The sequence below is a fragment of the Cryptotermes secundus genome, unplaced genomic scaffold (genome assembly GCF_002891405.2).
Source record: "Cryptotermes secundus unplaced genomic scaffold, Csec_1.0 scaffold2, whole genome shotgun sequence".
Classification (NCBI taxonomy): Eukaryota; Metazoa; Arthropoda; class Insecta; order Blattodea; family Kalotermitidae; genus Cryptotermes; species Cryptotermes secundus.
Genome location: NW_019728496.1, coordinates 360,245 through 425,936, shown reverse-complemented (window position 1 = coordinate 425,936; position 65,692 = coordinate 360,245). Strand labels below are relative to the sequence as shown.

The following is a 65,692-nucleotide window of genomic DNA, read 5'->3' as shown; positions in this document are numbered from 1 at the left end:
TGAACAGATTTGCATTAATTTTGGTATTGGTAAGTTTAACTAAAATTTGAAGAATGCTGTCTTCTGGGATGTGGCGCCGTTTTGATCTTGTGTGAACCGCACAATACCTACGCGGCGCCACATTCCAAAAGACGTCATTCTTCGTATTCACCGCCGTGAAAACCTCAAGTGTTACATAGCTAAAATTTGTTGACACGTACAAATTTTGATTTTAAATCGAGAAACAAACTCGGACACCTTACATGCAGACCCACGAGCGTTCTCTGCGTGTATCTCGATTGTAAATCACATAATTTATTCATTGATTCTTTTCTGTCCCACTTTTCTTTGTATTGTGAAACTTATGTTGCCTGATGTTGATTGCATTTGTTTCAAAACTAGTGAACTGCATCTCAGTTATGTAGCTAATAATTCTAGTCCCAAGTGCTATCGCATTAAGCTGCATTCCCTGCACGCCTTTCCTTGGCTGGAGAGGAAATGAACAGACCTTAAGAGCGTTGAATGTGGAATCTTGTATTCCTTCGAGGAGGTCTTGTACTCCGTCAGTCCGTCATCTGAAATTCTCCCAGCTGCAGCTTTCATGTCATTCTCAAAATACTTTTCTCTCTCCCTGGCATGCTAGGAACACACACAGCGACATCGGTCGTACGACGTCCGTACGGTTCATGTCGCATCAAGTAGTAGAATATAAAGTGTAGCCTTAGTTTTCATACGTGACAACATGCGACATCTACCGTACGACAGTCGGAGAGGAAAGAAATGTATTTGGTCGCTCTAGTGTGAAAAGGAGGTCGTACGACATTTTTCCGTACGACCGATGTCGCTGTGTGTGTTACACATAACGAATTATATGGTCAGGAGGCGTCGCTATCTGAAGTCAGTTCTTCGGATTACTTATTTGCTCTCGTCTAAAAGGAAGCACAGCGGAATTGTGTTTCCTCCTAGTCAGAGTTTTCTATGGGTGGGGGGCAAACTTCGACTCTGTAAAACCGAGCAAAACACTGTCTTTTGTTGGTGCTATCTTGTCCCATCGTAATTATCTGAGATTTGTTTGTCTTTGGTACACAGTTAACCGTTGAAGGGAACAAATGTAGCGATTTTACTGATATTTATCTTTTGTATGAATTTTTCATACGGCCGCCTCTGTGGTCAAGTGCTCAGAGTTCCTGGCTACAGATCCAGAGGTCCGGGTTCGATTCCCGGCGCTACCACATTTCTTCTGAGAAGTAGTGGATCTGGAACGGAGTCCATTTAGTCTCGTGATGATAATTGAGTAGCGGCTTCGGTCTAGAAAACCAAGATTAACGGCCGTGGGGATCCGTTACGCTGACCACGCAACTCCCTCTATCCGCAATATTTGGCACTAACCTCGCCGACAAGCGGCGGTCGCTCCGTCGGTATAGTTCGCTTGCGGTCTAAAATCACGTAGTTAGTTTTTTTTATTAATTTTTCATACAAATGTTGGTATAGAAACGTTCGGAATTCACTATTAACATTATCTCAATCAGTCTCTTTAAAAATTTTGCATACCCTCGAAGGGGACCGAGCTCTTAATATAGTGATAACGCTCTAGATTTGTACTTAATGTGTACCTGGAGGGTTATCGCGTATCCTACCTGAGATTTTCGTATTTCCGTGAAACTCCAGATGAGTACCTGGGTAGCTTCATAAAATAGCCCGCGACCATCTCTTCTTTTATCCAAATCCTTACCCATTTACTGTTAATATTCATCTTCACATCTTCTTAGACTGTATATAATCTCTGCAGTTGATACAGTTTTGTTAAGTTGCCTCAAATCACGCAAGAGTGGTGCAGACCCCATTTTGGCAACCTCTCTTCATATCCTTTGGCACTGCCCTTGAAGCACAGCAATGTGTTACAGCAACACAGATTAAATATTATCGTCGAACGAAATACGATGACGAAGTCTCGTTTTTATGTGAACTTGCAAAAAGCAAGGACATGTCACAGCTAAGGCGATTAGCTACTGGCCTCATTATTCTGAGGTCTGGGTTCAAGCCCAGATTATTGCACATGAGATTTGTTGTGGAGGAAGTGATAGTGAGCATGCCTTTCTGTAGGAACTTTGATTTTCTCTTGCCAGTTATCATCTTAGAGTGCTCCATACTCCTCTTGTCACCAGGGACTGGTACAGTGAGCCCATCTGAGGCCACACTCTCCAGGGACTCGTTCTTTCCCCACTCCTGCAACTTAATTACAAAAACGTGTACTCGCTGCACGTGTAATATACTGTAAGTACTTCTGATCACGATCAGTGCCACACTGTTGCGTAGTACCCAGTGCATTGAAGTAATAATTGGTGCGAAGCCCATTAGGGCTACAGGTTTATTTTGATTAGTCCTGCAGATACATAAATCAGAAACATACATAGTAATGAACATGGTTGCCACAAGTAACGGCGGTTTAACATCACTACACACCATTCTTTATAATAAGTGTCGTGACTGCTTTCAGAAACGGGAGGTTTAGTAATGCTGAAGTTCTTAACTGGATACGAACCTGATCCAGTTTCATACCCCCTTCTCATCCTCACAGCCTCTTCCTTTAATACTCGTCTTAATGTCTTTTTTCCTAGTCTCCTTGATCTTATAAAAACTGAAAATTTTAAGATATCTCCCCATAAAAATTCTGTATGCATTTCTCATCTCGTCTGTTATTTTTTCCTGTATTTCACTACTATAACACTATCATGTAATCTGCATAAATTCTAATTTATGTAAAATCGTAAACTACTCACTTTATCTCGAATCCAAATATTTTCCTGTATACTTTGTTTTCGAACACTTATAATTAGTGTCTCTCAGAGTAAGAAGCACGTTTCAGACTCATATGTTTATTGACCTTTTGGGGCCTGGTGTCTATCAAAGTAGTGTTTAAAAATCCAGTTTCCGTCTCACATACAACCTAATGCGACCTTGTTACAAAGTTCACTCGGTTAATGCTGTTTTAGGAAAACAATCGCTCTTTATTTTAGGAACTATATGAAACCCATGCCGGTCACGGTAGCCGAGCGGTCTAAGGCATGTACTGTTTTCGCTCGCTCGGAAACCGGGATCGTGGCTTCGAATCCCACTCAGGGCATGGATGTTAAGTTTGTGTGTGTGTGCGTTTTTCTGTGTTTGTGTACAGGTAGAGGCCTTGCGACGAGCTGATCACCCGCCCAAGGAGTCCTACCGAATGTGTAGGATCTAGAAAAACCTAAGTGAACGGAGAAGTTCATGGAGGTAGGCCTAGGCCCACTGGGGCTGTAGTGCCAAGGGGGGGGATATGAAACCCATAAATACAGTCTGAACAAATGCAGAGTTTTTTAACGTTCAAGCGAGTGAACGAATTTGTATTGGAACAAGAAAAGAGCTTAATTCATGAGGTCATGTTTAAGGTGATTATGATAATGGTGAATTCGTTAGGTAATTTTGAACACAAAATGGGCATAAAGTTAATTAAATCAATACAAATTTGTTAGATAGCTTTATGGTAGGTTGTATGCAGTTATGGTAACATAAGCGTTGCTTTGCATGTGGAGTGCGGAAGTAGGCAAAAAAAAAAATCATACTTCAATTTCGGTGGTCGAACCGTAGGCTGCCTACGAGCGAAGTGAAATGAAGACGTGAGATAATGGTAATTCGATTTCTTGTCAGTGTTTCGTACACGTGAACTGTATAATTTGCTTCGAGAAAGTTAACCTACGAGTATAATCGATATTAATGCAGTTATCGATTTTATCTTCTTCTGATCATTTATACTGTGTGGTCTTCCGGTTATCGCTGTAATAGATGAGTGCCAGTGTTTCGGAGGAATATCTTCAGTATTCTAAACGTTAAACGTTAAACGACTATTTACCAGGCAATACGGTGTCATAACCCAGAACATTACACTTAATATTCACCACCCCGAAGACTTCAAATCTTATTTTTGATCCTGACGAGTATTTACCGGACTGGTTGCTGTGACGATAATGTCCTAGACTTGCATTCGGAAGGTTCTTGGTTCGAATCTTGGCCGGGGCGCCGGATATCCTGAGTGAGTTTTTTTTTTAATTCCTATTCATTACAAATGCCGAGTTAGGACCTTGATTACTCCACGACCGTTTCCTACAAAATCATTTCAAATTAATCATTCATATACTATCCCAGCATTCGACAGTGTACTATAATCTAGATAGTGACAGCATTGTAACATGATGGAATAGAATCAGTCCAAATAACAGAGGCTGGTACGCCTTGCACATATGCATCACATCGTAATGTTCTGCAGGGTGGCTAGTGTATCCTTCCCGGCGTTGTGCTAATTTGGAATCTGCTACTGTTGAAAAAGTAATGCAATTTTTGTTAAAATGTGACAGTTTAAAAAAAGTATCCTATAAGTCTACTGGAAGTTGATGAAGAATATGTTTTAGCAGCAGTATTACAGTTTGTATTACAAGAAGGGACATGAATGGAATTGAGTAGCGGTTTTCGTATTTTTAAAGGCGTCCTCAGATTTGTTGGCCTGTTGGATATCCTGTGCTCCGTGGCCTATAGTCCGCAAGCAAACTATAACGACTGAGCGACCGCCGTTTGTCAGCGAAGTTAGTACAACTTTTGCGGATAGAGGGTGTCACGTGATCAGCGCAACGGATCCTCAAGGCCGTTAATCTCGGTTTTCTAGACTGGAGCCGATATTTCCTTGAATTAGCTCCTCAGTCATCCTCACTAGGATGAGTGGACCCCGTTTCAGACCCACTACTAATCAGAAAATCTGGTAGCGCCCGGAATCGAACCCGAGACCTCTCAATCTGTAGGCAGGAACTGACCACTAGACCACAGAGGCGGTCTATGTACGTAAAAGTGGGCCAAATCTAGAACATTAGATGTTAGATTAGATTAGATTAGATATTTGACAGTTACGGTCTTGTTTTTGTGGGGCGTCCTTTCTGACGAGAGAGGTCCTTGCCAGCGCAGTCTTTCTCGGGTCTGAGTCCCTTGGGACTCGCGACCGTATTTTACTGTCATCTGAGACATTCCTCTTTGTCGCCTCGTACGACTCGCAGGGCACGGTGGAGATATTCGACCCTGCCTCCACACCGGTATATCTAAAAGTCATTTCCCACTCCCGTATTCTCTTATATCCTCTCGGCACGGACCACGCCCAGAAAACACAGTCCCTCTATTGTTGCATGGCGCAGACCTCACACAAAACATGTGTCACGTGTCAGACTGCCAGTTCGTTGGTCCGTTACCAGCACTGGGTGAGGTGCGGACGACATAGAAAACGCAGTCTCATCTATTATTGCGTGTTGGAGCGTGTTTACAGAGCTGTTGCCTGGCAATGCGTTGATCAAATCCATTACAGTATAATGAGATGTACACTTCCCAGCTGATGCGATTCGGCCACAATTATCCTCTTTTAGTACAACATTCGGTTCATAGATGGCGTATGGATACATGAAATATATTCAGTATTCCGTTTAACAAGGAATATGATGTTTGTTATTTTGCCTGTAAAGCCTCTGTGTTGTGATATTAACAAGGAAAGCAGTCATATCCCTAGCAAAGAACGGTCATTTCTCCTGGCAGTGAATATGAATTACCACGTGCTGTACCATGACACGTAAGCAGATTTAGTATCAATGTCACGCCATATACTACGGATGAAAGGCCATTGGAGGATCGACCTATACTGTTCCCACTTTTTGAAGCTCGTTATTTATAACGTTTTACTTTTGCAAATGTAAACAAACTAAACAAATGGGTTAAGTATCGGTAACCACCTACGAGATTATAATGGTAACTAGCTGCTAGCCTACACGACGCTGTAATCCAAAGGACCACAACCTGAAGGTTTACTTGTGGCTATTGATATGTTTTTTAGCATACTTTTCCTTACTTTGAAGCAAAAGTGGGATTATGAGATCATTGTAGCAGTTCACCCATCCGAGCCAACTTTAGAATACCTTAGCGGTAATTAGGATTTACGAAACGTATAGTAAAGTCGGTATAGATAACCATTTGTCTGATAAATTTGCTATCCAGAATGGTCTAAAACAGGGAGATGCTTTATCGCCACTCCTTTTCAACGTTGCTTTAGAATATGCCATTAGGCAGGTCCAGGAAAACCAGGTGGGACTTAAATTAAACGGGACACATCAGCTGTTGGTCTACGCCGATGATGGGAATCTACTGGGTGATAATGTAGACAGCATAAAGAAAAACACACAGACTTTAATTGACGCAAGTAAAGAGGTTGGTCTAGAAGTAAACACAAAGAAAACTAAGTATATGTTGCTGTCTCATCACCAAAATGCAGGGCAAAATCATGACTTAAAGATAGGAAACAAATGTTTTTAAAATGTGGCAAAGTTCAGGTATTTGGAACAACGATAACAAATCAAAACCTGATTCAGGAGGAAATTGAACTCGGGTAATGCTTGCTACCATTCAGTCCAGAACCTTTTGTCTTCTCATCTGCTGTCCAAAAACATAAAAATTAGAATATACAGAAGTATAATTTTGCCTGTGGTTCTGTATGTTTGTGAAACTTGGTCTCTGACATTAAGGGAGGAACATAGACCGAGGGTGTTTGAGAATAGGGTGTTGAGAATATTTGGACCGAAGAGGGATGAAGTGACAGGAGGTAAGAGAAAACTACATAATGAGGAGCTTCATAACTTATACTATTCTCCAAGTATAATTAGAATGATCAAGTCAAGGAGGATGAGGTGGGCAGGTCATGTAGCACGAATGGGGGAGAAGAGGAATGCATATAGAATATTGGTGGGAAAGCTAGAAGGAAAGAGACCACTGGGAAGACCAAGGCGTAGGTGGGTGGACAATATTAAAATGGATCTTAGAGAGATATGATGGAATGGTATGGATTTGATTGGTCTGGCTCAGGATGGGGATCAGTGGAGGGCTCTTGTGAACACGGTGATGAACCTTCGGGTTCCACAAAATGCCGAGAAATTCTTGAGTAGCTGCAGAATTGACCGCTCCTCAAGAAGGGCTCAGCTCCATGAGTATGTAAGTAGATAAGGTATTTCGGATTTATTCATGAAAGTTATGTTCTGCGTTGTAACGCCGTTTGGTCCGGTAGAAGCCTGCCGACGTTTCGGAGGAACGTGTTACCTTCGTCTTCGAGGTGTCGAAGAGTAAACTAAACAAAGCCACTTCCTTCTTGCTAGTTTCTTGCTCGATTATTCTTGACCCTGAAGATGGAGGCAGTGTCTTCTTCCTGAACATCGGTGGACTTATATCGGGCTGCACGGTGTTGTATCGTAGGAGGGAGTAATCTACATATTCACCGTTGTGAGAACCTCAAATCCAACAAAGAAAGCCATGTGCTTAAAAATACAAGCCGTAGATGAACCTGTATGTGTATTGGTTTAGTTCAATGGCAAAGGCGAGATCTATTTTTGACGCATGTTTTATCAAGACTTCTCTCAGCCTACAATCAGTCGTTGATTTGACAGCCATATTTATGTTCGATCGTAATGATTTTGTTAGTCTTTTTTTTTCGGAATGCATGAACCAAAGGTTAACGTCCTTTTTGTGCTACTCTGTAACCAGAAAATTTGTATTACGCATTTATTTCGGAAATGGACGGTTTCAATTCCGCATAACGTTGTGCTATTCATATAATTTCTTTTGTCAGTTGTTAGGCCCGTTATGGATTACATGTCTTAATAGAGCGAGCCATAAACACACTACCCCTCCTTATCCCTATTCATGGGGCATTTTTGAGGTGGTAACGTTGGTAGTTGGTATTGGCCGTGCCGTTCCATTATCGCTGCTTGCAGCGCCTCAGTGCGGCAGCGACAGAAGTGAGGCAGACCTGACCTTGTTGAGAGAGAGAGGGAAACAAGGAAGACGGAGGAGGAAATATACAGGCGAAGAGAAGAGAAATATTAAACTTACCATTTATTTTATACAAGCCTGTAACTCGAAATTTAGCAGAAGGGATTATCAGAGAACACGGTAAGAGCTTGTAATGTGATGATATGGGACTGGGAGAGTGTAGGAGTTGTATGTAAAGGGGTTTGGTTGGTCGCGTGTTTGAGGTAAGTGCTTCTAGCTAGCTGGCTGACTGGCAGGCAGGCAGGCTGGCGTTTCGAAATGGTGGATATCCAAGTGCGAGTGAGAGCGAAGATGTGATTGTTGCGACGGATAGGCAAGTGCGAGAAAGAAAGATAGTGTGTAGTAGCCATTATATATACGCGTGTGAAATACTGTGATGGCTATATCCGTTCATTTGCTGAACACGTATAATAGAAGTCATAGCTACTGTGTTCAGGCTCTTGTATATATAGCAACACCAGATCACCACCCGTCCATAACGTGGTCCCGGATGTTCATTTACTGACATGTCCGTCCATCCATCTAGCATACACCTATAGTTTCGTTCGCCGTTATAAATCCGCTTCCGGTTTAGCTTTGGATTATCACGAATAACAAAACAGCATCAGGATTATTCGTATATATTTCCACATCTTTGCCCTTCACAAGTCAAGGCCAGCCCCATTCTGTACTAACCAACCTCTGATTTCATATTACTTGTAGGTAGCCATAACGTACCCTCAACTTGTCTAGAATTCAGAGGAACCTGATGTCGCGCCCTCACATGTTCATAAAATGTTCTCTTTTACCGTCTGCAACACGAGTTCTCATTTCAAATGCACATGTAACTCCACGGTAAAGCCCGATAGTGGCTTGTCTAGTGAAAAATCCTTGTCTTTTCATGAAATCCCGAAGTTCATAAGGCTCAACATGGATTGTGTTAACGACATTAATCTTGATACCCCTCATATGAAATATTTTCATCCCTAGTGTCGCAGTTAGAGCGATTTTTATTTTCCTTTGATTGAGAGTCTAGACTAGCGTTGTCCTTGACTAGCTTATTCGTCATCTTTAGCGCTGTTGCCTCTTCATACAAATTTAATCTCTCGGTTTTTATTTGATAATATTTCTTTCTACACTTTAACGTATTCGTAGCTCAGAGCTAATGGGGACTAGCGTAGTGAACGGTCGTGACCAATTTTCACTCTCGTAAAGATAAATGTTCCACTGTGATTGATTCGCCTTGTCATCAGGGCGTGGTAGGTAGAGCTCCACATGTTCATCAGAGACCAACCGAATGGCGCCTCTTCGTATTGGAAGGGTCAGAGTTCCTATCTTAGCCCGGAGGTCAGCTATACTAATTGAAGTTTTTTTTTTCGCAGTATTCCTTACTCAGTCGAGTCAAATGTGGAGATAGTACTTTAAAAATAGGCAGTGACAACTACTTCCATTATCATTTGTAATTAAGCGTTCACAAATCATCCTGCCTTTGACGCTACATAACCTAAGCCGTTGAAAGGCTTCGTTCAGTAATTGAATAACAATAGTCGTGTTCGTGGTCTGGCCTTTTCTTTGTTTCTGGGTAATTCTTTAGCAGTTTGATTAAAGGTAATATCTACACAAGTACCGTTTGGTGCGTAGTACGGACAGAGATATTACAGAACCCCTGCCAGGAATCGACTGCCCCACTTCGACCACGCACGTAGATAAAGGCACGGTGCTTGATGAAACTGGTGTTTCCTGAAGTTTCTTATGTATTGCTTCGACGAGTACGATCGGTTTCCATAGATTATCAGCCCCTCTGCGGATCCAAACTGTACAGCTGATGATTGGTATAACGTGTGAATCGTAACTTTCTCATAGATGATTGTCTGATGTGCAGATTGTTACCAGCGTTTCGGAGGAACCTGCTGTGTTCGGTGTTCAGGATAGAAGGGTGAAAGATGAATATAATGGCAGTGTACTCCTCCGATACGTTGGTAAATTTATACCAAACTGTGCGGCGTCACGTCTCTGTTATCAGTTTTCTATTGATATGAGATTTGAAGATTTAGTTTCCGATTTTCTGGTTTATAACTTGAAGGTGGTTATCAGCATTTCATAGTAACCTGCTGGCTCTTCAGAGAAGTACAACGGTAAATTGGCCAGAAAAGCGCCACTGGTCTTGATAGATTTCGTATCTCCCACAGTAGATAGGTAGGGTATACTGCGTGTAAAATATTTGTAAGGTTGTGTCGTCACCAGATAGTGACGTGTCTCACCATTTGGAAGTGACTAGAATCTGTTCTTAATATATGATAGGAACCAAAGTCACCATTCCGGACCTCTCGCTCAACACACGTGACCCTGTTTTTGTTCGTAAGGTTTTCAATTCACAGACATATTTTAGACAGACAGTAGTAGTTGCGCCATAAACTCGGTAACAGGACTCCATTTTGTCTATAATTTCTGCAGTTCTGATTTAAAAAATCAGAGCCGGTTTAGCGGCATACCACATGCTGGACGGCCCGGCTTCAATTCCCGGCATTGCAAGATTTTTCTCTTCTCCACAGCGTCCAGACCGACTCGGGCCAACCCAGCCTCCTATTTAATGGGAGCTCTTTCCTCCGGGGTAGATCTGCAGGATTGTAAAGCAGACCACTCACCTCCATCTAATGCCGTGGTCACAAAAAGGAGCTGTATCTCCACTTCCCCATATTTCTTCATGGCATAGTGCTTAGCTAATTAAGCACAGGGACAACTTTATCTTTTAGAATCGAAGAAAAGGAGGTGTTATACCAAATATTAATAAAAATTAAAAGTATCAGAAAAGTTTTTTGTTCTCTTTTGAATGCTGTAGTGCGAGCAGTGAAAGTAATATTAAACCTCTTAAACGTCAAGTTTCCACGTACATTTTCCACCCCCCCCCTCCTCCCACAAAAAAATGTGTTGACGTCACGGGGTTTCTTTCAGACAAATTCATGCCAGAAGGGACGTCTTTGGAAATAGTTCACGTGCAGCATGGGAAGGACGTATTGTAGAAGAACAAAATTATTGTGGAGCTGTGACAGGTCAGTCATTGTAGAGGTTAGGTAATGGGTTGGGATACCAGGAATTGGGGAACAATTTCCCGGCGCGAGGCAGAAAGTTTTGACTTCGTCCAGACAGGCTCTGGGGCTCACCCAGTCTGGTGTGCAATGGGTGGGGAGTTCTTTCCTCGGAGATAAAGCGACGGGGGCGTGAAGCTGATAGTTCACCTTCATCTAGTGCCAAGATTAAGAATTCGTGCATCTGTTATCCTGCGGTTACATACATCTCCAAGACATGATGCTTAATTAAGAACAGGAACTTTACTTTTTACTTTTACTAGGACAGTTTTTAGATCCGTAATAGAGCAAAATTATAATTATTCTATGGGAAGACAACCCTCTTTAGGAATATTTATTCCCTTCTTATTTGCTGTCCCCTCTTACAGAATACTCCAGTAATGAATTGTGGCGCCGTGTTGGGATTCATTTCGAGCCTGGGTTCCATCTCTTACGTCCACTGAATGCCCTCTCAATACTGCTCTTTCACGTAGCAGCTATTTGCAATTTGGTAGGCGCATTCCTTATATTGGACTTTGCCCCTGCGGTTGGAAATTCCACTTGGTTTTGTTTCCATCCGCAGTAAATGTATTCAGCCTTTGTTTACTCAAGTCCTTAGAACCGTTACTGATGTGTTGACCAGATGACGTCATTCAGGAAGCCACTCCATTGGACGTAATAGAAGTTGCAACTGCCCATAATTTTAGGTTTTGTGCGTGTTTTTAGAGAAAATAGATTATTGTATTAAGATAACGGTCTTCTGGGATGACGCTGAAGTCTTGTAGGTTAGATAACCCTGAAGATGGAAGCAGCGGATTTCTCGTATGCTTCGGTACATATCCATCATGCTACACAGCGTCACAGGTAAAAAAAAAACTTTATCTTAATATTCATCGCCGTGAGAACCTCTGATCTCTTTGGATCCACGATTATTCAGCAGTTACATAGCGTATTTTTTGTGCAACAACTATTGAATCTCCTGAGCTTGGTGAAGATATTATCTTCGTTATTCTTGTTTATCGAGTTATTTCACAGTTATCTTCATTGTCACCATTATTGCCGCTCAATGGAGAACTGTTTTCTTGTTTCCAAAGTTAACGTTCGTATAACATTTTGAATTCTCTGTAGTATGCTTCCCATCTCACAAGTTTGCTTGCGTATGTTTTAGGAACTCTTTGGTCTCTCAGACTTTAGCATGAGATCTGTCAATTTTAAACAGACATTTTGGTTTAGGAACCAAACTTGTGTGTGTATTTTTGATTTTAAATCATGTTGACTGTAGCTCGTTCAGAAATCAGTGTCAGTAGTGTTGGTAATAGACTGGTTGGTTATTTATTTTTTTTTTACTTTATTGGCCTTGATTTTTCTGCTGTTTCTGCGTGTCACATTGTTGCGTGAAGTGAAAAGGAAATGACACACGTTCAAAATTAGTTTACATTATTTCCTAAATGGACTTAAGTTCGCGGTAAGTTAGAATTTTGAAGTTATAAGAATATATGTTATGTATTTCACAGGACCGTTACTTTATATATCCTTCTTGACGTTCTTCCTTTATTATTTTTCATCTTTCAGCTGAAGAATTTTGTGCTACAAGCCCTTTTCCAGTGTTCATAAATTAAAAAAAATTACCTTACCTTCCACTTCAGGGTCTTTCCGCTTGTTTCTATCCTTGTGGTTTTATAGTAAGTATACCAGTTTTTGCAGTTTACCGTCTTGCATCCCAGTTACATGTCGCTAACTGTTTGTTTTCTTTTTTATTACTGGGGTTTTGTGTGATGTGTAATAACAAAAACTAATGAATTGTGTACTGAGAAATTTATCACTGAACCACGAGCAGGAACAACTTAAAAATTAACATCCTCACATAAAGAAGTATAGAACACACTGCAAAGGGAAAACAACTGAATTACGACAACACGTAAGAAAACGAAGGTGAAACATATATAATAAAACTAGTAATAACATCGTACCCAAGCACGACTCATATAAAAACATAACGAATCCCGGAAGATATCATCTGTAAATACACGACAAGGAACACGGAAAGTAAAATCGTAACAACGCGACAAAAACATACAACAAATTTACCAAAATTGTTTGTATCATAACAATTTTAACAGTTAGTACTAATATGGACCGATATTAGCATAATACAGTATTTAAGAATACTGCCTGATGATGATCCAAATATGGATCGAAACAAGTAACAGTCATTAAATAAAACCAATATAACATAATGATATTAGATTGGTTTCATTTTTGATAAATTTGTTTTGTAGATGGCCAAAAAGAAAACACATCATGACACACAACAGGATGCAAACAATAAATATGTGTACTGAGGAGTCTGGTTTATGGGATATGCTCGTGCACTAGATGTCAGATTAATTGTATAAATTCAGTATAACTCCTACTTTATATGAAGCCCAAATCGTACTTCATAAAGGTTTTCAAAACCGGATCTTCCTACAAGAGAATTGGTACACAACTCGAAGTGTATTAATTTATACGCCTTCATATACCCATACACGATTTGGCGATAAAGGGGCGAGCGGTTATGTCAGTAGGGGCATTAATGTGTCTAGTAATCGGTAGTTTATTGACTTTCTATATCCCCCCCAAATTAAGTTCTTGGTATGCATGTACCACACGCATGAACATAATTGTGTTTTTTAGTTTTGTGTCTAGTTATAATATTTTAAGTTCTGAAACATGGCAAGGCCATTTATAGAAGTTAGAATATTAAATTACCGTACTTTTGGACACAATGAAAACGTAATGTTACTAACGCCTTTAAAGCTACGGACGAGTTTTCTCGCTTAGGAACAACAGCCTATTTGCTCTTAATTTGGTGTTAGCAATGTCAATCGAAAGGAATACATCTCCTGAATTTCTAAATATGTTTTGTAACAGTCAGCTCTGAATTATGCAGTTTCTGTTTACCATAGAAACGAATTGTTGAGCGCTGCATAAACATAAGGTGTGCAGTAGGTCACGAATGAGCGGTTAGCTTTTTGTTTCTAGTAAGGAATGGCTTTCTCTGGAATCAGCCTATAATAAATTGGATTCCTGTGTTAATATTTTCAGTTTATCGTTTTTTTATTGCGTCGTATTTGAGTAAACTTTATCCGTATATGCCTCCTTAATTTCAAGCGTATTGACTCACAAAATAATACGATCATTTCTGGTGCATATGTTTACCCAATGTCTTAATCGTCTAGGCTGTAAACCATACTAGAAAATAAATAGGAATCTATTGGACATGAGTTCAAACTCTACGGGGAGGGCCCATATACAATTGGGTATACACTTATTTTTAATTTGCCCGTCAAGACCGTTAAGAACTTCTTCAGTGATATGACCGATATTATTTCCTGAGCATAAAGTTGCTTTATGAATGCAGAGTGTAGAATGAGTAACAGATGTGCTCTTTCTTGACTTTTCTTTAATTAGTGTTACAATTCCCGTTAGTTGTTTCTGAATAACGACGATGTTATAGCCTAAATATACAAGTCTTATGCCTCCCTTTATTATAACAAACCTCTAAACTTCACTGTGTCTTCTGACCAGTTCTCTGTTTATTCCAATAAGGAATGGAGTTCTTTGAAATCATTCTATAACAAATAAGATTTCTGTATTAATATTTGCATTCTACCATTGATGTAATCGGGCTATTCACTTGTTTTTCCTAATATTATGGAGTTTCATCAATGAAAATCATTTTTGATTTCCCAACATGAAAAGAAGATATTCTTTAACCAGACGTCTGTGTATTCACAGTCCGTCAGTAACGCAACATTTGTTTATTCACCATTTAACACAACACATTTCGGGCATATATGGCCATCTTCAGGTGTTTTTAATGCGTCCAACTGTTACAGTGTTCTGAAGTGCATTAAGACACCTAAAGATGGCCGTATATTTCGGAAACATGTTGTGTTAAATGGTGAATAAACAATTGTTGCATTATTGACGGACTGTGGATACATAGAAGTTTATTTACAGATTTGCAGCAGGATGCTGAGATACAGAATTGAAGATATTCTTGCTAAAAAGTATTCGGTATGGAAGGAACCAATAATAATTTAGCAGTTGATCATTCTCTGTTAATCTGTTAATCATATGTTGGAGTCATTGGATTGCTACGTTCAGGCTGTAGGTAACAGTAACTTTGTTCTTTGTGCGCAGAATGGTTGGCTGCACGATTGTAGTGACGCGGATGCTACACTGCAGCAAGAGCCACCCCAGCCTTCGACTGCCTCCGTAGCGCGCAGGTAAGCAAGTTGTCAGCACCCATTTTCCCCTCTCCACGTTTCGCATCAGTATCGCCAGATGTATCGTCACTAACAATATTCACAGAGACGTTAACCATCCTGTCAATTGCTGTCATGCGACCTCAATTCCAAGCTACCGCATAGACTAGCGTTTCTCAAAGCGGGGACCACGGCCCCGCATGGGACCGCGGAGGCTTTTTAGTGATGCCGCCGATAATAAGAACGCTGAATTACCTTTAGTTCCGGCGGTCCACATTAAATTAGAAAAATATTACGTACTTACTTACCCACTCACTCACTCATGGAGCTGAGCCCTTCTTGAGGAGCGGTCAATTCTGCAGCCACTCAAGAATTTCCCAGCTTTTTATGGAACCCGAAGGTTCTGTACTGTGTACACAAGAGCCCTCCACTGGTCCCTATCCTGAGCCAGATCAGTCCAATCCATACCATCCCATCCTGTCTCTCTAACATCCAGTTTAATATTGTTCACCTACGTACCCCTTGCTCTTCCCAGTGGTCTCTTTCCTTCTGACTTTCCCACTAATATCCTATATGCATTTCGGTTCTCCCCCATTCTTGCTACATGCCCCGCCCATTTCATCCTTGACTTGATTATTCTAATTATACTTGGAGAAGAGTACCAAGTTATGAAGCTCCTCATTATGCAGTTGTAGAAACGTAGAGCAGAATAAATAGTACACGATAGGTATCCTCAAGACTCGTTAGTAGTTATTTGTTGAAATTATTAAATCATGTTTTGAGTTATGTTTATAGGTTGGGGAGGGCGGCAAACGCTTTTAGCTGCGTCAAGGGACACAAACTAAATATATTTCTGGAATCACAGACCCATGGATACTCCTCGGTCTTTATGTAATGCATCTGAATCCTGCGTGGTAGTGTGCCCTTGAACTGTGAGTTTTGAATACTTGATAACAGACCCCAGGTAGCTAATTCAGAATAGTGACTGGCGACCAGGTTCAGTTTCTGGCAAGGTCACCGCGGATCTGTGGTCCACCCAGTCTCATTTGAGTAACAGGAGCTCCTTCCTCTGGGATTTTTTTTATTATTATTATTTATTGCTAGTGGGGTGGGACTAAGTCCCTTGTACTGCAGCCACTTCTGGCCTATTGTACCAGCCCCAGATGATAGGTGAGGGTGATTGTGGAGCAATTGGTGGAATGAAGATTGGCAGGGGAAACCGAAGTACTCCGAGAAAACTTTCCCCAGCGTCACTTTGTCCACCACAGATCCCACTTGACCATACCCGAGCCGCCGCGGTGGGAAGCCAGCGACTAACCGCTTGCACTATGGCGTGGTAGCGTAATTGGTTGAGGCAGTATGCTACACGCCGGAAGGTCGCGGGATCGATTCCCAAAGGAGGTGGATTTTTTTCAATTTACGTAATTCCTCCAGCCACACTATGCCCCTGACGTCGACTCAGCCTCTAACAGAAATAAATAACAGGAATATTCTTGCGGGGTGAAGGGCGGCCGCGGTAGCCGAGCGGTCTAAGGCATGGACTGTCTTCGCTCGCTTGGAAACCGGGATCGTGGGTTCGAATCCCACTCAGGGCATGGATGTTTATTTTGTGTGTGTGTGCGTTTTTCTGTGTTTGTGTACAGGTAGAGGCCTTGCGACGAGCCGATCCCCCGCCCAAGGAGTCCTACCGAATGTGTAAGATCTAGAAAAACCGAAGTGAACGGAGAAGTTCATGGAGGTAGGCCTAGGCCCACTGGGGTTGTAGTGCCAAGGAAAAAAAAAAGGCGGCCGGCGCGTAAGACTGCAGGACTGCGCTTAGTCCGATATGGGAACTGCTTTAGCTGTTGTGTGTAATGACCATCAGAACAGAAAAGCTGTGAAGGGCAGTGTTTCCTGGGATATCGTGGCATGTAGACCCGTAGAAGTTCGTGTCGTTGGAACGTACTGCCTCCATCTTCAGGGCCTAAACCGAATTGTTAGGCGTGGCGGTAACTATCGACTCATATTTTGGAGGTACTTGCTTCGAATTTCGTGTTTCGATGGTATGTACTGTCCCTTTCTTCAGTGACGGATTCGGGAAGTAAAAGGTAAAGTTGTCCATGTAACAGGCCGTGGAAGCCTCTAAGTTTGGGAGACGTCGAGGCTTCCATATTTTCTCTAGACAATCGGCACACAAATGGCAGTAAGGTTGTCAGCCTTACGCGCCGGTCGCACTTTACCCCCCAGGACGATTCCTGGTACTCATTTTTGTTAGACTGACTTGACCTCAGGGTCATTACGGCTGGAAGGATTAGGTAAATTGAAAAATAAAATCCAGAGACCTTCCGACTTGTAGCATAGTGCCTCAATTAACTACGCCACCAAGCGGCCTCCGTAGTCTAGAGTTAACGGTCCCACCTCATGACTCGTAGTACGCGGGTTCAAATACCCGGCGGAGGTCTTCGAATTTTTAAGGGCGGAAAAATTCAGGGAGCAAGTCCTCCGGGAGGGACTTTAAGCCGTGGGTCCCGTGTCGTAGCTTTACGGCACGTAAAAGAACCTCATATCTCCAAAGGAGGTCACTGAGCCAAATTACGGACGTTTCCCGCCCAACAGCAGTCTCTAATACCTCTGGTAGATGAGGGAAGCATTATAGATACCTCTCAGCTAGCAGAGCCGGTATCGCTGGCTGGGCGGGACTGATGGTAAGCACCAGTACCGGTAGGATATAGAGACGGGTAGAAATCATAGAGGGAAGCACAATGGACCAATACAGGTCTAAGTGCATGGGGAAACCCATCCTCTCCAATAACTAACTAACTACGCCACCATGTAAGTGGTCGGTTATAATATCTGCCCAGAATTCCGACCATTCTGATATTTATCTTAGCTTTCCTCAGTCCCCCAATGGAGATGTCAGGACAGAACTCCGATAGAGGCTACGAGTGTTCGCTTCCAGATATTTCCCATTTCATAATTCTGCCGTTCGAGCCTAATTGTTCAGCTAATGACTGTGTTGTGAAATATCCTCAAGAAGAGTCAAGCGAGCAAACAAACAGCAAAGTAACACTGCCGGGTGCCGCTTGCGTGCTTTCTCTTCTACCCTGAAGATATAGGCATACATTCTTTCGAAATTTCTGTATACTTGCCAGACTACACGGTGTCATAACCCCAGAGGATAGTCATCTCCATGAGACCCTCAGATCTCGCAGAGAAGCTATACAAAGCCCAGATTTATTATCTGTACATGTGTCGGTCTCTTTTCCGTGAATGGGTCTAGAACCGGGAGAGTGGAATAACAAGTAGGCCTAATACTTTGTACTCGGATGTTGCTGTAATGGGTCTGGACTCTGACCCAGCATCTAGCCCCCATCACATCTCCCTCCCCCCGGACGAGTCGATGTTAGTTAGAGAAGGGGGCAACTAGTATTCCAGTTTAATGACTGGTAATGGCGTTATCTGGGGGCACGCGGTAGCGTAGTTGGTTGAGGCACTATGCTGCAAGCCGGAAGGTCGCGGGATCAAATCCCCATGAGGTGGATTTTTTCAATTTACCTAACCCTTCCAGCTGAACTATGGCCCTGGGGTCGACTCAGCCTCTAACAGAAATGAGTACCAGGAATATTCTTGGGGGTAAAGAGCAGGCGGCGCGTAACGCTGTCAGCCTTACCGCCATCTATGAGCCGATTGTCTAGAAAATGTGGGAACCTCAACATCTCACAACCCTATGGGTCTCCACGGGCAGCGACCTTATATCTAGTTAACTGGTTGTTTGGCTTACTCTTCCACCCTGAAGATGGATAAAATACGCTCATCGAAACGTATATAAACTTCTACCACACTACCTGGTATCACATCCCGGAAAATAGCGCACTTTAAAAGCCACTGTGGAGAGAGCGTCAAATTATCCATCTTATGTCTGTTTTGTATTCACTCTGAAGTAATTTGTTTAGAGAACTTCTTGGTTTACTGAGAGTTCATATGGTGTATGCTTAAGCCATTCAGTTCCAAGAACGAGATATGTCAATTAGAAACTCTACTCATTGTATCCCGGAATGTGTATCAGTGAAATTTTATTATTTATCTTTCAGCATTCTGTTCTGAGTATCTGTAGCGACTGCGCATAAGGAAGGTGTTAAATATATTGTATGTAAGCTACCAAGGGGGCACTATGCTACAAGCAGGAAGGTCACGGGTTTGAGCCCCAATGAGGTCATTGGATTTTTTTTTCTTTCAATTTACCTAATCCTTCCAGCCGCGCTATATAGCCTTGGAGTTGACTCAGCCTCTAACAGAATGAGTACCAGGAACTTTCTTGGGAGGGGGGTTAAAGGACGACCGGCGTGTGAGGCTGACTGAGGCGATTGTCTATAAAATGTGGGAGCCTCGACATCTCACAACCCTATGGGCCTTCACGGTCTGTTACAGGGATACCTTTACATACTTTACTTCACCAAGAGTTGGATTGACCAGTATAATGACTAGAAGTGGACTGGGCGGGCGAGGAATTGGGATTTGAGTTGCGGCAAAGGAAACCGATTGTTCTCTTCCCCGAAATATTTTGACCGCTCATCCAGCCTCCTGTCCTATGCCTACCGGGGACTCAGTGGGGGTGAAGGACCGGAGTATAAAGCTGACCTCACTGGTTTCCATCTAGGGCCGAGGTTAAGAAAGCGTGGAAGTATTTCTCCACACCCCCATGCATCTTTATGTCTTAGTGTTTAATTAGGCATAACATTAAATTGAAGATTTTATTTGGTGTGGTCTCATATGTACTTTTTTAGGCCGGTACCAGCGTTTCGAAGGAACCTGATACTTCTATCTTCATCGTACTTTTCCGCAAGTTCTTCCGAAACTTTATTGCCTGTCCAACAGATATCAGGTTGTGACACTCCAGAGGCACGCAATCTTCATATTTTGCGCCGCGAGAACCTGAAGTCCAGCTGTATTGAAATGGGTTGTAAGGAAATTGATACATTCTCCCCCGTGTTTGGTCAGTCGCCATGCTAGACGCGTGGGAAAGTGAAAATATATTTTCACGCATTTTTAATCATGGCGTTATATCGGAGTCGTTAGCCATCCGTTCCGGCCGCTGTTCCCCCAAGAAATAGCTCCCAGTTTCCTTCAGATATTAGGGTAGTCTGTAGTGGCGGTAGTAAAAGGTAAAGTTGTCCCTGTGCCTAACTAATTAAGCACTACGCCATGAAGGCGTATGGTGGAGTGGATGTATAGATCCACATTTTCTTGACCTCGGCACTAGCTGGAGGTAAGTGGTCAGCTTCACACCCCGGCCGCTTAACACCGGTACCTATTGGACAGGAGGTTGAGTGGACCCCAGAGCCGGTCTGGACGACGTGGAGAAAAGAAAATTCTTGACCCTACCGGGACTCTAACCTCAACCTCTGGGCCGTCGAGCCCGTAACTAGTTGCTATACCGACTGAGCTATTCCGCCTCCGTATTAACGATAGTAGCGAAAAGAAACTGATCGTTCTTTTCTTCCTTTAATATTATTTAGGGGGGGGGAAGGGATGTTCTGTTGACTAATTTCGGAAGCTGGTATTCTGGATTTATATACTATTATCCAAGCTTCAAAACCCTAACGCATCTTGGTAACAAGTGTGATATACATTGCATAAATTCCGGACACCAACTCGCGAGGGCGCCTGTAGATAATCGCGTCTGCTGTCGCTTACTACTAGCGAAAGAAAAATGGTGTCAGAGGTGACTGACAAAATAATTTCTGTCAACCTTTCTCTTATCATTGTCATTTTCTGTATCTTTATCTGTTTTCCTTTCTCCTATATTGTTTTCCCATCCTTTTTATTTGCCCGTCCCATGGACATTGTCCCCTGTATCGAAGTGACGACAGGAATAGTTCGGTTTTAGTTTTCTGCTTATTCTGGCTCCTAGATTCTGTAGGAAATCTATGCATGCCTGCCGAATTGCGCACTTTCACTTATTTGTTTCGACATTAGTTAGGCCAGGGATTGTTTTCCTCATGCCATTTTCAGTGTATGAACGGCTAATGGATACCAGGAATAGAATTTCATTCTTTTGACCCCTTTCGAATGGAAGGGGAGGAGGAGGAAAGGTACCTGAATAGGGTTCCAAGGACGAATTATATTGTAACCTTTAGAATTTGAGTGGCGACAGATCCGAGTCAGCATTTGGCTTGTGCCCATGGTGTTGTGCAGTGTTTTGACTTCCTGAATTAATGAAAGCGGCTCACCTTTGCATTCACAGTGAGTGACATTCGTGTTCTGCGTATATTGAGATCAATATTCGGAGATTCGACAGTAAGTAATTAAGAATTACGAAAATGTTCATACCCTGTTCTATGAAAAGTGACAATTTTTTTTAAATAGTTGTGAGGACAGATGTGTGAAGACCCTGTAATGTTTACTTGTCCTCTTCTCCAGTATAATTAGAATGATCAAGTCAAGGAGGATGAGGTGGGTATGGCATGTAGAACGAATGGGGGAGAAGAGGAATACATATAGGATATTGGTGAGAAGGCAAGAAGGAAAGAGATCACTGGGAAGACCAAGGCGTAGGTGGGTGGACAGTATTAAAGTGGATCTTAGATAGGATGGGATGGTATGGATTGGATTGATCTGACTCAGGATAGGGACCAGTGGAGGGCTCTTGTGAACACGGCAATGAACTTTCGGGTTCCACGGGGGGCACACGGTAGCGTAGTTGGTTGAGGCACTGTGCTACAAGCCGGAAGGTCGCGGGATCGAATCCCGATGAGGTGGATTTTTTCAATTGACCTAATCCTTCTAGCCGCACTATGGCCCTGGGGTTGACTCAGCCTCTAACAGAAACGAGTACGAGGAATATTCTTGGGGGTAAAGGGCGGCCGGTGCGTAAGGCTGACAACCTTACCTCCATCTGTGAGCCGATTGTCTAGAAAATGGGGAACCCCAACATCTCACAGCCCAATGGGCCTTTACGGCCTGTTACAGGGATAGCTTCACTTTTATGAAACATCTTTATCATGCTGCCCGGTGTCCCTGCCAAGAATCGATCAGATGACCTCCCGAATACGAACCTAGAACGTTACCGGTACAGCGATCTGCTAGGTTGTACGGTCATGAGTTAGCTTTACGTTTGTATGCTATTCTGGTACTTCTAATCTTATCTGAAGTAAGTGAACTTGTATACCAGCGAGTAATATTGTGGAAGAGACCGCATTCGGAAAGTATGAATGAGTACTTGGATGGAGTTAACTTTCCGCACCAAGTATCATTTGTTTCGCCTGTGGTATCGGTTACAGAGAGTGTTATTGAAGGTAGAGTTGTCCCTGTGCCTAATTGAGCAGGACGTCAAGACGTATGGGGAAGTGGAAACATAGCCACATTATTTACCTCAGCACTAGATGGAGATGAGTGGTCAGGTTCACGCCATGGCCGCTTTGCCCCCGATACCCATTGGGTAGGAGTCTGAGTGGGCCGCAGACCCAGCTGAACGCTGCGGAGTAGAGAGAAATCTCTTCTCCCTGTCGGGAATCGAATACTGGCCGTCCAGCCCTTAGCCCGTCGCTGTACGAGCTTATAATTCTATAAATGTGTAATGTGGCCTCCTGTTTTTATCGTCAGTTTTTGCTGCAGCAAACCTTTTTAGTTTGGCTTTATGACTGATAATATGAAAGTTAACGGTTATATTTGTTTATTACTATTTCATTGTTTATTTGTGATAATAGAACGCTGCACTATGAACAGAGTTATTGCAATGCAACGCCGTCCGTTGGTTCATTCACGCCACTTATACACACACACACACACACACACACACATATATTAACGTAGTTGGTTGAAACACTATGCTACAAGCCGAAGGTCGCGGGATCGAATCCCAAAGAGGTGGATCTTTGAAATTTATATAATCCTTTCAGCCGCACTATGGCTCTGGGGTCGACTCAGCCTCTAACAGAAATAAGTACCAGGAATATTCCTGGGGTTAAAGGGCGGCCAGCAGATTGTCTACAAAATGTGGGAGCCTCAATATCTCACAGTCCCATGGGCCTCCACGGCCTGTTACGGGGAAACCTTTACTTTACTTTAATATAGGTATATATATATATTGGTGTAATAATCGTAGAGATTTCATCTATTGGAACGTACTTATTGAAGTACGACTAATGGTATGATTATTTTAAACAAATTAGCGGTTGTTCAGTTTATGTAAATATTTATTCTTATATATTCTTACTTTTTACATTCGTGTATTTATTTTAAATAATGTAAGGCAAAATATGCTCTGAAATTATTTAAAAGTGGAATTGTATACCGGACACGTATCACGCATGGAGGTAAGAAAACTGTATTTACAATTTGGTGTGAAAACATCGAGGGAAAGACCTCTTCGAAATCGTAGACATAGATAAAGTACCTGTACCAGGTCGTCAAGGGCGGTGACGTCAGCTTACGCTCCGGCAGCCCTTTCCCTCAGGAACATTCCTGGTACTCATTTCTGTTACAGAATGAGTCGACCCCAGGGACATAGTGCGGCTGGAAGGATTAGGTCAATTGAAAAAAATCCAATGACCTCATCGGGACTTGAACCCGCGACCTTCCGGCTAGATGAAAATATTAAATGTGGCCTCACAGAAATAAGCTGTAGTTCCGCGGGTTGAGTTCAGCTGATTTAGCTGAAAGTACAGTGGTAGGTTTTTGAACCTTCGACTTTCCATAGAGCATGTAAATTCTAAACCTGGCGAGGGGCTATCAGCGGCTGAAGGAAGGCATTACGCCGTAGTGTCAGTAAACAAAACGCAAGTACGAGTGAGCTACAGGTCGCGCGAAAGGCTGACGTGAGTGCTCGCGCGTACATCAGTGTGAGGCACGTGTGTAGGCAGCCGGGGTTTTCTTTAATGTGAACCGAAGCTGGGGCACACTGCTCGTCTGCTCCAGGGGTCCGGGTAGCGCAGGCAGCATAGTGACTATGTTAGAGATTGGTTTCTAGGGAACCCATTTTTCTTTATCATCGTGTCCTGACCGACTCTGGAGCCTATCCAGCGCTACTGATGCCTACCGGAGGGCCTTTCCTAGGGCGTAAGGCGGCCAGAACGTAAAGCCATAACTTAACTCCGTGGCTTTAGTCAACAGGCGAACTATACCGAGTAACCGCCGCTTGAAATAGCTCCTAAGTTATCCTTACGAGGCTGAGTGGATCCCGTTCCAAATCCACTAATTCTCAGAAAATCTGGTAGCGCCGGGAATCGAACCCGGACTTCTGTATCTGTTTCATGTAATGTAGAGGGTAAGACCATTTGTTCTTTGTAGCAGATCTGTTTGTGAGAATATGTTGATGGGGGTGCTTGTGCGACATCAGTCCACACAGAAATGACTCACAGGTGCAGTTGCACGACGCCACATCCCGGAAGACAGTACAGTGCCTCAGAAAATGTTTTTTTTTTTTTTTTGTGAAGTTTGACCATGAAGTTTGTCTATGGGACGGTTGCGTGACGCGATAGGCTGCTGTGTCAGCAAGCAGTCTGTTGTCTTGGCGTGCATTACAAGCTTTTGTATACCTGTCGGCGAGCCTACAGACATGAGCTTCCTAATGGCATTCAATTTTGACTAAAACGGAGTAGCCTCATACAGATAAGGTTACCGTTACACAACGACGAACGTCGGGGTTTTATGCAGGCCACTCAGGAATTCATATAAAAGATTACTGTCATCTTAGGTGTGACGCTGTGTAGTTCTGGACGAACCTACTGCCTCCATGTTCAGGATAAAATATGAGTGCATCAGGTTCCTCCGAAACGTTTGTACCTTTATAGCACATCCCAGAAGACAGTAATATCTGTATTCAACGCCATGAAATCTTAATAATGCATGCAGATTTCTTGTAGTGAAATGTCTTAGGAAACGCTTATTTGAAAGACGGAGAATCAGATGGAAATGACATTAAAATATATCTTATAAAATAGGTAGTGTAGAGGGGTGGTGTATGGAGCTGGATGCGGGTCATGTCCAATGTGAAGCGCCGACATTAGCAGTGTCGAAGTTTCGCATTGTCACCATGGTGATTAAATGAGCGGTATTTCACCAGAGACAATTATTTTTTTATAAGTGAAAATTGTCACCCCGGTAAGAGAGCAATGTTTGAACCTCCCGGCTACAAGACAATTATTTATCACTAAATGAGACCCCCCCCCCAACTAATTCCAACCTTTCGTGTTTAAAGTAGGCTGTGACCATTTTAATAATATGGCTACACATGAAGGCTGCGTATAGGCTGCCGCTGTTTCGTAGCTTGAACTCGCAAACCCGTGGGTGTTGTGATTCATTTGGGCTTCAGACTCTGTAAGTTAAAATTACTTCGTGTATTCTCATTTTCTGCCATCTGCCATGTACCAGTGTACGTCCTGTTTTGCGAAGTTCACCCTCATCACCGGGGTTAGGGAGCTCATCAATAAACGACGGAACGATGGAGTTTCCATTCTTAGCAGGGAGCTTTTCTCTTCGCCAACACTATGTTCAAATCGGCTCTGAGCCCCACCCATCCCTACACCAAATTCATACCGGGTCTCTTGTGAGGTAAAACCGTCGAATCATGAAGCAGACCAGTCTCCTTCGTTTATTTCTGACGTCTGGGACGCTTCGAGCTCATCATTCACACCCCGGTACACTTTTACTTTTTTCTTTATCGTTTGATATTCGTGACCGCCTCTGTGGTCAGACTTTCTGGATACAGAACCAGAGGCCCCGGGTTCGATTCTCGGCGCTTCCGTATTTTTCTGAGAAGTGCTGAGACGTGGTGGGTCTGGAACGGGGTCCACTCAGCCTCGTGAGGATAATTGAGGAGCTATATCAAGGAAATAGCGGCTCCGGTCTATAAAACCGAAATTAACGACCGTGGGGATTCGTTGCCTGACTTCGCCGACAAGTGGCGGTCGCTCGGTCGGTATAGTTCTCATGAGGACTACAGGCCAAGGGTTTTTTTTTTTTGTTTTGTTGGATACTCGTGGTTTGGTGTCGGGAATATCACAATCGGCATAGCGAAGGGCTACGGGCTGAAGGACCGAGGTTCGAATCCCGTCGAGGCAAGAATTTTTTCTTTTCCATAGCGTCCAGACAACCTCCTATCCAATGGGTGACGGCAGCTCCTTGCTTGGGGTTAAAGCGGCCGGGGCGTGACCCTGATAACGCACCCTTATCTAGTGCGTAGGTCAAGAATGGTGGATCTATATCTACAGTCCCCCCGTATGCGTTCATGGCATAGTGCTTAACTAATTGATCACAGGGATATCTTTACCTTTTGCTTGTTGCGGTTTTGCATGGAAGGGTGATCAGACGGTTAATTGAAGGCTTTTATGAAGATGGTGTGACTGTAGTGACATGCGCTTTCGTAGTGGACAGGAAGTCTTGTAGAACGTCTTGCGATTGTAGAGGTCGCGTTATTCTTGTATGTAAGGTTGGTAGCATCACTCGTTGAAATAAAAGAGGAATTTATGTACGATGTAATCATTCATACACGTTTCTGGTTGTTAGAATTTGGCCTTCATCGGAATTAGGGCGACTGCGTGATTCAATTTGCAAGTCATATTGTACGCTTTTACACCCGTTCCGAACTGAGAGGTGAATTCCAGTTAGTACCATCGTGTCTTCCATTCTGTCTATTCCTGAACAGAGTTTTATACGTTTTAAATAGTTGTATTTTGAGGTTGAAAACATCTTTTTTAACTTCTGATACAGATCCAGAGGTCCGGGTTAGAGTCCTGGCGCTACCATATTCCCTGAGAAGTAGGGGTTCTGGAACGGGGACCACTCAATCTCGTGGGGATAATAGAGCTATTTCAAGGAAATAGCGACTCTGGACTAGAAAACCGAAATTAACTGTCGTGGTGTTTCGTTGCGTTGACCACATGACACCCTCTATCCGCTAAAGTTGGCACTAACTTCGCCGACAAGCGGCGGTCGCTCGGTCGGTCGTTCGGTATAGTTCGCTTTCGGACTAGAGCCACCCAGTTTTTTGTTTGATGTCAGGTTTTGGTTTAAAGCTTTAGATCGACTAGAAAGACAATTCCGAATTCGCAGTTTCTTGTATGAACACTGGTCCAATTAAATAAGATTCGTAAACAGTCTAGTTTAAAGACAGTTGTCGGATTTAGGGAAAAATAAGAAAGCCAACGAGCTAAGGTCTCATAATCCGAAGGATTATCTAATCTATAAATGAATAATTGTAAGGCCATCTTTAGCATGGTTTAGGGCCTCGCGAGGTTTTTCTTATCCAGCCATGTCAGAGCCACAAGACAAAAAAGAAAATCCAGAAACGTCAGCTTATTTTTCTCTTCTCTGCAACAGAGGAATTAGGACACGGACAACGCAACACAAGTAGAATTGAACCACAGAGATTAATTCCTTACGACGAGCTGCAGATCCGCCTTTATATACAATAAAGGAAATTTAGAAATTGGAAAACTAAGCTAGAATAGGAAATTGACGATTTAGAATATTTTTTTAATTACTCGGTTTTTGGAATTTGTCCATCATCCAGTATTCTAAAAAAAAGTAGAGAGCACAACGTTTCGGAAACTGGATCTGTTCCCGTCCTCAGGTGAAAAGGGGGGGAGACCTGATTTTTTGGGTCCCTTAGAAAGAGTTGAGAAGCAGTGATGATAAATTATTTCGTTTGAGTAAGCTCCTTATAAAGGTTAAGGACCTTTTTTATCGCTAGTGGGGTGGGACTAAGTCCCTTGTACTGCGGCCACTTCTGGCCTATTGTACCAGCCCCAGATGATAGGTGAGGGTGACTGTGGAGCCATTAGTGGAATGAAGATTGGCAGGGGAAACCGAAGTACTCGGAGAAAACCTGCCCCAGCGCCACTTTGTCCACCACAAATCCCACTTGACCAGAGCCGGGACCGAACCCGGGCCGCCGCGGTGAGAAGCCAGCGACTGACCGCTTGAGGTATGGCGCGGCCAAGGTTAAGGACTTAGTCATAGGCTGAATTTACTGACTTCAAGATTGTGTTCAGATAAACATTATACTTTTACTCTATTCGCTGTCAAGCCAGGCGATGTCCAAGGTGAAAATGTTAGTACAAGCGTTGTGACTTTGTAATATGAATATATATTTACGTTGACTTTTGATTTGATGACTTTCGCCATGTGCGTGACATCATATCTCCCCACAATTGTTTTGTTTCGAAAGCTTCTGTAGACTGGTAGCACTAGGGTGAGTACGCCACGCCCCGACCCTCGACAGCTCATGCGGACGTCGTAGTTACAGCACAGAGATATGGAAGCCTGTTATCATGGAACAAACAAGTGAAATTCTGTCAAGTTAATGTGAGGAGGTAATCTGCTTTCTGCTACCGATAAGGTACAGGGGTGTGCATTGGCGGGCGGACAGTTGTTGGACGGCCGAAGTTACGTACGTTATTTAGCGCCGAAGACCCGGTATTTTTTATACCCTTTTGAAGGAAACTTCTCCTGTCATTTTCTGTTTATACGAAACGCTTGAGAGTCTTGCCTCTCATAGCCTTTCCCTCTTCGGTATCTTGTCAGCTGTTTCATGTCCTCCTTATGGGCCTTATCGGTATTCGTGTCCTCTTCTTCTTGGGCGGACAGACTATTATTATACTTGTTTCTCCCCCAACTCTTAACACCTTCAGAAATTCATCTTCTGTGAAACTTTCAATTGCATTTCTACCCGTTATAGTTGGGGCCACGCGGTAACGTAGTTGGTTGAGGCACTATGTTACAAACCGGAAGGTCGCGGGATCCAATCCCGTTGAGGTGATTTTTTTTTCAATTTACGTGATCCTTTCAGCCGCAGTATGGCCCTGGGGTCGACTCAGCCTCAAACAGAAAGGAGTACCAGGAATATTCTTGATGGTAAAGGGCGGCCGGCCGTCGCATAAGGCTGACATCCTCACCGCCATCTCTGAGCCGATTGTCTAGAAAATGTGGGAGCCTCGACCTCTCACAACCCTATGGGTCTCCATGGCCTGTTACAAGGATACCCTTACTTTTACTTATCCGTTCTAGTTTCCTCCTGAAAATTTCATATTCAGTGCTTGGATTTTACTTTTGTTTCTCATTATAAGGGGTCGTATTTCAGCGGTATATGTTAGTTTCTGTTGAAAACTGACTTCATATAGTGAAGACCACGCTATATTGTTAGGCTTCTATATGAATATGATCTGACGAGGCTTGTACACTGCACAGTTGTAATTCTGATTAACCTCATGGAGATGCCGACAGTTGCTCAGCTGACCAACTTTTCCCTGTACTTTACTGAACCAGTGGGTTTACCTTATTTACAGGATCCCGCTACTGAACCCTGTACTGAGTCATATAAATCATGAGTACCGCTTTGAAGATTTCTGCTACTGTTATTCATTGCAACTGTAGTTTTTCTTTGTGGGGGGGTCGCCCTTGGAAGGCGAGAGCAGAATTCCACTTCACGCGAATTTGTGATTGTAAGGGCGGTTGACCCCCAAGCACGAATAAGACGAATTGATACGCAGGGGGGCAACAATTCTGGCGCTGTCACTCGTGCAGAAATTTGAAATATAGGATTCTATCAAAGTCAGTACGGCGGTTCATGAAATGCAGCAATGGCTCTTCTTGAGAGCTTAATAGTTGCAATTTATTGAGAAATTTCCACTATTCTGTGGAACCCGAAGATTCATTACCGAGTACAGAAGAGAGACCGTCACTTTTCTCTTTACTTAACTGGATTAATGGCCGCGCCATAGCTTCAAGCGGCTAGTCGCTGGCTTCCCACCGCGGCGGCCCGGGTTCGATCCCTGGTTCTGGTCAAGTGGGATTTGTGGTGGACAAAGTGGCGCTGGGGCAGGTTTTCTCCGAGTACTTCGGTTTCCCCTGCCAATCTTCATTCCACTAATGGCTCCACAGTCACCCTCACCTATCATCTGGGGCTGGTACAATAGGGCAGAAGTGGCCAAAGTACAAGGGACTTAGTCCCACCCCACTAGCAATAAAAAAATAGCCAGATTAATCCAGTACCCCTCACCCTATTTATGGTGAATCTTATTAATTACCCATCTCCGCCTAAGTCTTCCACATAGTCTCTTTAATTCTAAACTGTACGTAACTGCATGGAAATTCGCTTTGCTTAATTGTATCGGAAACCGTAAAACTTGTGGAAAAATTGTGTCGAGCGTAAAATATGCACTTAGTTTTATAAATTTTCGTTCCAATTGACATTAATGAGTTAGTTTCGTGATGCGCGCAAAACCGCACGTATATCTTCAAGCACTCTCCTCATCGTCCGAATTGGCATGTATCAACAAATTTGAGTAAATCGCTGCATGTCACATTTCATCATCATTGGTTCTCTAGTAGGTGGACGGACAGACATGGCGAAGGTAATAAAGACATATTTTTATAGCTTTTCATGGCGGGCGCTCTGGAAATCGTAACGTTTAAGGTTCTCGTGTTTTACGGATTGACTGGATTATGGAGCTGTACTCATTGTTTCCTTGCCTTCGTCACTGGGTGAAAGTATGACCTTATGTGAGTCACAAGCATAATTGAGTGACTGAATTCAGGACGGATGACCATGGTTCATTTCTCGATAGGAGCACTTATTTTTCAAATAAAGCTCTGCGCAATATTCTTGGGCTCGGAACTAGGTCGAGATGAGAATGGTGAGCCTCAAGTTTCGAACGATCTGTTCTCGAGGGAGAACCCAGCAGGCCTACTGATATGTTTTAGTGATGAATTCTGCCGTAGGACCTGTCTTGACCTCATAGCGAAGAAGGAAATCATTACTGCCTGGAACGGAACCCATGTCATCAAACTGGTAGCCAAACACGTTTTCTTTATTTACATCAACTTTCAACGGAAGCTGACTGTTAATTCCAGCCGACCTCGCTGTTGTATTAGTAAGGTAAACCGCACACCGGCATGCGTCAAGACATGTAACAGTCAAGACACGATGTCTGCGACAGGACGCAAACAAAGGAGCACAGTTGAAACGAATTAGATTATGAAAACCGCCACACACCGGTCTGAGTGCTCATGCTGACGAATCACGAATGAAGCAAGACTGCGTTTTTTATCTCATGTCTTGATGCTTATCTTGACGCATTTGGTGTGCGGCCACCCTTACCCTGTATACATGTATTCGAATGGAACCCTAATCGGAACTCATTTCGTGAACTGAACTGAATTAAGAAAATCATTAAATCACATATAATTGATGTTGTCTGGATACCTGCACAGGTGAATCTCTACGTATGAACTGTCAAGAAACGAACAATTCGTATTTAGGAACATTGCACCTAGTGATAAGTTGCTCCCAGTTCGTTTAGCGAACATAGAACCCTACACTTAACGAACATTTGAACAAATTAACCTTTAACACATTTAACGATATATCATGGGTAAGTAAATTCAACTTACGAACGTTCAACTTGAGACAAAGATATTTCAGAGAACACATTATGTCTGTTAAGTCGGGATTCGCATGTATTGGTTTCGAGCGTATTAGAAACTGATGCCGAAGTGAGTGTGTGACATTTGTGAGGGACAGTGACACTGGGACAGGTGTTTCCCTGTATAGCTGCGTTTACCCCGCCAGTCATACCAGCAGTGCTACATACTCATACGTAAACGCCCCTTAAGAAGTGCCCCATAGGCAGCACCTGCCTCACGATCGTCCTATCCACTAATGACATACATGGACCAACTGCTGCCGGATGTAACCTGGATCAGCGCCTTGAAAACCCGCTATCCGGTTGCCTTAACTGTAGCATCACCGTAACTGCTTGAAGGAAGAACTTGATCATAAAAGTAGAAAGTAAGTAAAGGTATCCCTGTAACAGACCGTGAAGGCCCATAGGGTTGTGAGATGTTGAGGTTCCCACATTTTCTAGACAATCGGCTCATAGATGGCGGTAAGTTTGTCAGCCTTACGCGCCGGCCGCCCTTTACCCCCAAGAATATTGCTGGTGCTCATTTCTGTTAGAGGCTGAGTCGACCCCAGGGTCATAGTGCGGCTGGAAGGATTAGGTAAATTGAAAAAAAATCATCGCAATTCGATCCCGCTACCTTCCGGCTTGTAGCATAGTACCTCAACCAACTACGCTACCGTGTGCCCCATCAGAGTAACACCTAAAAATTAATTTCCCTCCTCACAGGAAACACGGCGTCTCCGTTACAAAGATCGACTGGTTAATGCTGTTTAGGTAATTCTGAGAATCATATGAAACTCATAAATACGCTTTAGGAACAATACAGTGTTTTTAAGCTGATGGTATATATGGTGACCACTGTGCTTTTAAGAATAAATCATTTGTGTCTCAATTGAACAAAAATATATTTATGTGATTTGATGGTTTTCTGAATAACAGAACGAATGGACTACAGATATGGAGGTGCCATAAAACGATAACATTATTTTATACTCTTCTTCTGACTCATCATCAGCTTTTCTTCTCCATTTCATCATATCGTAATATGCATTTGCTTATTCTCGTACCATTCTCTCTCCCTTTGCCCCTTTCGCCTATACGTATCCTCCTCTTCTTTTCTCGTCCTCGTGCTTCTCGTCCGCGCTTGTGCGCATCCGGTCTGAAAGGGATAGAGTTTGAACAAACGTTCACTTAGTTCACCAGTGGAAAGAAGATTTCACTCATTGTTACTCCTGTTTTATTAGGTAAATATAAAGAACTGTTTATAGCTCCCAATATTTCTTCACTCTTAAGCCACAATTTTTCATTCGTCACGGGAAAGCAGGCGAACGCGTATGGTTCATCTATATATTCTTCCCCAGGACATGACCTGGTACTCCTTCCTCTCGCACTGTGGAGTGTGCCAAGTACTAATCTTACCCTTTGGATGCACGACGTAGACTTGTTTCCGTTCATCTCCTGTGACATCTGTATTCTACGGATTTTTGTTGTAATTACGTCTTCTCAAGTTTTTTTACATCCCTCTTGAACTTTCTTTCAGCGGAAGTCAGTTAAGGTAAAAACCAAACGTTTTCTATATCCTTAATTAAGGACCACGTCATGAAGAAATATAGAGGACTGGGTGTATAGCTCCACATGTTTTAACCTCTGCACTTAATGGAGGTGCGTGATCAACTTTACTCCCGGGAAAAGAGCCCTCGTTACCCGTTGGACAGTCTGGATATGCTCAAAGAGTTTTATATGAGGAGGCGGTTTTAATAAAGTTCTATTTGAGCGCCTCATTTATAGCGAGGCTGATACTGGATCGATACAAAATAAAAATTAAATCCTCTATACACCCAGCAGGTTTGAAGTTTACTCCAATACCAAATTTAATCAAATTTCCGGAAATTAAACGTGCTGACGAAAGAGATGTGACTCTTTATACACTTTCATAGTGTGTTGCATTTGGTAAAGAACCTATAATTGTAGTGAACGGCACTAAGAGAAAGCGTGCAAATATTTTCGCCATCAAGACATGCCAAATTTTAGTGCCATGTGAGTCAAGGGAATTATATTGTCTGAATTAAGGTTTTTTTTTCTTTTGGCAGGTGACTTGTCATGGCGCCTTCCGAGGAGACAACTAGCGCCACTTGCTCTCAGCAACCAGAACAAGACGTAGCAAGGGCAAAGCTCCAGCAGGACAGCCCAAAGATCCAGCAGGGTGTCTCTACTAACTTTGAGGAAAACATTGGTCACAGTGGAAGCCCCAGCTGTATAGGAACCATTGACCCAGTTTTAGACGGCCCGAAAAATGTTGCTACAAACTGCACAGAAAACATAGACCCTTTGGTTGAAAGTCAAAACAGCAATGCCAGTGTTTGTGTAAAAAACGTTAACCCACGTGTGAACAGTCCAAAGAGTGGTTCTAATAACAGCATAGGAAACAGTGATTCAGTTGTGGATAAGAATGTTGACCACATACTGGACAGTTCACAGAGTGTAGAAAATACTGACCAGATTGTAGATGGGCCAGGTATTTGTGCTGCCGTTACAGAAAATGGGAACGGTTCAGAGAGTGTTGTGAATACAAATAAACGACATAATGATGAAATTCAGGATGGACCAAAGAAAGTTGTTACTAACTATGCAGAAAATGATGATAAAGTTGTGATTAGTGCGAAGTGTGTTACTGCTACCAACTTAGATAATGTAGAGCAAGGCGCTGAGTGTAGTACAAGTGTCAGCAGTGTGGTGAATGAAAAGAAAAGTAAGGTTGTGGACAATCCAAAGTGTATTGCAGTTGCCTCCACAGAAGACAACGATGAGATTATGGACAGGCTAAAAGATAAGGATAGTGGTGATAATACTACCTGTGTTGAAAACATTGCCTGTGCTGTGAGTGTTTCAAAGCAGGAAATTGGCGCCAAGAGTGAGAATGATGGTAATCATGTGACTGTTGCTGCCAAAGTTGATGACATTGAAATTGTGAAGAAAGGTAAGGATGTTGGTATTTGTACTTTTCTGCCCTGTTTAAGATATTTGTATGCCTCTGTGTGTGTATGTGTTTGTTTTGAAGCTGTGACGTTGCATGGGATGCGAGATTCTTACGGCAGTGACTGAAGAGTAGCGTCATCTGGGATGTAACGCCGTATAGTCTGGTATAGAAATTTACTGACTTCTGAGAGGAACCTACTGCATCAATCCTCAGGGTTGAAGAGTAAGTCAGACAAGGAAGAAGCAAGCAGCAGGAACTTACATCTACCAGACTGCACGGCATAACGTCCCAGAAGACAATACCCTTCTTTGCATCCATGATACAGCGTCACGTGTACAGTTTCATTTTCGGTCCTTGTGCATTTTCTTTCTGAAAGCCACATAGCATTTGAATATTACTGGCTTCAGGGATGTGATATAGTGTATTCTGGTAGGTTGTTACCAACTTTTCATATGAACCTGTTGCTCCCTTATCTGTCTGCTATTCTGAAGATGGAGGCAGCAGGTTCCCTTGAAACAGTAATATGATCTACGAGATTACATGGTATCATATTCCGGGCTACAGTCTTCATTGTCGCTGTCATGAAGACCTCATACCATTTGCAGTATAATTGTTTCACCCTTTCACGATTACAGGAACATTTAATTTTCCAATTTTGATTTTTTCCCCATGTGTGATTCCTATGGAATGAACATCATTTACAGAATTTGAGACTGTCTTCTTTGATATGATACTCGTAGTTTGATAAGTGGTATTGTTTCAGAGGAACCTGTTGGCTCCATCTTAAGGGATGCAGCAGGTTCCTCAGACTCACTGGTATCTGTCATCCAAACAGGAAGTCATCATATCCCGGAACATGATAATACTCAACTCTCACATGTTTGAAATCATTGTCGCTGTCACCCTAAATTGGGTATAAACCAAGATAGCTGTCAGTGAAGTGACTGGCTTTGGACTGGATGATCGCACCATCTCTGGGAGACACAGCCTCCTATACAGTCAGTATTGGTGGTTCTTTCATGATGTGTAAGGCATCTGAGCATGAAACTGACCACTGTAATACTGAGACTGCAAATGCATGGGACTTTATACCTTTATAGTGTACCAGGAATATCCTTGGGGTTAAAGGGCTGCCGGCTCGTAAGGCTGACAACCTTTCCACCATCTGTGTGCCGATTGTCTAGAAAATGTGGGAGCCTCGACCTCTCACAACGCTGTGGGCCTCCACGGCCTGTTACAGGGATAGTTTTACTTTACTTTACTTTACTTAGTACTACAGTGGGCCTCATTCAGACGCTCTGATAAGGGATGCATAAGATTTTAGCTCTCTGAGAAAAAGTAATGGATGCTTCCTTTAGTATGATTTCTCTGTCTTAAATCTGGTATATATAAAAAGGCACTAGACAATGTCCAAAGCTATGAAATTTACGCCGTGGTCTTGCCAGTGTGGACGGTGGCTGTGGCTGGTGATGCAGTAGAGTTTCTTGGTGTGATTCCTCATTCCATTTAAGTTTTAGCTGCTACGTATTATGATACTGGCAGGGAAAGGAGTCATACTCGTACACACTGACGTAATAGCAAAAGTATGGAATACGTAGTATCTCTAGGTGTTCTTTGTTAGGTCCCAGTAGAAAATGCGAAGCAGATAAGCAGGAAATATAAAAGCTAGCATTTCTGTATACACTAGATAACTCCAAACTTTCAGGCATGCTTTTCATATGTTGGGTGCATGAATGTCTGATGTTCTTACATTAATTTAACTTTTGTGATGTGACCTCAGTATACCTCTTTTTTTTTCTAATTCGCTTAAGAGGGGGTGGAGTCCAACTGGGTCCGCCCGGCATGGCGGCCACTGATTGGCCTTTTGTAACCTGCCCTTGGTGATTATGATGATGGAGAATTGGGGGGAATGAAGATTGGCAGGAGAAACCGAAGTACTCGGAGAAAACCCGCCCCAGCGCCACATTGTCCACCACAAATCCCACGTGACCAGTCCCGGGATTGAACCCAGGCCGCCGCTTTGGGAAGCCAGCGACTAACCGCTTGAGCTATGGCGCGGCCCAGTATACCTCTTTATTTTGCATGAAGTTCAAATCAAACTACACCAGTGATCTCTTGTAAAAAATGTTGGTGACATGATAGTGATCACCTAAAACTTTTTTTAATCTCAATGTGGTAATTGTTTGAGGAAGTATAGCTAAGTAAATAATCCAACTTTTGGCGTAGTGTCCTTAAGAAGTTAATAGGCACTCACATAGTTAAGAAATACCCAACTATTTATGGAACCCAAAGGTTTGTTACCAAATTCATAAGAGCTCACCACTCATCTTTGTCCTGAGCCAAATGAATCCAGTCTACACCCTCCCACCCTCTTTAAGATCAATTTTAATATCATCCTCCAATCCACACTGAAATCATCCAAGTTATGTCTTTCCAAACATCTCTCAGATAGATGCTACCTGTCGGCACAGCTGTCTCTTCCCCCTTCCTGATTTTATCATTACGTGTTTAATAATGGGCTGTTTTCGATGAACGGTACAAATTACTCGTATGAATTCACCCTGCTCAGCTTCACAAACTCTCTTCATCCTGCACTCATCTACCCATAATCTATACCCTACCTTTAAAATGAGTGGCCAGGTTTCACACACATATAAAACAACTGTGAAGTTACAGTATTATTTTGTTTTTTGCAATTTAAATGGAGGATCGGAAGACATAAGATTCTGAACTGAGCTGTAGCCTTAATGGAGCGCAAGGAAAAGTACCGTATTTACGCATGTATAGGCCGCACATTTTTTGCCAAAAATTCAAGAGGAAAACTGGGGTGCGGCTTATATTCGAAATCACACTTCATTTAAAAAAAATTATATTCATAATTAGTAATACAGGGTGTAATACTCCTGAAATAATATTCCAAGAAAATTATTTTTTCTATAATTTCTGTCTGAAAATTATGCTGCGGCCTATACATGCGTAAATACGGTAATTCTTTNTCAGGATAGGGACCAGTGAAGGGCTCTTGTGAACACGGTGATGAACCTTCGGGTTCCATAAAATGCTGGGAAATTCTTGAGTAGCTGCAGAATTGGCGGCTCCTCAAGAAGGGTTCAGCTCCATGAGTAATAATAATAATAATGTAGCGTAATAGTAGTGGCCTGCCCCTGTGAATGTCTATTAGTGGTCTCTTGTCATCAGGTGTCCCTCCCAGTACCTTTTATGCACTTCATTCACTCACTCGCTAGTTGTCCTCCACATTTCAGCATCATTAAGTTATCATTATAGTAATAATTTGGGGGGGGGGAGTGCATGGACGCACGCACATACACAGAGTCATTCAAAATTAGGTTGACCCTCCGAAAAGCAATGTCTGTTGAGTTTCAGATGTAAAGTAAAGTGCGTTGTGTTGGCGGATAACGGACATTTTTCTGTGCTAAGTTCTCCAGGCCGCGTATTAGCCTGGCAACAGTAGTGAGTGAAGTGGGAGATCGGACAGGAGCGAACGGAAACTGGATGAATCTTTATTTTTATGCGATTTTTCCTTGAAGTCAGTTACGATAGGGGGCTACGTGGCTCTCCACGACATTTTCGTGTGAATGTGAGGGCCCAGTGCCGGCACTCTCGTGTTCGCCTGACTTCTTCCTGTGATGCTACATCAAGGATCAGATGTCTCGGACCTCCTACCGCGATCTCTGGACAAACTGAGAGCAATGAGTGTTGCAGCTGTTGCCACGACTAGGGCTGACATGCATACTTGTGTACTGATGCGCACATGCAACTGTCATCGTTACGTGAGGACGCCACGTAGAACCTTCGTGAAACTGAAAAATGCATTGGCAAAAAGTTTATGTACCAACACAATGCACTTTGTTTTATTAACATACTTTCCTTATTTTTAAAAAGTAAAAGTAGGCTTATAAAGTCGCCTTGCTGTCTGTGTGTCTATGTGCATTCCTCCTGTCGGTGCTTGGCAGAGGCTTGGTAAAGTGTGGCCCTCATTTCATTGCTAGGCAGCGGTTCGGTAAACACGTTCCCGCAACAACGAATGCACGCAACAATAGAAGAATTGTTGGACGCGTCATTTTCTGTGCTGTCCATGTATCAGAAGAGTAGGCGATTAGTTCTTCCCAGAACTTATTGTATGTTTATAACACTATTTCGGAAATGTTTTTGTTCAAAAATGTCACCTAATTTAGAAAGACTTTAGAAACATTGGTCTATCTGGTAGAATGGCCAATTTTTATTTCTTATTGCCGACCCCCAATAGTTGAACATGTGGTTGGTCATAAAACTGCATTTTCAGAATTCCCACAAAGGGCATAGGTGGCCCCCCGTTGCAAACTACGGCCAAGTCTACTATATTGGTTGCTATTTATTGCACCAGTCCTAACAGTAAAGAATGGCAATTTATTCCGCCCAATATATTTATGTGTTGGGTATGATTCTCACGAAAAGGAAGACGAGAAGAAGATAATGGAGGAGCAAAAGGGCAATAAAAAGGAGTAGGGGGAAAAGAGGGTAATGCTTGAGGAAACCCTAGAATATCTTTCTGATGCGTTTGGTTTGAAAGGGTTAAGATATAACTTCCATGTTAGGTGGGTCCCTGTCACCACGGCATGGCGCGTCCTCAGGTTTCGGATGGAGGAGACGCCCTCCAGTTTTGGAGGGAAGTTGTGAATATATTGAATAAGCAGTCGCGGACATCCGACAAGAGGTGTTCCTCCAGCTTGGGGGTTGGGCGTGGGGCTACCAACTCCTCACCGTAAAAAATCATTATGTTACGAAAATGAACACAAAGCCTCGGACCTGGACTGATTCCTTGGATAAACGACCTAAGTGATTAGAATGATCAAGTCAAGGAGAATGAGGTGGGCAGTTCTTATAGCACGAATGGGGGAGACGAGGAATGCGTGTAGGATATTGGTGGGAAAGCCAGAAGGAAAGAGACCACAGGGAAGACCAAGGCGTAGGTGGATGAACAATATTAGAATGGATCTTAGAGAGACAGGATGGGATGGTATGGATTGGATAGATCTGGCTCAAGATAGGGACCAGTGGAGGGCTCTTATGAACACGGTGATGAACCTTCGGGTTCCATAAAATGCTAGGAAATTCTTGAGTAGCTGCAGAATTGGCAGCTCCTCCAGAAGGGCTCAGCCCCATGAGTAAGTAAGATATAACTTCTGTTCACAACATTTTTTTTTGATATGGTCAGTATTTAAAAACATATAAGGCATGCTCTCTTTTAATCGTCCATTATGGCATCTGTAGCATGACTGGGTGTGTGTGTGTGTATATATATATATTTGTGTGTGTGCAACGAGGTATGCGGTTCGCAAAGAATACATTAGCAAAATGTGTGAACCTTTACACACTTGTTCCATCGGTGCCAGGCTCGCCGCCTTGCTTCAGGGCTAACGGTAAACATGCATTAGAAAGTAGCGAGGTTACTGTGTGCGTTAAGAGTTTGCGCTTGGCCCACATTCGGAAATTCTCAGGAATTTTACTTTTTTTTTTCCGTCGACCTCATTTCCCAATAGTCGTCGTAAATGTCTCCGTGTGAAGATTTATTCGTCTAAATGTTATATCTGTCCTTTTTGAATAATCTTTAATCCATCCGAAAGAGTGACTCTATCAATTGTTGGCACCCATCACAGAGAGATATGGGGCTATTTATGTTCATTTTACTCTCTCGCAAGGCATAATTCTTTTGTTTGGCAACAAGTATCATTAAGAAAACCTCGATAAAAATTAAGGTGTAGTCATTTCTGTGCGTACGTATCAATCCTAGGAGGCGTATAATTGAAGTGGAGTAAAACCTCCACGGCCCTAGACGGAGGCGCATGTTGCGCTTCTCTCCCTAACCGTTTTATTTCTGGGAAAGATTTCCCTGGAATTCGTTGGATAGGAAGCTGGTAGGCACGAGATCCGGTTTGGGGTGGTGAAGGAAGATTTCTCTCCAGCCAGGGGTCAGACTCCTGACATCAAGCCTGTAGTCACCCACTTTACTGAGGTATCCCGGCTCTTCAGTGATACGATGTTGTTGTATACTAAACAGATGTTTCTCAGTCGATGATACGGTCGTCGGGGTGGAGCAAGTCTCGAGAATTAGAGCTTCCGCTATTGATTACTGTAAAACTAAATTGTAGGCTACATTCTTATAAAAATATAGGTCTTCGGAAAAAATACTCTCTGTTCTTAGTATTGTGGGACTATATATACACGAGGGAGTCACTAAGTAGGTCACAAATGGAAGTAAAACAGCTGTAATCGACGTAATAGACTTTCTATGTGTATCACTGGGGCAGCCGGTAGCGTAGTTGGTTGAGGGGCAGTGCTACAAGCCGGAAGGTTGCGGGTTCAGGTCCCGATGAGGTCATTGGATTTTCTTCAGTTGACCTAATTCTTCCAGCCGCATTATGGCCCTGGTGTCGACTCAGCCTATAACAGAAATGAGTACCAGGAATTAATTAAATAATTTTCCTGGGGAGTAAAGCGCGGCCGGCGCGTAAGTCTGACAACCTTACCGCCATCTTTGAGCCGATTGCCTAGATAATGTGGGACCCTCAACGCCTTTACGGCCTGATCCAGGGATAGCTTTACTTTACTTTTTACTTACTATGTTTTATCACTAGATAGCAGCACAGTCCGGCTTCATAACAGTCTAGGTAGCAAGGCCGGATGGACATTGCCTAGGTCGTTTTTATATGTACATCAATTTTTTTCAAATGAAAATGTGTAGGTAGCAGACTCAACATGGGCATATTCAGAGGTTGGTTTCAGTAGTAAAAATGGCGGCCGTGCTTAGGTATGTACCACATAAGAGTAGCGTTATGTTGTGCCTTTTTTTTTTTTTTGGCAAAAGAACTCAGTGCAAAGGATGCTACCAAAGAAATGTTTCCTGTGGGAAGTGTTTGTCGCCCAGTGCGGTTCGCAGCTGGGTCGAGAAACATGGAAAACATTTTGCTGATAACAAAGAGGTTGAAATGGGTGAGACAACAGTTAAAAAAGACTTCTATGCTGCGGTTTTGGACATACTGATAAAGCTATGGGACAAGTGTATCAATGTTGATGGAGGATATGTTGAGAAATATTTTTCCACGTTCGAATATGACGTGTTGTACGTTTTATATCCATTTGTTTCTTGTTTACTGAATCTCCCTCGTATATGTGTATTGACATGCGGTAAAGTGTTGTCCCGTGATCAAGACTTGCGCTGAGTGCGGATTGATTGATAGCTCTCAAAAATTTCTCCGTAATTCGTCTTAGCATTTCCATGTAATGCCCTTTTTGAGTAGTGGAAGTGACGGTTGAACGTAACTGGAATAGTTAACAGTGAGCTTGTGATGGTAATTACATATTCATAAAAACGTCCTCAGTTGCTTCTGATATTTTAGGAGCCGGGTGGCGATGCGGTGTGGGTCTTGTGAATCGCTACTGCTGCTAATGACGCGTACGAGAAATCCCATTTATATACATGTACAAAATAGCCGATCAATGTAGGATGCAGGACGCTTAGAATCACCTGTCTAAACGCAGACACCAGGACACTTGCATATGAATGAAACGCATCTGGGAAGTCTGAACGCATGAGAGCCAGGCAGAGGACACGTCGGCTAACAGCGAGCTAATGACTCAGCAGGAAGTAGTCTGTTGCTGACGATAAAACAATTCGAAAACCGAACCTCTCGATCTGTAGAGATGACGTTATCGGTTACACGCTGCGTGATGCCAGGGATAGGCGGAGAAGAATCGATTGCGGGACTGTTGCTATTACCTTTTTGAAAAACCTGTCCTCATTCTTCTGGGTAGCCTGCACACGGCGACTATAACAATTACGGACGTGTTTCATGCTGCTCTTCGCTTTGTCTTGTTTATTTTGGGATACATTTCTGGGGGCTGGGATCCTCAAATAACAGCTCGAACAAACAACCGGACCGAAGAAGTGTTAGAGTCAGTGGGCAGAGGAATATCCTACACGAAATAAGAAGACGGAAGGCTAATTGGATTGGTCATATCTTACGCGGTAACTGCCTTCTAAAAGAAGTTATTGAAGGAAAGATAGAGGGGCGGATAGAAGTGACCAGAAGACGTAAGAAGATGCTGGATGACCTTGAGGACAGAAGAGGATATTTTCATTTGAAGGAGAAAGTTCTAGATCCCATTAAGTGGAGGAACTGTTTTGGAAGAGACTGTGGACCTGTCGTCTTGACAGATTACAGATGAATGAATGAATGAATGAATGGTTGACCTGTGCTTTAGATGTTATGTAGACAGAGTGAATTAATTCGGTTTGATTCTGTTCATTTAAGAGATAAATTGAGCTCTTACATACTCTTATATCCTATGGATTTTAAATGGAGACTCGGTATGGTTTGTGTGTGGTAGGAACTGAATTTTTAAATATTTAAATTTACATATTATTTGTATGGATTGGGGGCGCACGGTGGCGTAGTTGGTTGAAGCACTATGCTACAAGCCGGAAGGTCGCTGGTTTGATTCCCGACGAGGTAAATGGATTTTTCAGTTGACCTAATCCTTCCAGCCGCACTATAGCCCTGGGGTTGACTGAGTCTCTAACAGAAATGAGTACCAGGGATCTTCCTGAGCGGTAAAGGGCGGCCGGGGCGTAAGGCTGACAACCTCACCTCAATCTGTGAGCCGATTGACTAGATAATGAGGGAGCCTCGACGTCTAACAATCATATGGGTCTTCACGGCCTGTTTCAGGGATAGCTTTACTTTTATTTGGATTAATTAGGCTTAGAAGGGTTAATGGGATAATTCCAGCTGGCTACATGTGTTAAGATTAGTTGATGTCCCGGATTCGTTTATGTATGTATAAAGTTGCAGTCGCTCCCATCATGGTGCTGCGCAGTGTAAGGTGCGTACGTGTCTTCGTTTGAACACTGGGAACACGAGTTCGCATCCCGATCGGCGTATGGATGTAAGTCAGTACGTTTTTCGATGTTACCCTGTGTGGGTGGAATCCTTGCAATGGGCAGATACCTCAACAGGGCGTACTACTTCATTCATTCATCCATCCATCCATCCATCCATCCATCCATCTGTAATCTGTCAAGACGACAGGCCCACAGTCTCTTCCAAAACAGTTCCTCCACTTGATGCGATCTAGAGCTCTCTCCTTCAAATGAAAATATCCTCCTCTGTCCTCAAGGTCATCCAGCATCTTCTTACGTCTTCTTCCTCGTCTTCTGATCACTTCTATCTTTCCTTCAATAACTTCTTTTAGCAGTCACTACTACTATACGTCCGCAATTAAACTTGAATCGGAAAAATTCTAATTAGTAGCATTTGAAGGAGAAACATCATGAGAATGAGGAACTGAATGGACTCGCATGGGCCTGTGTGTGTCAGGGAGATACGTCCTCATGTTTGAGTGATTTATGCCCCTGTAACACGTCGCGTCTGAATTGTTTTGTGTCATGCAGTTCGCCGTGACAATGCCGCAACTTCTCCGTCATGGATGTAATGCGGAAAAGTCTAAACTTTAGTATTCAGGCGTTGATACTGTATTTAAAGATACAGGAGAATTCCACGGAGACAATATGTATTATGTGCACATTGAATGCTTATGGAATTCTGGAAGTTTCCAGTGGCTTACTTGCTTTGGACTAAAACATTATTTATTTATTTGATGGAAACAGGAGGTTGGTGGTAATCATTCTTAATTACATTTGTTCAGTTTTTGACAGATCTATATCATCGCGCTTTGTGTATGTGCCACATGTTATGTACAGAAGCTACAGGGTCAATGAGTGTAGTCTACAGGTATGTCAGGAGACCTAAACGCCGATGTACGTACGTTTCAGGCGTAGCATAGCGTACGGAGGCCATGCCGTTTATAGTTTATTAGAATCTATTTTTTTTATTGCTAGAGGGGTGGGACTAAAGTCCTTTGTGCTGCGGCCACTTCTGGCCTATTGTACCAGCCCCAGATGATAGGTGAGGGTGATTGTGAAGCAATTGGTGGAATGAAGATTGGCAGGGGAAACCGAAGTACTCGGAGAAAACCTGCGCCAGCGCCACTTTTTCCATCACAAATCCCACTTGACCAGACCCGGGATCGAACCCGGACCGCCGCGGTGGGAAGCCAGCGACTAACCGCTTGAGCTATGGCGCGGCCCTTATTACAGCCTAAGTAAAGACCACTTGGGAGATGTAATCATGTTTTGTTTATTTGTAACTTACGTAACAACGCTACCAGTATTTCGGACGATATAGCGTCGAGTGATTAGTAGTTAATAATGACGTGAAAAATAAGCCTGTGTGGATGTAGTAGTGGAGTAATTCGTGCTCCTATTCCGGAATTTGCCGGGAGGAACGAAAATCCATAGGATAGCTTAGCTCCTGGCCGAGATTTGAACCCGAGACTTAACGAATACGAATCAAGAGTGTACCCCATTCGAACACAGCGTCCGATATCTGGATGCAGATGGGAGGTTCTTCATGAAACAAGATGGCTATTTGAAGCTTGAATTTCACCTCGCGTGGGATAGGATCCATTTACGTGCTCTAAATGAAGACGGGCCATGTTTTGACTAGCTGTTTGACTGTGAGCTTTACATGGACTTATGTGCCACGAAGTCCGTTGAAGTCACTAAAACCCATTAGTCTCGTTGGATGCAAAACTGTGGGTTGCCTTATTTACGATTAAATGTATTGAGTCTAGACACTGTCTAATAATTGTGCTTTTCTGGCGCCAGATTCAGGTTTCTGTAGAGGGGCGAAGAGACATACAGTGTTGTTCAGTACTTAACAAAGCGTCGCGCGGCGGGTGACGCAGCTGCATCGGGGTGAAAGGATGGATTGAATGTTTGGTGATGGTGGAGTCGGGGCAAGGAGTCCAGGCTAAGCGTGGGTTACTGCCGTTAAATAAGATACACACTAGTCTATAAGCGTGCGGAGTCGCAGGGTTTTCTTTGGGGGAGTGCTTATTTTTCTGTCTTTTCATTTTCTCCCTTTTCTGTCACTGACTCTCTTATTTCTTTCCTTCTTTCTGTTTTCCCTTGCCAGCACAGAATTTAATTTTTGCCACAGTTATCAATGTACAGTATACTTAGATATCGAAACGGTTGGTCACAAAATAATCACATAATCAATCATCTTTTATCTGCTTATCAACTAAATACTAGATATAGCCCCATTTGCAGACTATTCATCGTATTTGACCATCGGCACAGTACAACGGCGTTCCTCTTTTATCAGCGCCATCACATTTCTTTTTCCCCCTTGGCGCTACAGCCCCAGTGGGCCTAGGCCTACCTCCATGAACTTCTCCGTTCACTTCGGTTTTTCTAGATCTTACACATTCGGTAGGACTCCTTGGGCGGGTGATCAGCTCGTCGCAAGGCCTCTAGCTGTGCACAAACACAGAAAAACGCACACACACAAACTAAACATCCATGCCCTGATTGGGATTCGAACCCACGATCCCGGCTTCCAAGCGAGTGAAATGCCTTAGACCTCCAGCGCCATCACATAGTAGGTTAATATTGTAGTGTAGCACAAGAATAGTCATTGCATGTAATCTTTTAAAGCTTAAACTGCATGTAAATAATGTTTTAGAACTAATTAGAATTCAGTAGCTACCTCAGATCACAATGTATCTCTGTTACAGTATTTGTGGGCAATCAAATATGTAGTTTGCTTCTACATTTTATTTTGGGTTATGCTTCAGGAAGTTCACGCATGGTAGTCGTCGCCATTGTGATCCTGTTACGAAACCGTTCGGAACTAAAAGTTTGCAAAAAGGCGCACACTTGCATCGACGTATCTCACCGTCCATGTCTACATGTGACAACTCGAGAACCACTGATAAAATTTGATATTGAACGGTTTAGCGAAAATTTGTCGAAACGTCCTAATTTGCTTAAATCGGATAACACTGACTGGGATTTTACATTGAAACGTACATGCGTTGCTGCGCTTCTTGATTGTAATAAGTGGCACTAGGTTCCTCCGGAATGTTGGTATCTGTCTACCAGACTACACCGCGTCACATCCCAGGAGAACTTAATCGTGGCGTGATAACGTTCGCAACCAACTGCTTTGGGCTTGTTGATGTAGACCCGAAGGGGTCGGAGGGGAACTGCAGTAGGCAGAGTGTGGGAAGGCTCGAGGGCCAATGCCCTCACCGTACATGTGACTTCTTTCCGTGGTTTCTGTGTAGTTTGTACCAGGCCATAATAACCATAGATCTCACATCGTGTATGGTTCCCTCGGTGGATTGCCCCAGTCGCAAGGCCTGCACCTACACAGGACAACACGACATAAAAATATTGTACACATATCCTGTCTCTGAGTGGGATTCGAACCTATGATATTACCGTTGAGGTGACATTGCCTTGCTCACAATAGAGCACACGGCCACCGTGAACATTAATTTGAAGTACATATACAGGACTCTGTCTGGAGTGATTTTGTAATTCTACGTTGGACAGAGGTCCTTGATGAAGCAAATAGTACTGCATTGGTAAAAGTAAGAAAAAGAAAGTAAAGCTATCCCTGTAACAGGCCGTGGAGGCCCATAAGGTTGTGAGATGTTGAGGTTCTCACAATTTCTAGACAGTCGGCTCATAGATGGCGTTAAGGTTGTCAGGCTTAAGCGCCGGCCGCCCTTTACTCCAAAGAATATTCCTGGTACTCATTTCTGTTAGAGGCTGAGTCGACCCCAGGGCCATAATGCGGCTGGAAGGATTAGGTAAATTGAAAAAATCCACCTCATCGGGATTCGATCTCGCGATATTCCAGTTTGTATCATAATGCCTCAACCAAATACGCTACCGCGTGCCCCTGTTTCTTCAGGAAATACAATTTTGTGGAACCTAAAAATTCGTAACCGTCCTCACAAGAGCCAGTTCAATCCGGTCCATACCCATATACATTTCTTTTTAACAAAACGTCGTGGTCTAATGGGTGGTACTTCTGCTTCGTATTCTGGAATTCTCCAGTTCAAATCTCGTCTTGAAAACCGGATATTCTAACGTAGGATTTTTTGTGGTTATTCTGTCCCTCCAGGTAAAGGCCAGGATACTACTCAGGTTAGGCCACGGCCACTTCTACATCCTCTCCAGTTCCTTGTTCACTAATCGTATAATTTAAATAAATTATTGCCCTTTATGGGTTAAAAGGTGCAAACAACGAACTTTTGTGGTTATGCTTGAAGACTTTTAGGCATTCAGACATTTCCTTGGAAAGATCTCGCATTAAGACATACATACAGTTTATTTCTCTCCCTTTGTTTGTTTCCTGTTTGCTACCGCGGACGTAGTAGAAAACGTCCAAAGATGCGGTACATATAAAATGTATTCCTTATTCTTACCAATACTTACGGTAGTCACGGTCAGTATAGCGATTCAGTAGAAAATGTCCAAAGATACGGTACATATAAAATGTATTCCTTATTCTTACCAATACTTACGGTAGTCACGGTCAGTATAGCGATTCAGTAGAAAATGTCCAAAGATACGGTACATATAAAATGTATTCCTTATTCTTACCAATATTTACGGTAGTCACGGTCAGTATAACGATTCACAAATATTGCGGCAGAATTTTGCGCGTGGAATATTCCCATCTTTTTGTTTTTAATTAAACGAATAAACTTTGTTAAATTCTTAATTTGAATGTTCTTTCTTTTAAGTCAGAGATACTATAAGTATATAGTGACATGACTAGAAAAGCGACTGTATCCCCGGGGAAGAACGAATATTCCTCTTCGTGATTTAGTAACAGTTTAATGTTGGGAACATTTGAAGGAAGGAAAGCTCAATGGCGGTTTCTTGTTCTTCAGCTGATATTCCGACCATGCCATTTTAGAGAAGAACAGGTTTGGGTTTAAGCAATACCCTAATTACGTGGCAGGTGGAGCTGTCAGTGCTGCACACATCACGTAACATTAACGACGTGATGCTTAACTGGGTGTGGCTTCACATCACCAGCGCACTGCTCACAAACCCAAGGTTCACATGGCGGCCCTCAGTTTCTGTCTTATTGTTACTTTGTTGCGAATTATTTAGCCCTATCAGTAACTCGAGCACTGCATAACATCGAATGATTGGTTAAATTAACGGACAATTCAGTGGAAAGGGTTATGGAAGAAAGCAGTCGTGACGTACGAGTACTTTGAGATGTATTGAAGGAATATGCCTTGTGCTGGACGAAACGATAATACATTTCCATCAGGGTTGTCTGTACCAGCCGAGATTAGAATTGGACACCTCCCAAAAACAAATCAGCGTTACCACTTGAACCAGCTATTCATATTATTTGGCCCACTATGTTTTACTATAGCTGGAAAAATTAGCTTACAGTCTTAAAGTAACGTCTTTTAGTGACTGACTTGTTTAATGTTACGTTTGTCTTTTTTTTTCCCTGCGGTTGTTGCCTCTGGTCTGGTGCTCAGTCCCAGACTACAGATGCAGAGGTCCGGGTTCGATTCCCGGTGCTGCCAGATTTTCTGAGAAGTAGTGGGTGTGAAACGTGGTCCACTCAGCCTCGTGATGATAATTGAGGAGCTATTTCAAGGAAATAGCGGCTCCGGTCTAGAAACCCGAAATTATCGACCGTGGGGATTCATTGCGCTGACCATACGACACCCTCTATCCGCTATAGTTGGCACTAACTTCGCTGGCAAGCGACGGTCGCTCGGTCGGTATAGTTTGTTAATCAGTTACGACTGCTTCTCTTTCCCTCTTATACTGACAACAGTACGATTAATTTCTGGCGACGTACTAGTTTGAAGCATGAAGTTCGCTTTAAATAATATTTAAAAATGCAATTCCCACCTCACAAGAAACTCACTGCTTCTGCTACAAAGACCGATCAATTAATCGCTATTTATTGTGAGAATCATGCGACACTCATACTATTATTATGACCACTATTCAGACTATTTTAATTTTACACTAGGTTGCACACATTGTAACCACTGTGCTCTAAGTATTGTTACATTTCCTCTCGTTCATAATTTTCAGTTGCGAAGTTTCGGCGTGGGTAATTATGACGTCTCTCCCATTCCAATACCATGTAAAGGCGTTAATAGTTATGTCGTAAGTAAACGTGTATAAACGTTCTCGTAATAATTAAATTTGCAGACTTATTTGTGCTCTATAATGTGAGGCGAAATAGCGATGCTGGGATTACCTGCTACATGAGAGTACAGATTATGAAACTTGTCATTACATAATTTTATGCTACAGCATCCTGTTGTTTGCTTGGATATGTTACACAGTTTTCTCAACCCTCCCTTTGCTTTCTCTCTTAGATCCAAATACTGTCCGCGCCGGTTTGTTCCCCAAATCCCGAATCTTATGTTCCTCCCCTAGAATGAGAGGTCTCATGACTTACTTGCTTCTTTACATATGGAGCTGAGCCCTTTTTGAGGAGAAGTCAAATCTGCAGCTACTCAAGAATTTGAGGGGCTATGCTACAAGCCGGAAGGTCGCGGGTTCAAATCCCAATGAGATCATTGGACTTTTCGATTGACCTAATCCTTCCAGCAGCACTATGGCCCTGGGGTCGACTCAGCCTCTAACAGAAATGAGTACCAGGAATTAATTAAATAATTTTCTTGGGGAATAAAGCGCGGGCGGCGCGTAAGGCTGACAATCTTTGAGCCGATTGTCTAGATAATGTGAGACCCTCAGCGTCTCAAAACCCTATGGGCCTCCACGGCCTGTTACAAGGATAGCTTTACTTTTTTTATTTACTCAAGAATTTCCCAGCATTTTATGGAACCCGAAGGTTCATTACAATGTTCACAAGAGCCCTCCATTGGTCCATATCGTGAGCCACATGAATCCAATCAATACCATCCCATCCTATCTCTCTTAGGTCCATTTTAATATTGCCCACCCACCTACGCCTTGGTCTACCCAGTGGTCTCTTTCTTTCTGACTTTCTCACCAATATCCTCTTCTCCACCGTTCTTGCTATGTGCCCTGCCCACCCCATCCTCCTTGACTTGATCATTCTAATTGTACTTGTAGAACAGTACAAGGTATGAAGGTCCTCATTATGCAGTTTTCTCCAAACTCTTGTCACTTCATCCCTCTTCGGTCCTAATATTCTCCTCAACACCCTGTTCTCAAACACTTTCAGTCTATGTTCCTCCCTTAATGTCAGAGACAAAGTTTCACACCCATACATAACCACAGGCAAAATTATAGTTTTGTATATTCTAATTTTTATGTTTTTGGACAGCAGACGAGAAGACAAAAGGTTCTGTACTGCATGGTAGCAAGCATTACCCGAGCTCAGTCTCTTAATTTCCTCCCGAATCAGGTTTTAATTTGCTATCGTCGTTCCCAAATATCTGAACTATGCCACATTTTCAAAACACAAAAAATCCTGAAACTGTTGAGTAGAGGCTGGAAGACAGAGGAGTCTGTACTGATACGTTCCTCGAATTTAATCCACTCTTCCTGGCTCTAATTTTGATTTATTGCTGTAGCCCCAAAATATTTGCATTTAGCCACATTTTGAAGTATTTATTACTAATCTTTATATTATGATTTTGTCACAGCATTCTGGTGACAAGAGATATTCATATACAGTAACTCCTTGTTATAACGAACTGATTTGGAGTGGGGTCCATTAACTGCAAATCCTGGTTAGGTCCTCAGCATCTCAGAAACATTCACAATTACACACAGTTAAATCCTGATTCGTTATAATGAAGGTTTACTGTACCGAAGTACCAACTGTACCAACATCCTGACTACCGTCTGATAGAATTTCTATTTTTTCTCTGTGGTATTTGTTTTAGTCAATAAATTAACGTTGCTGCCATGGCAATGTGTTGTTTTCGAGGCAACTTTTGCTTTGTCAGATATTTTAACAGATCGATTTCTTCCCTCGTTGCTGTAAATGGAGCTTCATCTTACATAGCGTCGAGTGATACTAGTGGGTAATGAGTTTGGTGTGGAAGGAAGTGGCCGTGGCCTAATTTGATGTAATGGGGCTTTCCTTGTCATTTGGAACCGTGGACCGCTCAGTGAAGAATGAGCGCTACCCCCTCCATGTTCGGTAATGGTGTATGAAGTGTAGATTGTGTATAGTGTGCAAAGAAGGGACCCTGCATGTGAGATGGAGATCCTGACGGCTGTGACTAAGGGCGAGGGAACACCAAGGAAACTGGCAACCGCAACGCAACCGCAATTTCGGAGAACTTTTATCAGCCTGAGTTGAACAAATGTTACGGATTAGAGCAGCGCAAATTGAGGAAACGGCAACGCAGTTTTCTCAATTTGCACTGCTCCATTCAGTAACGTGTTCAGGGCCGCGCCATAGCTCAAGCGGTTAGTCGCTGGCTTCCCACCGCGGCGGCNAAAAGAGATTGCCAGCTTCTAGGATTGGACACCATGTAGTCTGGTAGATGGTTACACACATTTCTCATATTAACCTGCCTCCAAAACATATTTGAGATTGCGTCATCGCCAGATAGTGACAGTTACATCATCATTACAGAGTTGCTAGCTTCTGTTTTCAGGATATGAGGGGAACAGAAGTCGCCATACCGGATATCTTATTAAACGCACGGGTCTTTTCTGCCGGAAGGTTGCCTGCTCAAGGCATGACACCCTAGGAGACGGTCATCATATGGTCAGTGACGTGAAACACTGAGATCTTGGGAGATCTTAATTCTCAACAGTGAATTCACTAGGGGTGTTTAATAGAAAACCACTGAAACCTGTGGGTTCTGGAATAGGCAGACGTGTTGTGGTCCGGATTGAAGTAACCGAAAAGGATTACAAAGGACGGACAAGCATGTGACAGCTGTGGAGCTGTTCACCTGTAGGATAACGCGTACCGAGGAAAAGCCTACATTACAGGCGCTAAAGTGTAACGTCATTGGCCACTCTCACAAAGACCCGTGCGCTTGTCCATCACAAAGGATCCCTTCCCTGTGCCATCCGTTCTGAGGTGTGCTCAACCCGTTTCGAAATGTACGCATAGCGTAACAAATTTGGTACTTTCATTCGCATTCGTTTAGTTATGTCGAAAATTTATAACGTGCCGAAAGCCAGCATTTGAAATAAAACGGTTTGACTGCGATAAATGGTTAGCGAATCGCGCCTCAGATGTGCATAGAAATGCATATGAAATGTCCTTTTATTGTACGATTTTAATAAAAATTGTAATTGTCAACAAGTGTTAGTGAAACTCCCCAGTTTTGCAAGAAATACATGCTGCGGACGGGCAGACAGACATCGGGAGGATATTATGTGAATTTTTATGACTTGTCATTGAGAACACGCCAAGAACATACCCACACGTTGGCCCTGAAGTCTGTAGGCTCGATAACGGAAAATGATGGTCAGCTAATGTAGATACAGAATTACTGCGTGATTCTTTCGTACATATATTTTTTTCCCCTTGGCACTACAGCCCCAGCGGGCCTAGGCCTACATCCATGAACTTCTCCGTTCACTTCGGTTTTTCTAGATCTTACACATTCGGTAGGACTCCTTGGTCGGGTGATCAGCTCGTCACAAGGCCTCTACCTGTACACAAATACAGAAAAACGCACACACACAAACTAAACATCCATGCCCTGAGTGGAATTCGAACCCACAATCTCGGTTTCCAAGCGAGCGAAGACAGTACGTGCCTTAGACCGCTCGGCTACCGTGACTGGCCTTTCGTACATATAGGATACGAAAATCACAGTTAATCTGTTACAGCGTTATTAATTTAACCGTTGCCTATTTAGGAGGTACTCGATTCGAATCTCTTCCGGGACATTGGTTATCCTCCGTCCTTCAGGATAGTACCTCGAACAGGCCACGACTGCTTCCTTCCAAATCTTTTCCAAATAGTCAGTGATCCTATCTTTCGACGCCATACAGGTAATGCAGGTGCAGACTTTGTCGTAACATACGAAACCACTGTAGGAGAAGGCAAAATGGACGTGTAAATCGATTTTCTGTTAAATAAAATTCCTGCCCAATGTACTTCAGGAATATTCTTGGGGGTAAAGAGCGGCCGGCGTGTAGGGCTGACAACCTTGCCGCCATCTATGAGCCGATTGTCGGAAAATGTGGGAATCTCAACATCTCACAACGCAATGGTCCTCCACGGCCTGTTACAGGGATAGCTTTACTTACTTTACAGCGTTACCTTTACGTAACATTGATGCGTCACTGTTCACAAATATTCCGCTCTTACTTCTCTGTATGGTATTATGCAAGCAGGGAGGGATATTATAATTTTTCTTATGGAGGGACTGAGAAAACTCTTCGCTGTCGCCCTGCTTCTGAACGCTCCTAGCGAGGAAGGAAAAATCGATGTACCTGAACATCTCTGTCTCTGGGCCGCCATGTCGCTTCCCATAACCGTCACGTACTAGGTAGGCTGTTCCTTGTTGCCTACAGAAGCCCGAGAGAAAGTGATCGCCCCTGTCACCGTGAGTGATCCGCATAATGCCCGAGATGTTTGGTTTGCCTGCTTGCCAGGGGTTGACAACATCCGACATGGTTACGTTACTTGGTAGACGTGTGGTCCAGGTGTGGATAGGTTAGTCAGTAAAGTGTTGTAAGTACGGATCGGGCGATTGGGGTTCAAATCCCCGCTAGGGAAGGATTTTGCCCCTTATTACCTTGTCCGGACATGCTCTGGGGCTCATCCAAACAGTGTGGAGACTGTTCTTTCTACTGGCATCAGCGACAGGAGGGTGTTATTCTTTATATACGAATTCCGGGGTTAAGATTTCGTGGAGCTATGCCTCTGTTCATACTCCTTCGTGGCATGGTGTTCAGGCAGTGATAATTTTTATAGTCTATTTGTGGTTGCGTCCTGAAAATTTCATGGCTTCAGCTTGGATTCGGGTAATATTATTGGCTGAAACACTATAAATAACCGTGACTTACAGAAAGATTAGCTTGTGATAAAGGGAGGTATTTCCATATTTCCGTGAATGTAGTTCATACCGGATACATAACTGAAGAATCTACTAGACAGAATTTATATACACTGGTCACAAAAACAGTTGGTAATAATACTTATACTCTGTTAGTATTTTTAATTCTGTTCTGATGAACCATTATCAGGTGGATAGTCGATGCCTTAATTACAAGAATAACAGCTGATTTTGCAGTAGGTTAATTGATATTATCTAATGGTGGATCTATCATTAAATTTATAATATACTGAAAGTGTTTAGTATGATTATAAAATAACTGAAGTAGAAAAATGGTTTTACTACTGAAGTTAATGTAGAAAATTAGTGGAATAGTAGTATTGAATTTTAGTCTTCTGATTCTTCTGTATATAAGAAATTACGAAATTGTCAGATCATTACAAAATTTAAAAGAAGACTGTTGAAAGTTTAAACATTCATCACACTGTAGTCCAGGAATATCACTTTGACGTGCCCTGGATGCTCTTTTAGTACCTGAATTGATTTACTGCTGATGTGGAGGTATTGCTTGTGCAGAAATGGGACTTCCGGTGCTTCGGTGCTGTTGATAATAATCCCACGTTGAAGTGTGTCTGTGGAAGAGCTGGCAGTATTCTTGTGTTCATAGACGTATGGTGTATGGATATTCCAGTTGACAGTATGTCTGGGCTAGATGAGGTGTGCACAACTTCACCCAGTGCATAAAATGTTTTATATAACAGTAGTCAGTCACTGTATTCAGAAAGTGCCTGGTAAATGTTCATAACATTTATATGCTCTTTCAGTTTAACCATTCAGAATTGAAGTGTGCATTATGTGGAGGATTTATTAAGCTTAAGGCTTGAAATTCCTGTTTAAAAACTAAGTTGTCTGTCTCACAAGAACACTGCATCTTCATTACAAAGACCAATCAGCTAATGCTGTTTAGGGAAAGAATCACTGTTTATTGTGGGAAATGTACAAAATAGATTAATACACATTGTGGACAGAATGTAGAGTTCTTTAATGTAAGGGAGGTGGTACATATAGAATTACATTTCTTTAAAGGGTTACATTCAGGTGATTACAGTATGTAGAAGCAATAATAAAATTAATTACAGTAAGCAGATTTGTGGAGGAATGTGTATAGGATATTGGTGGGAAAGCAAGAAGGAGAGAGACTACAGGGAAGACCAAGGCGTAGGTGGGTGGACAGTATTAGAATGGATCTTAGAGAGATAGGATGGGATGGTATGGATTAGATATATCTGGCTCAGGATAGGGACCAGTGGAGGGCTCTTGTGAACATTGTAATGAACCTTCGGGTTCCATAAAATGCTGGGAAATTCTTGAGTAGCTGCAGAATTTGCGGCTCCTCCAGAAGGGCTCAGGTCCCTGAGTAAGTAAGTAAGTAAGCACATTTGTATATATGCATTGAAAGCACTGGCAAGTACAGTTATTAGAAGCAGTGGGCAAAATGTGACAGATCTAGTTCTTGCAGTATGTTAAAGTGTTTGGGTGTGATTTTCAGACAGTGGCAGCGGGCTGGATGGAGCACATGAAGCCCGTGACCATGGTGGTGATGATGATGATGATGTGAGGGAGAAATGTATGCTGCTCCTGAAAGAACTGGTATTACAGGCTGATGAGGTAACTGAGCAGAGGCGAGATGGTGTACGGCAGTTGGAGGGTGGTTCATTGTGGTGCAGGCTGCCATTCAGCAAGGTGTCTGAAGCCTTGAAATTTTGTAAGAGCAGTACCAACAGTGCCTTGGCGAACAACAAGCAGTCCAACACAAAGCAATACCCATCATGTGACAACCATTGCTCAGCCACAGATGAATCAAATTTGATTCAGGGCCCAGCAGATGACTGCCGAATGAAAGAAACGGGTGCTTCCTCCAGCGTTCTGCTCTTGTACCCCTCTCCTCCTGACAGCTTTGCTGAAGAATCCACCCCACCATCTGTGTTCCAAGGTCACAAGACCATGACTATTGAGCCGTCACTGCCAGGTACTCCTGATGATAGTTCAGAAGATTCGCCTTTGGGGGAAGGTGCTGTTACCCTATTTACACCTTCTTCTACTAAAGTCCTAGGTTCTCCTTCTATTGCATCTGTAACCCCCTCTTCTTCAGACACTGTCCTAGATCGCTTTTGTATGCCTGCTTATGCTAAAGCACCTTGCTCCAGTTCCTTATTTCAGGAAGGCCACAAACATGACCCAGCAGGTCCATTAGTAAAGGCTGAACAGAAGCCACTGTGCCCTTCCACCACCGCAACATTGCCTGCGCCACAGCGATTCTTATTTCAGTTGGAGCCTGTACATCAGATAAAAATGTCTGATGGGCAGAAGCTGTTTGCATGTGACATATGCTCAAGTGTGTACCAACGTTGTTTCAGCCTAAAAAGACACTACTTGCGATCTCATATCAATCATCGGTACCTTACCGAGCGTGATATCTCCAACTGTGGTATCGTTGTTAGTGAGCGACTTGCCAAAGAAAACCCAACAGTTCCATCTGTCGAAAAGAGAAATGTTGCATTGGGCAAGGACGTGGATACAGTGCAAGAATCTCGTGAGAGTGAAATTATGGCAAATGACATTATGAACTCCAGCAGTGACAAATGCTCAAAAGTAAATCCAGTAGTAGAAAATTGTGTGACTTTCCCAAATTTATACCGCTGTCATTTGTGCAGCATCTGCTTTGATACTAAGGATGAACTGAAATATCATCTATCCACCCACAAGCCTGCTTCATTAGCTAGCAAGGAAAAAACTGCTTCTGACCCCATGAATGGTAACCAGCAAGCACATAGCAAATCACGTCCAGATCTCAAAAAAGGGAGTAAAGAAAGGGACAGGTTACTGTCTGCCAGCAGCCAGGAGCTGTCTTCTTTTGTGCAGGTTTCTCTTAATTATGATCATTTGATGTCTGACTCAGTGGTAGGACCATCAAGACAGGTAGGATTCAGTCACATTTCATCAGTTGCTTTACCTGATCAGTCAATGCCTGCAACACCAAGTCATTCACCAAAGTGGGTAACATCTAGCTTGCAAAAATTAACAGCTAGCCATTCATCAAAATTTGCAGTGCCTGGCCAGTCATCAAAGACCTCAAAATCTTCGAAACATGTAACATCTAACCGTTCTTCTAAACATAACATATCCAGCCATTCATTTAAACCTGTATCATCTGTGCATTTATCTATACCCTCTTTGTCTGACCATTCATCAAAGCTTTCTTCACCTGGTCATTTATTAAAACAACCACTCGTTCACCATTCTTCAAGTTTTTCATCACCTGAGTTCATTTCTTCAGCAATCACAAAGCTTACAATCCCTGACCAATTGGTAAGGCCTGTGATGTCTAGTGAGCGTCATACAACCATTAGTCATTTTCCAAAACCTACATTAAATGAGGGATTATTGAAATATTCCTCATCTTCAGAGCGAGGTCAACATTTATGTCTGTACTGTGACAAGTCATTCTCCACTCTGACTATGCAGAAACGTCATGTGGCCCGGATTCATCCTCATGCACAGCTATCCTCACAGAGCAAGACATCACACCATAAATGTGCTTACTGCACCAAACCGGGTGGTACTTTCAGAGAGTTACCTCATCTTGTTCAGCACCTGCTTGCCACCCATCCAGACCTGTATCATGCTTGTACTACCTGCGAACTCAGGTTTGATTGTAAGGATGCTCTTGATTGTCACAAAATCGCTGTTCATCACGGCGACTACAGGTGGAACTCAGTTTGCACAGCTTTACCTTTGCCTGCATTATCACACTCTGTGACACTGGATGTCAGCGTTGCAGGAAAATCATCTCAGTCTTCTCCAGAGTTGTGTCGTGGGAGCAAGGTGAAAAAGTCTAGTGCAGGGGGTGTGGATTTATTGGGATCAGATGGACAGTTCCTGTACACCTGCAACGTGTGTCGTGAAGTGTTCAATGATTATGTTGCAAAGTGTCGTCATCACCGACAGGTTCACAAAGGAAATCGAAGTCAAAATTTGGTTGCTAGAGGTGTCAAGAGCCCCACTTCAGGGTCAGATAGCAAGAGTCAAGGCCATTTTGTGGTCCTTGAAAAGGGGTCAGTGGACCAAATTCAAGATACAACAAATACTGAAGGTTGTGCAGATGAACAGGAGGTGAAGTCAGACATTCTATGCATAAAATCTGTAAATTCTAATATATGCAGGGAGCCTGAGAGTGACATTAAAACAGACATTGAATTGTCATCTAAGAGTCACAGCCTTAAGATAAAGGACCCTGCTTCAGAAACAGTAAGGGAAATTCACCAAGCCAATAATCTGAGTGAAAACTCAGAAGCAGAAAAGCCAAAGATTCTAACTGTTAATGTTGCCAAGAGCATGTCTGAAGCTGTTGCTCTTGCCCCTTTCACTTCTGTATCTTCAGGGGAAGAAATGGCCAGTTCTCCAAGATCTCCACATCTTCCTCCTGAGTCCACCTTTCTTGCTAACAGCATAGAGCAAGTAGATGATATCTCCAGTAGCGGAAATAAGTGTATTTCTGACTCCTTGGAGATTAGTGACAGTGTTGTATGTACTGGAAATAAAATTGGTTCTTGTGCAAATAGTTGTGACCTCACAATTCAAATGGCGGAGTGTAGTAGTGATGTTTTAGCAGGAGAAAATGATAATTTTGTTCAGAAAAGTGGTTCAGGCTTTCATGTATTTGGGACTGCTGATACTAAAACCACAGATGACAGTGTTATAAGTAAGGACTATGTTTCAAAAAGTTCTTTAAAGTCTATGTTTGATGACATTTCAGACCAATCAGGGGATAGTGTTGATATCAGTGTGACTGGAACTTCAATGTGTTTAGAGCTAGGTTCTGAAATTTCTCTGGTTGATGCTTCGGACCATGTGGAGACAATTTCAGAGACTAAATCTGTGGGTTGTAAGTTAGTAGTTGACTCCAGCTTAGGATATGAGTGTTCACCAGAGGTTGGAACACCTGAGTCTTTAGTAGACAGTTCTGATCTTCCAGTAGCTGGTACGTTATGCCATTCTACAGCTTCTTTGGAATCTTTATTGGCAGGAACCCCAGCTTCACATGGAACGAATTCTACGTCTTTGGAGTCTGAATGTTCCTCATCTGGAATTTCAGACTCTTTGAAAGCATGTTCTGATGTATTACAGTCAGCAAGGCCAGACTCCATGGATAATAACTCTTTAACAAAAACTAAAAATTATGCTATGGCACCAGAATGTGTGAAGGAAAGCTCTACATGTGACCGAACCAAGATTTCAGTTGTCACAGAAGAAAGTTGTGGTACTCGGTTAGACATAAATTGTACTAGGAAAATCCCTGAGATATCAGGTCATCTAGTAGCAAAGTCTAGATCTTCTCCAGGTGAAACCTTTTCAGATTGTACAGAAACTGACTGTAAACCTGCACCTGACGTAACTTCAAATTCTTTGATAGAAATTTCTGGAACAGCGTTAACTAAAACATCAGATTTTCTGGAAACCAACGCTAAATCTTCATTAGGTAAAATTTCAGATAATATTGCACCTGTGATATATGACAGTAAAGATCCTGTAAACTCTCCTGTAGGCATAATTTTAAATTCTTTGGAGCCTTCATTGGATCAGTCTTCAAATCCTAAGACTGCAGAACTCCCAGAAGGATCATCTACTCTTCTGTTAAGTCATTGTTCAAACTTTACAGAAGAGATCTCAAAACATCTGCTCACTAATGACTTGGATGCATTGGAAGAAAATGGTAAACTGTCTTCAAACTCCACTGAAGAATGTTTAAAATCTGCATTCGCTGATACCTTGCATTCCATTGAGCAGACCTCTAATCATTCGTGTATGGAGGAAGACATTTCTAATCTTTCACCAGTTGAAGAAAGCTCTAATCCTTCCGAAATCAAGATTTCAAATTCTATGGAAGTATATTCTGATCAAAAGTTTTTGGATCCAAGAGACACAGAGAACTGTAAATTGTCATTAGATGTTGAAGATGGTGTAGAAGGAACGTGTACACCTTCACTGGTTGAAACTTCAAGTACTGTAGAAGAAAGTTTAGGTTCTCTGCAGGTAGCTTCAGGCAAACCTCTGATAGGTACAAAGAGATATGAAATTTCTTTAACTAAGAGCATTGATTTTCTTGATGAAAGTTTGAAAACTGAATTGACTTCAGATTCTATGGATGAAAACATTCAGTCTCCTTTAATTGAAAGTTTAGAAGATATCTCACAACCTTTATTAACAGAAAGTTTGGATTCTATGGTGGAAAACACAAAATCTGCATCTACAGAAGGTTTGGATTCTATGGTGGAAAACTCAAAATCTGCATCTATAGAAGGTTTGGATTCTATGATGGAAAACTCAAAATCTTCATCTGTCAAAGGCTTAGATTCTGTGAAGGAACAGACTTCATCAACAGAAATTCCAGATCTCAGCATGGAGAATTCAGAATCAACAGAAAGGTCAAATTCCATGGTGGAAAATTTAAAATCTGTGTTAATGGAGAGTTCATATATGGAAGAAAACTCAAAATCCGTTTCAATAGAAAATTTAGAATCTATGGAGGAAAGTTCAGAATCTTTAGATTCTGTAGAGGAAGGATCAGAGTCTGTATCATTGAAGGGTTTTGATTCTGTGAAAGAAAGTCACAAACCTGCATCGACAGAAAGTTTGAATTGTTTAGCTTCAGATTATAAACCTGCAGTAACAGAAGGTTCTGAATTTATGGGGGAGAATTTTAAGAATGCCATATGTGAGAATTTAGAATTTTTGGAAGAAAATCCACAGTGTTTGTTGCCAGAAAAAGTATGTTCCATGGAGACAGGCTCTAAAGAGCTGTTACATGAATCTTCAGATAATATAGACTTGTGTTCTGATGCTGTACCAGAGAGTTTAGATGCTATCAAAGCAGAGTTGAAACCTGCATTATCTGTAGCACAGAGTGGATGTGAACCTGTTTCAAGCCGCATCCTAAGAAGTAACTCCACACCTTTAATAAAGAGTTTTGACCCTGCAGAAGAAAATGACACTATCCCTCTACATGAGCGGTGGCTGCAAAGCAAAACTGAAGCTGCAGCAAACAGTCAAACTGCTGGAAGCAGTCGAGCGTTGCGGAGAAGCTCAGCACTTCCAGTGGCAAAACCAGTAGAACCTACAGCAGACGCAGATGATCATCCCAAAGGAGATAGTGATCGTGTCTTAAGGAGCAGTGCTGCTCTTAAAAGTGACGAGCCCACAGTTGATCAAGAAGTTACCTGCGATATGGATTCAGGGCCTTCGAAGGCCCGTTCGAAGTCTACTATGGCTGCAACACGTCGCACTCGTCTGCGTAAGTTCAGTCGGCGAGTGAGGGGAGAGCAAATGCAAGAAGAACGGCGCATGGATCCAGAGACACTGTTTTATTGCCGAATTGCAGGAAACATTCGGGACAACCTTCTACACCATTTGGATGGGAAGCTGGAACATGAGGTATCGGCAATGTCACAAGGTCCGAACAAGGCAGACCTTTCTCAGCCCCATACATCTGTCACTACAACAAATGAAGAGAAGCATAACCACCATGTTCACCATAAAGCACCATGGGAGAAATTTAACTTTCCTAAGAATTATGATGGCCGTTGTGGGGAGGGAGCAATATGTCTTGCATCATATATTAAGGATATGTCACACCTAGATATATCTACACAGCTTACAATGCGACAGAACTTGAAGCGCCTGAGTGCAGCCTCCAACACCAGCCGGAGTTCAGTAGATATACCAGTTGAATTTTCAAAGGATGATGTGATTAGCTTCTCTAGGGGATTATGCCTCAACGCTAAAGTGTGTGCAGACAGAAGGAGATCACTACGTTCTGCAACAAATCGTGGACGAGATGCATTGGCTGCAGCTCCAGGAGGTGCCGCATCGACCTTCACTGGCAGGTATAGAAATTGTACTCTTGTTTTCCCCCATACCACACAGCAGTTTAGAGCTATGACAGAGCCCAGGTTACCTCAATTTAGCCAATGTTTTGACCTAAGCACAGTTATGTAATTTCGAGAGTTGGATAACTCTTAATGCTTTAATACATATTTTCTTCTTCAATACATATTTTCTTCAATATATAATCTCAATCTCAGTCTACTTGAGTCAGTCACCCAAGTAATATTTGCTGAAAAAGTACAGTCTTCAAATCTGTGGGTTGCATAGCATTGAAGATTCGTGTTATGGGCTTTGAGGTTATGACACTGTGTAGTCTTGTAAGAGTGTACTTCTTCCGTAGACGTAGAAGTGCTACCCTGAAGACAGAGGTAGTATGTTCCTCCACTGTTGGTGCCCACCCTCCATGCAACACGTATCATAACCCAGAAGACCGCAAGATGCTGCCATGTTTTCTTCTTACTGGCACTAACTCTCATGTTTTTGTTTCATTGATCTGAACTTGAACATGGCATGTTTACAGTGTGTCCCTAAAACGTTGGTCCTCAGCTGATGATATGGCAGCAGCTGGATCTGTTGTGGAACTGAGTGGAGAGTGGGTACGGCCCCGGAGCTACATTTGCGCAGCGTGTGGGGTCATGTTTGATGATCTCTGGGATCTGGAGGACCATAAGTACAGCCAGCATCCAAATGTATGGTGCACACATTACGAGTTCGAGCAAGCAGCCCTCGAGCAGGTTACTGATACCAGGTACCATATCACTGTAGTTTGATTTTTATGGGTCTTTATAAAATAAACATGCTGTTTGCTTCAGAACAGTGGGAAAACAGTCTCCTCTGCGTGTTCTTCAACGTCTGAACTAATTAGAGGTGACTTTCCAGCTTCATGGCTTATCCACTGTATTTAAATGATCTCACATTAATAGTCACAGTTTAAATTACCTCCATTTAAGAGATTGCTCATTTAATGTTCAAGTACGTTGCTTCCAAAAGAACCTTAGTTAAGTGTTTCATAGTATACATGGTTGCATTGTTTTCATAGCAAGTCCCTGGGTGGAGGTATCTCATCAAAGAACTTAAGCCGTCGGTTCCTTTTGGTTCGTGAAGCTGCAGAAACCATTCCACTGCCAGTACTGAACTCTGAAGTGAAGTGTACTAAGTGTGAGAGAGGATTCAGCACATTGCCAGACCTACACAGGTAGGTACATCTGACATTGTCCGTAATCAGTAGGGTTTCAAGATTTTACATTTTAATGTATCAGGACATAATCAGTTCAAAGGAAGAAGGGAGAGAAGGAGACGTAAAAGAATAACTAAGCATGGAGTTCCAGATGAACATGTAAGCCTGCTTCCCCAGTGCATAGACTTACTGTCATTATACATTGATTGAAAGCACAGAAGAAAATGTTTATATTAATGAATACGATAGTCCTATTCTTTATAAAATCTAGGCACCACAGTAACCACTCATAACTAATAACCAGGGCCCAGATTTTGATGACCTGGAAATATTTAAAAAATTACCTATAAAATGACCAAAAAAATCCAGAAAAATTACCTAAAATATAACCCAAAAATGTAATATGCAGGACCCGGATTTTGATGACCCGAAAATATTAAAAAAACCTTACGTGCCGGCCACCCTTTCATGGCGCTCATTACTGATTACATTAAATTAAAAATTATGAGGTTGGGATGGCTTACAATGGCATAACATATCAGATTTTATGGAAATCAATCCATTTATTCAGAAGTTTGAAAGGTGGTGCTATCTCTGTCTCTCTCTCACACACACAGCATGATGATCTCATAAACTTACTTCTTTTCTTAATGAAGGTAGGCTAAAAATGTTTGTATTATTGGATTTATGTATGTAGCCCCTCAACGAACTATGCTACCACGTGACCCCAATATGATGACAGTATCATAGTGTTTAAATCTGTTTCAGACATATTTTGGAATGTGGGGGTGATACCACATGGATGTTGCTTCCAAGTCCTAGTTCAAGTGGACGTCGTGCTAGAAAGTGGCGTCCTTTTGGCAGCAGGCGACGGCGGCAGCAAGGCAGCCATCGCCGCGGAATGAAACGCAACATTCCGACCACACCAGTAAAGCAGTACTTCCGTGCTCGGCATCGCAGTATAGCAGGTGACAGTACGTGTAATAACTCTACAGTTACTGTGCCACCATCGACCCTATTTCGTATTTCGTATTGGGAGGGGGTGGGTTTCCCCATGCACTTAGACCAGTTATTGGTCCATTGTGCGTCCCCCTTTTAATTTCTACTGTCGCCATACCCTACTGGTAACAGTGCGTGCCATCAGCCCCCGTAGAGCCAACAAGGTTGGCCCCCGGTACCTTGATGCTTCCCCCATCCACCAGAGGCATTGCAGACTACTTGGGCGGGAAAGGGCCTGTAATTTAGCTCAAAGGTCTCCTAGAGACATGAGGTTCTTTTACGTGCCGCAAGTCTACGACACGGGACACACGGCTTAAAGTCCCTCCCGGAGGACTTGTTCCCTGAATTTTTCCGCCCTTAAAAATTCCACGACCTCCGCCGGGTTTGAACCCACGTACCTTGAGTCATGAGGTGGGAACGTTACCCCTAGACTACGGAGACTGCTACCATCGACCCTAAGTCACACAGTAAAAAATTAAGGCCGATGAGTGGAAGTCTTTGAATTTATTTGTGCTCCCAATTTTTTATATCCACAATTTTCAAAAAGTAAATTTGAACCGTAAGTTAAATCTTAGGATTACTGTTTTTCTGTACTATACTCAGTTCATTGTCCAGTATTCCAGTGTCTTGTAGGTCATTATATACTATTTAATATAAAGGACAGTAGGCTTATTTTGTCTTGTATGTTAATGTAGTAAACAGGCTGGTGTGGAGCAGTTACAGTGGCATTGGTAGGTGTGATTTTTCCTGTGGAGAAACGTCTGTGTCATAGGATGTTTTTTCTTGTATCTGCAGACTAAATTAGTTCATTAGGCTTTTCATCCCCTTGTAAGACCCTGGTTTTATGAAACCTGAAGGTTCCATGACCAATTGAAAATGAAGTTACAGAACTCTATCCTTACACAGTTCAGTCCATTACATATATTACAACATATTTTCCTGTGAATCATTTTAACATATCTCGCTCACCTCATCTTCTGTTCACATATGTATTTTCCTCATTCACATATCAACTCCTGACAGCAGTAAAAACAACAAACATTTATCACTTTATTAGAATCAGATAGGTCCTTAAGGGCCAAAGTATGTAAGGCCATATAAATAATTGGACTATTTATATTTAGTTGACATTGGATGGCTTGTCGTTCCAAGATTGTATCACCTTTTCGTTGCTGCAG

The 65,692-nt window shown here is 42.7% G+C and overlaps 2 protein-coding genes across 2 annotated transcripts in view; both read left to right on the top strand.

Moving 5' to 3' along the window:
- Positions 1–8,021: 8,021 nt before the first annotated feature.
- Positions 8,022–35,395, top strand: LOC111865123. Its single transcript, XM_023852875.1, has 4 exons — positions 8,022–8,057; positions 15,087–15,172; positions 33,624–34,510; positions 35,274–35,395. Exons 3-4 carry the CDS (start codon positions 33,634–33,636, stop codon positions 35,393–35,395), a joined length of 999 nt encoding a protein of 332 aa, XP_023708643.1. The 5' UTR covers positions 8,022–8,057; positions 15,087–15,172; positions 33,624–33,633.
- Positions 35,396–53,957: 18,562 nt separating this feature from the next.
- LOC111865128 overlaps positions 53,958–65,692 on the top strand; it is a 35,132-nt gene continuing 23,397 nt past the window's right edge. Inside the window, exons 1-5 of the mRNA XM_023852879.2 lie at positions 53,958–54,051; positions 55,944–62,337; positions 62,859–63,086; positions 63,378–63,533; positions 64,284–64,489. Coding sequence (XP_023708647.2) covers positions 53,958–54,051; positions 55,944–62,337; positions 62,859–63,086; positions 63,378–63,533; positions 64,284–64,489 — 7,078 coding nt within the window. The remainder of the gene's footprint in view (positions 54,052–55,943; positions 62,338–62,858; positions 63,087–63,377; positions 63,534–64,283; positions 64,490–65,692) is intronic.

Excerpts from the sequence above, each read along its gene's own strand:
- LOC111865123 (XM_023852875.1), top strand. The coding sequence starts at position 33,634 with ATGGCGCCTTCCGAGGAGACAACTAGCGCCACTTGCTCTCAGCAACCA. Across the intron at positions 34,511-35,273 it reads CATTGAAATTGTGAAGAAAG|AGGAACCTGTTGGCTCCATC; the intron begins GTAAGGATGTTG and ends GTATTGTTTCAG.